Source organism: Rutidosis leptorrhynchoides, chromosome 5 (genome assembly GCF_046630445.1).
Source record: "Rutidosis leptorrhynchoides isolate AG116_Rl617_1_P2 chromosome 5, CSIRO_AGI_Rlap_v1, whole genome shotgun sequence".
In the NCBI taxonomy this organism is placed as follows: domain Eukaryota; kingdom Viridiplantae; phylum Streptophyta; class Magnoliopsida; order Asterales; family Asteraceae; genus Rutidosis; species Rutidosis leptorrhynchoides.
In genome coordinates this window covers 98,522,330-98,594,418 of record NC_092337.1, presented here as the reverse complement: position 1 = coordinate 98,594,418, position 72,089 = coordinate 98,522,330, and the positions used below count along the sequence as shown (strand labels likewise).

The window sequence follows — 72,089 nt, the reverse complement described above, 5'->3', positions numbered from 1 at the left end:
TAATCTACGTAATTTTTTTAAAACCTTTATTGATAAAATAAAGGTTATAGTTGTTTTAAAAATGAATGCAGTCTTTGAAAAACATCTCATATAGAGGTCAAAACCTCGCAACGAAATCAATTAATATGGAACGTTTATAATCAATATGAACGGGACATTTCATCCCTAATGTCATCTGCTTCCTCCATTTCCTCATCTGAACCTCTCTCTACCTGAGGATGACTACCATTATATGGTATTGCCTGATTGCGTCTGCATTTTAATACCTTAGCACCCTGATAGACCTTCAATCCTAAAGTATCATCCTGTTCCCTACATACCAAAAGTGGACCCCCTTGATCCCTATCTACACCCAAATACTCTCCAATGAGAGTAACAAAAATACCTCCTCCTATTATTCCCCCGTCCTGTATTCCGGCTACCACTTTGGACAGATAAAAACCAACACAGTAGGGGATATTAACAAAGCTTCTATTGTTTCGAATACACTTAAGGTAAAATAAGTCATGTAAGGTCATCTTCTCCTTGTTTTTACCGCTTTGTGTAATCGAATAGGTAAAAATCTATGTATAATATGTAGCTCTGCTTTGTTAATATCTAAATAGGAGTGTCTTCCTCCCAGCAAAAAAACATTATAATTTGACATACGCCTCCAGATGGCGTTCGCGTCAAAATTCCTATCTACCCGCTCCCCATGATAAATCAAATTTGTACAATCGGGTAGTAGTAATTCACCAGGAGTGTAAATCTGTAAAGCCCTGGTCATGTCCAGCATGGACATCCTGTACATTCTACGGCCAAGTATAAATCTAAGAAAACTTCTATCATCTAACCTATCTACATCCGCATTAAGTGAAATAGTACTCATAAGCTCAACGCACCACTCTTTATATACAGGCCTACGAATGGTGAATAAACGTTCCCAATCGGGAAAAGAATAGATGCCATACCTTTGGATCAGATGCAGTCTAACTGAGTTAACTAGTTGGACCCTTTCTAAAGGCTCCCAATCGATTACCCTTGGCGCTTCTACATTTTTTGGTATCAGTTTAAATTTGTAACTTTGATACGTCGGGTAATCTCTCCAACTTCGATCAAATCTCAAATTAGGATGCAACTGTTCTTCATGAATCGTTGGGTGTGCTATTATCGGATGAATTGGAAATATTACATAGGCATTAACATATTCTTGTGGCGGATCATAATATGGTACGTGTTGATCAGGTTGTTGTTGTTGTTCCTATTGTTGCTCCTGCTCAGGTTCTGGTTCATAATGTGGCTCATATTGCATTTCTGGTTCAGGTTCTGGAGCAGGTTGCCTAGATGATGATGATGTACCATCAGTATCGGTATTTTTCTGCAAAACACATTAAAAACAAAATTTGTGCATCCAAATATGTATTAGTGTTAGCAAAATAACAACTTGAAAAAATTATAATAACATGTTCAATCAAAATTAAACTTATACACATTTAAACAATTTTCACAATTCTACACTTTTTCAAATAAGCATATATGAAAATGTTTACAAAGTTCATAAGCATTCAACTCAAATAACATGTTAAAACAACCATTACTAGCAATTAAACAAGTTTCAAATGGCATTTACATCAATTTAATCAAGTTCATGAATTTTAGACCTAAAAAGTCCACTTTAATTCTCAAATCATGTTTAGGATCAAAGTTTGGATCATTTAGCTACCTAAACATGTTACACTACTTAATTTAGCAATAATTCATGACAAAAAACGGCCATAACCTGTTTATATCAAAAAGCCCCAAATTGCTCAATAACACAAACCCTAGATTTCTAAAAATTTTAAAGTTTTTGGCTTCAAATCATGTTAAATAGCATCAATCTAGGTTATACATGCATAATATACTAACAATTTAACTCTAATTACACTAGAAATTAAAAAAATCAAATTAGGTAAAATATTGATAATTATCACAAAAATTAAGAAATTTAAGAGTTTAGAGGTGTAATTTTTACCTTCTTGCTAAAAAATCCGAACCTAGGCATGATTAGAGCGAAGTTTTGTGAGAAATTTGGTTAAAAATTGCGAATTTTTGAGTGTGTTTGGGAGTAGGTTCGTTTATGTGTGTGTGTGTTTTGTGGGAAGACAGAACCAGTTCGTGGCCTTTATGATCTGACCAGTTTTTTCACTCCATGCGACCGCATGGATTCTAAGAGGAAAACCCATGCGATCGCATGGGGTCCGATTTTTTTTTTTAATTTAAAAATTATAATAACCTTTACTAATAAAACATATAATTAAATTAAATTTAAAATTTTGTTTCCCTTTTATTTAGGACGAGGTTGTTTCGGATCGATGTCCTAGTCCGTCCCTCGACAAAATTTTAAAAATTTGTCATTTCAAAGCATTGTTCTAAAAGCAAAGATTTTTGGATTTTTTAAATGTTTTTGGCATACTTTAATTCAATAAGATTAAAAATAATGATAATAAAAGTTCTCGTCCCTCCCTTGGGTAAAGCAATTTCGGTTCAATGACCTAGTTTTCTACTTACGACGAATTTTTAGAAATCACATTTTTAACTTAATGAAATAAAGTAAATTTTTGTTTTTAAATTCACACCAAACTTAAATTTAAAATGCATAAAATTAAAAATTCATTAATATACTTACAAACTTATATTAAAAATATTAATTTTTCAAATATTTACACACTTAAATCTATTGATTTTAAAAAGTTTACAATATTAATTTAATATTTATATATTAAATTTAAAAACATGGTAAAAATTAAAATTAAAAATCTTTTTAGTCTTTTATCCCACTTTAATCAATTAAATATTATCAAAAATATACGCCCCTCTTTTCGGTAAAGTAATTTCGGTTCCATAACCTAGTTTTACTCCTGACGAATTTCTGACATATTTTGGTTTGATTGATTAAAGATATTTATACCTTAAGAATAAACGGTAAATTTCGCAGTGATGTAATAAATTTTTGTATGATATCAATAATTTCGGTTACGCATACCTAATTTTATTGAATACCAATTTAATACTTTATAGCGAACGATTCAGCGTTTATTATCAAAAGGTTAAAAGCAATAAAAAATAAAAACTGTACATACTTACCTGTGAGATAGAATTCTCAGAGACCTGCTTTAGCCGACTCATAGGAGAGTCGTGTGATTTGGTTTTCCATAGCTACGTAAGCATAACCTCGATTCTTTAATATCTTTTCTTCTAAACATATGAACGGTCATTCTCTGCATAGAGTAACAAATTCGGTATTTGAATATGTTCGATTATTTGAAAATTTATCTTCGTGTGACCATTTTCCGCATTTATAACATCTTTCAAGGTGTCGTGCTCTTCTTTTCATTGCGGATTTTGATTTTCCTTTACCAAAATGTATCTTATGATGATCTTTCCTGAGTTCTTTTCTTACTCCGTCCATTTTGCCTCTTATGAAGGATACCAGTTCACTCGGAAGTGTGTCATTATTACGTTTAGTAATCATAGCGTGTAGCATTAGACCATGGTTCAGATCAAAGGAATTCTTCATCTCGTAAAACCTAAAAAAAATAAAAATTCAGAATGGGGGGAGAAGACTAGTTCTTTAGGGTCTGCTAGGGAAAGACCATTCGAATTCCATTCTCGGAAACTACACGAAAACAGAATATCTAACTCTAACAGATATATATATTACCCTAAAAAGATTCGAACCTTCCCACACTTAGTTAGCTGTGGTGTCGAAATTGTGATTAACTTCATCTTCAACTTCCATCGGACTATCTATGAAATGTTTAACTCTGTGACCATTAACCTTAAATTCAATCCCATTTGAATTTATTAATTCTACTGTTCCGTACGGGAAAACTCTTTTAACTATGAATGGTCCAGACCATCTTGATTTCAATTTTTCAGGAAATAACTTGAATTGTGAATTGAAAAGAAGAACTATGTCTCCTTCTTTGAATTCTTTTGAACTTCTGATTCTTTTATCATGCCATTTCTTCGTTCTTTCCTTATAGATTAACGAATTTTCATATGCTTCATGTCTTAATTCTTCTAATTCGTTTAGTTGGCTCAACCGTAAACGTCCGGCTTCATGTAAATCAAGATTACATGTCTTCAAAGCTCAAAATGCTTTGTGTTCAATTTCTACTGGAAGATGACATGCTTTTCCGTAAACGAGTCTAAAAGGTGTGGTTTCAATTGGAGTTTTGTAGGTTGTTCTAAAAGCCAAGAGTGCATCCTCCAATTTCATGGACCATTCCTTCGGATTTGATCCTACGGTTTTCTCTAGAATACGTTTTAAAGCTCGGTTGGTATTTTCAACTTGTCCACTTGTTTGTGGATGATAAGCGGTTGAGATTTTATGAGTTACTCCATATCTTTTGAGAACTTTCTCAAGTTGATTGTTACAAAAATGAGTACCCCGATCACTTATTAAAGCTTTCGGTGTTCCAAACCTTGCAAAAAGACATTTTAAAAAGTTGACTACAACTCGTGCATCATTAGTTGGAAGAGCTTGTGCTTCCGCCCATTTAGATACATAATCAATGGCAACGAGGATGTATAGATTATTATGAGATTTTGGAAATGGACCCATAAAGTCAATACCCCAAACGTCAAATACTTCACATATTTCATCACGTTGACTTATTTTTTCGGCCCTTTGACAAGCATCACAGGATTTGCAAAGAAGGTGTGCGTCTTTGAAAATTGTAGGCCAATAGAATCCAGCATCGTAAACTTTTCTTGCTGTGAGTTGAGGCCCATAATGACCTCCTGTTGGTCATGTGTGACAATGGTTTAAGATTTTACTAGCTTCATCCCCGAATACACATCGGCGTATTATTCCATCGGGACAACTTTTGAATAAATGTGGATCTTCCCAAAAATAGTGTTTTATATCACTAAAGAATTTCTTTCGTTTTTGGTACGACAACCCTTTTTCATGGAATCCACATACTAAGTAGTTTGCAAAGTCTTCAAACCATGGAATTTCACTATAATCTATTTTCAATAGATATTCATCAGGAAAGTTATCTTGTATGGCCGATTCATTTAGAACTTCTAATTCAGGATTTTCAAGATGAGAAAGATGATCAGCGGCGAGATTTTCTGCTCCCTTTTTGTCTCAGATTTCAATATCGAACTCTTGTAAGAGTAAGATCCAACGGATTAATCGTGGTTTGGCATCTTATTTTGAAAATAGGTATCTAAGAGCAGAATGGTCAGTATAGACCACCGTTTTTGCTAGAACTAGATATGAACGAAATTTGTCAAAAGCAAAGACAATAGCAAGGAGTTCTTTTTCAGAAGTTGTGTAATTCGTTTGTGCTCCTTGTAACGTCATACTAGCATAATATATAGGTTGAAATCGTTTTTCAATCCTTTGTCCTAAAACGGATCCCATTGCAAAATCACTTGCATCGCACATGAGTTCAAACGGTAGATTCCAATTTGGAGTTATCATGATCGGCGCATTAGTGAGTTTTTCTTTAAGAATATTAAAAGATTTGATGCATTCATCTGAAAAGATGAATGGAGCATCCTTTTCTAGGAGTTTATTCATAGGAGTGGCAATTTTAGAAAAATCTTTTATGAAACGTCGGTAAAAACCGGCATGCCCTAGAAAACTCCTAACTCCTCTAACATTGGTGGGATGTGGAAGTTTAACAATTACATCTACTTTAGCTCTATCCACTTCAATTCCTTCCTTTGAAATTTTATGACCAAGAACGATGCCTTCTTTAACCATGAAATGGCATTTCTCCCAATTAAGAACTAGATTTGATTGTTCGCATCTAATAAGCATTCGTTCAAGATTAACTAGACATGATTCAAATGTATCACCGAAGACTGAAAAGTCATCCATGAAAACTTCCATGCATTCTTCTATCATGTCGTGAAAAATCGCCATCATGCACCTTTGAAAGGTTGCAGGGGTGTTGCAAAGTACAAATGGCATGCGTTTGTAAGCAAAAGTACCATAAGGGCACGTGAACGTGGTTTTCTCTTGATCCTCGGGTGCTTTTGGAATTTGAAAATATCCGGAGAAACCGTCAAGAAAACAATAGTAACTATTTCTGGCTAATCTTTCCAACATTTGATCAATGAAAGGTAAGGGAAAGTGATCTTTTCTGGTGGCGTCATTTAATTTTCTATAATCAATACAAACACGCCATCCTGTTACAGTCCTAGTAGGAATAAGCTCATTTTTCTCATTTGTGATGACAGTCATGCCACCCTTCTTAGGTACGCATTGAACTGGGCTTACCCATGGACTATCAGAGATTGGATAAATTAAACCTGCATCTAGCAGTTTAATTATTTCTTTCTTAACAATATCTTGCATATTTGGATTTAGTCTTCGTTGGCGTTGCACAAACGTTTTATGACCTTCTTCCATAAGGATTTTATGTGTGCAATACGAAGGACTTATGCCTTTAATATCATGAATCTTCCATGCAATAGCTGGTTTATGAGCTTTTAGCACAGTAATGAGTTGAGATTTTTCATTCTCCGTAAGAGAAGACGATATTATTACAGGTAATTCAGATTCACCATGTAAATAAGCGTATTCCAAATGGTTTGGAAGTGGCTTTAACTCTAATGTCGGTGGTTCTTCTATCGATGATTTATATCGATATCTGTCTTCTTCTTTTAGCATTTGAATTTCTTCCGTTGTTGGTTCATATCCATTAGCTATGAGTGTGGCTAACATTTCAGCTTTATCAATTGGTTCAGTTCCTTCTCCTAAAGAACATTCTCCTGTTCCTTGTAATTCTGGAAATTCTTCTAACAATTTTACATGTAAATCTATAGTTTGAATATAATAACATGTATCATCTACAGATTGTGGTTGTTACATGGCTCTATCCACATAAAAGGTAACACTCTCGTCCTCTATACTTAGGGTCAGTTTTTTACCGAATACGTCTATTATTGCTTTAGCCGTGTTTAAGAATGGTCTTCCTAATATGAGAGGAACTCGAGAATCTTCTTCCATGTCCAGAATAACAAAATCTACTGGAAATACTAAATTACCAACTTTAACTAGCATGTTCTCCATTATCCCTCTAGGATATTTTACTGATCGATCGGCTAGTTGTATGCTTATTCGTGTTGGTTTCAATTCTCCAAGGTCTAGTTTAGCGTATAGTAAATATGGCATTAAATTTATACTAGCACCTAAATCTGCCAATGCTTCTATTGAACTAAGACTACCCAGAAAACATGGAATTGTGAAACTTCCTGGATCTGAAAGTTTTTCCGGTATCTTATTCAATAGCACTGCAGAACAATTAGCATTCATTGTAACAGCCGAGAGTTCTTCCATTTTCTTTCTATTTGTGATTAGATCTTTCAAGAATTTAGCATATCTAGACATTCCTAAAATCACATCAATGAAAGGAAGATTTACATTTATCTGTTTAAACATATCCAAGAATTTGGATTGCTCGGCTTCAAGTCTCTCATTTCTCATTTTACTCGGGTAAGGAAGTGGTGGTTGGTATGGTTTAACATAAGGTTTAGCCTTAACTGTGTTATCTTCATTAACCTTTTCATCTACCGGTTCGGTTTCCTTATCTTGCTCAGGTTACGGTTCTTGTGGAGTAGGAATAGCGTTATCAGAAATTACAGGTATTTCAGGTGGTTTAAGTGTAATACCACTTCTTGTGGTAATGGCTTTAGCTGTTTCATTCTGGGGGTTAGCATTTGTATCGCTAGGTAGACTTCCTGATTTTCTTTCACCTATCAACCGTGCTAGGTTACATACTTCTTGTTTCGGATTTTGAATAGAAGCTTGTTGATTTCTAAATGCTTGAGCATTTTGTTCATTTGTTTGTTTCTGAGATGTGAAAAATTGCGTTTGAGATTCAACTAGCTTCGACATCATGTCTTCTAAATTTGGCTTTTTATCATCGGTTTGTGGTGGTTTGTTTTGAAAAATTGGTCTTTGCTGAATGTACGTATTATTGGATACTTGCTGATTACTAGGACCTTGTTGGTTGTTGTATGGAACATTTCGGTTATAATTCTGATTTTGATTGTAGATCGGTCTTGGCGGTTGATAATTATTCTGATAATTATTTCCAGGCCTTTGGTTCATGTATGAAACATTCTCTCTTTGTTCCATTGTTTGTTCAATACTGAGATAATCTTTTGTCAAATGTGGTCCTCCACACTGTTCACAACTAATTCGTATTGAGTGAATATCTTTAGTCATCTTTTCCATTCATCTCTCAACAGCATCTATATTTGCGGAAATAGAATCAAAGTCATGGCTAGAATCGGCTCTAGCCGCTTTAGATGATCTAACGATATCTTTTTCTTGATGCCACTCATGTGAGTGGGAAGCAGTGTTATCAATAATTTTGTAAGGTTCGGTTGCAGTTTTCTTCATAATGGAACCACCGGCTGCTATATCTATGTCTTTTCTTGTAGTGATGTCGCATCCTTGGTAGAATATTTGTACTATTTGATAAGTGTCTAAACCATGTTGCGGACATTCTCTCAATAACTTTCCAAATCTTGTACACGCCTCATACAGAGTTTCATTTAGCTTTTACGTGAACGTAACAATTTCTCCTTGAAGTCTCACGGCTTTAGATGCCGGAAAGAATTGTTTAAGAAAATTTTCAACTAAAACATCCCATGTATCAATCGCCCCTTCAGGTAACGATTCCAACCAATCTTTGGCTTCTCCCTTTAAAGTCCAGGGAAATAACATGAGATAGATTTGTTCATCCTCCACTTCTCAAATTTTAAATAAAGTACATATCCTATTAAAGGTACGAAGATGTTCGTTTGGATCTTCCTTCGGCGCACCACTAAATTGGCATTGATTAGTTACCATGTGTAGGATTTGTCCTTTGATTTCATAATCTGGCGCATTAATGTCTGGTTGAGTAATTGCGTGACCTTGGCCAGTGCGTTTAGCTCGCATTCGGTCTTCCATACTTAGAGGTTCCAGATTTTCCATGATTGAATTTGTTGAATCTGAATCACTAGAGGATTCTGATTTAATGGTTTGTTCCTCGACAATCTCTGTTTGAATGATTGGTGGTTCCGGAGGAAAGATTAATTGTTCAGGATCTCTGAATTGTCCTTGAATATCCTCCGGATTCTCAATTGTGAGGTCGGGTTCAAAAAATGGATTATCGGAAATTTGAATTGGAGTACTTGGTCGGCTGGATGACGATTCTAAAGAAAAATCAACGGCGACAATATTGGCTAGATGTCTTGATCGAGTTACAGGTGGTGAAAGTATAAAAGGTGGTGAACGTTTTGCTCGATGCATTCACTGAATATCCTATTAGTTATAAAAATAAAAATTATATAAGTTATCAAATTAATAGACTTTTCTGATTTTGTCCACGTTTCGAATAGCCAATAGATGCAGCAGGTAGCCAGGACCCTTTAAATCGGAAGCCCACAACTCGCCACTAACAAATCCAACTATTACTACGAACCAGAAAATTTTGGATGTCTATCAATTTAACCGCTTAAAATAATTTTTCGTTGAAATTTAAAGAAATTTTAGAGAAGAAATAGAAAAAAATCTAATTCCTAAAAACTAGAGCGTCGAGAAATAAGAAAGAAAAAGAGCGCGTCGAAAAACGTCGAAAAATAAAAGGTAGAAAAATAATAAAAAGAACGTAGCGCGTCGAAACTTAAAAGTCTAAAAACTAAGAATTAAAAGTTGCGTCTAAAAGTATTAAAGCTTAAAAGGAATTCTATATCCAAAACGGTAATAACTTAAAAAAATACTAAAATCTTAAAACGGCGTCGCAAAATTCTAAAGCACCTAAATCTTAGTCTAAAGAAAAAGCACTTAAGGGATTTTACGGCAAAGCCTAAAAATCTAGAAATAAAAATAACTACGGCAAAAACTAAGTTTAAAACTAGTTACGAGCTATAAAAATACAAATTACGTACTAAATAATAAAAATATACAATTTATAAAAAGAGACAAAAATGATAAAATTACTAATTTTTATAAAAATATTATTTTTATATTATTTATTTTATAAAAGTATTAATTTTATAATTTAATAAAACTAGTTATAATACAAAATTAATTAAAACTTAAATTACAAATTAAAACTAAAAACTAAACTAAATATTAAAATAAACTAAAACTAATTAGGGTTTATAATTATAATAATTAAATTATACCCGTAATTAATGCAGAACTAGGTCAAATTGGGCGTGTCAGAACCTCTCATGCGGTCGCATGGATTTTACGGCCTGGGATCATGCGATCGCATGAGATCGGATACCAGGCCTGATCTTGGGCTGCTACATTACCGGGCCGTAAACTTTTATATATATATATATATATATATATATATATATATATATATATATATATATATATATATATATATATATATATATATATATATATATATATATATTTATTTATTTATTTATTTATTTTTTCTTTTAATATTTATATAAAATAATTATATAAATGAAATAAAAACTTATATTTTTACAAACTAAAAATAGAAATAGAAATATTTATAATTTATATATTTTGAACAATTCTTAAAAATATATATATATTTTATTTTTCTTTTTATATTTTTGTATTTTTTTAATATTTAAAACGTATTTTTACAAAAGCGTATTTTTACAAAAGTAAACTAAGACTTAATAAAAATCTTTTTTTTTTATAGCGTTTCGCTTCCGGCGTTTAAGCAGTCCCCGGCAGCGGCGCCAAAAATACTTGATGTGCGCAGAGGTGTATACGAAATAGTTATATTTTTACAAGGAAATACTATTAAATACGATACAATTTTACACAAGTTATTTATTTATTTATAGAGTGGATATACCTAAACATTGCTACAACACTTATAGGTAGTGTACCTAATTGTACAGTAGTGTAGTTTTTAGTAAGTCCGGTTCGTCCACAGGGAACTAGCCAAGTTTAACGCTATATTTTTAAAAACTATATTTGTATAAATATATATATATAAATATAAGTAGTATTATTATTATTATTAAAAGGGGGTTTTTACCGTTTAATGACCGGTTTGTCGATTTTAAAACTTTAGTCGTAGCTAAAACCTAATGTAAAATTTTAAATATATAAAAGACTTAATTTAAAGCGTAAAGTAAATAACAATAATTAAAGTGCGATAAATTAAAGTGCGATAAATAAAATAACAATAAATAAAATTGTGATAATTAAAAAGTGCGATAATTAAAATGACAATAAATTAAAGTGCGATAATTAAAAGTGCAATTAAATATGAAATAAAGGAATTATGCTTATTTAAACTTCCGTAATCATGATGTTTGACGTGTTGATTTTAGTTTATTACCATGGGTTAATTGTCCTTTATTCTGGATTATTCAATATGTCCATCTGGTTTTTGTCCATAACAGTCCATCAGTCATAAATATAAAGTGCGAGTGTCCTCGTCAAATTATTCTTATATCCGAAGTCAAATATTCCAACTAATTGGGGACTTAAACTATAATTATACCAATTTTCCTTGTATATAATTCACCCATGTTTTAATAAGTCCATTAATTATTAATCCATTCCCGTGTCCGGTTAAATGAACGATTATTAGTACTTATAAATATCCCGCCCATCGTGTACATGGTTATTTATAGGTACATCTAATTGTAAATCTTTATATTAAATTAACAAACTATCATTTAATTAAACAAATATAAAGCCCATTAATAGCCCATAGTCTAATTTCCACTAGTGAATTTCTTTTGTCCAAACCCCAATTATGGTACAAAGTCCAATAACCCCGTCTTTAATATTTAGTCCAACATCATGATTACTTCAATTTAAATAAGCATAATAATAACTTAGCTACGAGACATTAATTTAAAAAGGTTGAACATAACTTACAATGATTAATAATAGCGTAGCGTTACACGGACAGAATTTCGACTTACACACTTACAACATTCGCTAACATACCCTTATTATTATTAAAATTAAAATTAAAATTAAAATTATAATATATATATATATATATATATATATATATATATATATATATATATATATATATATATATATATATATATATATATATATATATATATATATATATATATTACGTTGAGAGATAGAGAAGAGAAAAAGATGTGTGATATTTGGCCGAAAACTGCGAAATTTATAGGATGTCACCAGATTTTTTGCTCCATGCGATCGCATGGATATTGTTCTTCTTGGCCATGCGATCGCATGGCCTGGGATTCCAGCTCACAAATGTTTGTTTTCTTCTTGCCGACAATTTTATTAAATAATATAATATATATATATATAATTTTAAGAATTAATTATATATATTATATTATATTCATGTGCATAGTTGACTTGTAATTTTTAGTCCGTTGCGTCGAGCGTTGAGAGTTGACTCTGGTCCCGGTTCCGGATTTTCGAACGTCCTTGCGTACAATTTAATATCTTGTACTTTGCGTTTTGCGTCTTTTACTCTTGTAATTTCGAGACGTTTCTCATCAATAATTTGAACCACTTTGATTGTACTTTGTTCTTTTTAGCTTTTTGGTCATTTGCGTCTTCAAATCGTCGAATTTGTCTTTTGTCTTCACCTTTTATTATTTAAACGAATACCACTTGTAAATAGAACAATTGCAACTAAAAATTTGTCTTTCTTGAGGGATAATGCTATGAAATATATGTTCGTTTTTAGCATTATGAATTAGTAACTTGAATTATTGGATTAAAAGTACAATTACATTATTTATATACGAGTACTAATTAATTTTCTATCTATCTCTAACGACTTCTAACAATTTTAGCAGAACAACTATGACTAAGTTACAGTTTCTACCCTGCACTTATATTTACTGTAACAACCTTCAACTTTCATTATTTACAATTACAACCCCTGCACATATAAATATTCTATAACTCGTAACATCAAATGCTGCTAACATACAATTATTACATCCCTCAAAACACTACTCTCTGTTGCAATATGTATACTCTAGCATTTGAGCGTATCAAAAGAATAAACACGTACTATGCAATTCATTGTTTTTATGCAATCCATTGGTATGCTTACACATTAATGATCGAATGATGATGCTCATATATATTAAACACTAGCAGTTTGATTAATTTATTGACGGGCGAAGCATAGGAACATTTTCGTCTGATAATCCACTTTCATTTACAATGGTTGAATCCTCCACAATCATCACTGGTGAGTTTCTCTTCTCTTTGGCCTGACCCCACATGAAAGCATAAAATCCAGTCGTAATTATGGTGGCTCCAATGATGCTGTATATACAATCAAGATTCAAAAACAAGACATTAATCAATATGTATGTTCAAGTTCAAATTCAATTCAAATTAAAATATTTTAACTTGGTATTATAACAGAAGTAAAAAACTTGTGGCGATGAAAATTTTATTCTTTTTATAGTCTTTGTTATTATTAATTAGTAATTTAAATTTAATTTACCTTCCTAAATGAAGTGAATCACCAAGAAATGTGACACCCAATATGAGTGCGGTAACTATTGAGAAAGGTGAGAACATGCTGACAAAAACTGGACCTTTCTTCCGTAAGCACCATATCACAATGTTACTATGAAACACGGTAGAATAAACCGCCTTCAAATGTATAGAACAAGCTAGTTAATTTACTACCTCCAAAGTGGTACAAAAAAATTGCTTGTATATATAGGTTTATTACTTGACTTACCCCCAAAACAACTGCAATAAGGCTAATCCCAGGTTTCACCACCCAAGCTTTTGGATTTGGTTCTAGGAATGGGGATATAACTATACATTGTATCGTTCCAAAGAGACCGTAAAAAAATACAATGGTTTGTTGATCATGGTACTCTCTAGTTGTTGCTGTCTGATCAATGCATAAATCAAATTATTAGATTTACATAATACGAGTATCTAGTTAATTAGAAGCTAGTAATGGTTATTGTGTACGTAATATATTGAGATCTTACTTGTAAAACAAAATATATGGAACGAATGATTCCACCAATGACAAGAATTACACCTCCAAACACCCAATTTGATGGTTGTGATAAAAGAAGTTGATTGGTTGTATCAGGAGAAGCGATTGTCTGAAGAATCTGTGGTCCTTGATAAAATGTGACCACCATTGCTCCACATATTGCTATTAACGTACCGAATAATTTTGATAGACTGCTTGAACTTCGAATGTCTATTTTCTCCATCCTATATATGTATGAGATATGAGATGAATGTAAATTCATGCACTACGTATTTGGGTACAAAATATTTGGTTCAAATTGTGCGCCAAGCAGTCCGAAAATTGGTCATTAAATTTACAACCAATTGGAAAAACTGACTAAATATTTTGAAGTGCATAATATGGTCTAAATGTGCTAAATTGAGATTTCATAGTTAAATGATTAATGACATCTTTTAAACTATTATATCTCAACATCCTATTGAGATATCAGAAGTTTAGTGGCTTTCAGAATCATCATCAGTCGTTAACTTTTTAGCGAATAAAGTGATTCATGTTCCTCAATCAATACTACCTGAAAGTCGCCGCAAGCAAGAATGTGTTCCCGGGAATCAAGTTGGTGATAGCACTTGACAAGGTTGGAGAGCTGTAGTTTACACCTACATACATAACTATCTGAAAAATACAGAGCCTGCAAAACAACCAGTATATGCAGAGGCGGAGCCAGGAATCAAAGTTTAGGGTGGCTTAATTTTACATGTCAATACAACATCATTATATAATCTTGCATATATGTAGCTTTATCTATAAACATCAAATATATATTAAGGCATCCTATAATGATGATGGGCAAATTAGGCATGTTGGTTTAAAATTTGGGTTGAACACGTCGTTCGAATACAACCAACAATCATTTGTAATAGCGGATACGTTAAATTAATAACGAAACTTGTATGTGATTTTTTTATAGTTCTTTTCTCTCAATTTAGTTGTCCACTACAAACTTTCATAAAATTTTAAGTTCGTAAAATAACTCTGTCCAGTTGAGTAATAAAAATTTGTTATCCTCCGCATAAACCCTTTTTGATTGATGATTACAAGTTATTTAACAAATGAAGAATGTACATTGACTATTTCAAAGAAATTATGTTTATTTACAAGTTTAAGATGGAATATTAATTTGCACCAGTTTTTAGGGTTACAATAGAATATAAAACATTAATTGAGGGATTTAATTTAAAAATGAGAAAATGATTTCCTCCCCCAAATTATACCCGCAACCACCACTTATACTTCAAACCCTAACTGAAAATTTTAACATCCAATTGAATGATCTTCATGAAAATACCAATAGATAACAGATAAACAACTAAAGTTGAGGGTGGCTGAGCACCCCTCTGCCACCCTACTAGCTCTGCAGTATATGTAAAGATGTTCATTAATATATTATTTTAGTATCTTGTGACTTTATACCTTAATAATATTACATACCAGACCACTTGTTACTAGGGATGATAATGTATTCAATATGAATGGAATGTTTTGGACATTAACATTCGTATCCATTTAAATATTATATTTCATATCCGTATTAAAATCTATTTAATTTCAGTTCATCCGTCCATATCTATATTTGTTAGATTAATTGGGTTAATAGATATTTGTTGGATATTCAAAAGTTGTTAAAATATTAGTAAATATTATCAAATGAAATCATTAAAGTATTTTTAATAAATATAAATATATAATCCAAATGGGTAGCTTAGTGGTTAGATGCTTGAAAATCTCCAAAGAAGACCCATGTTCAATCCTCACCAGCTACACTTTGAGATCTTGTCTAAAAGTTAAATAAATTAATATAACCTAATATGATATAATAAAATAGATATACAAAAACATGTAACCATTGTCGTCAATTTAACAAATATTTTACAACTATAAATAAATATATAACCAAATGTTACGTGTAATCTTTAAGATTTTTAGTTAGCCACACATTCTTTGAGCTACTTTTGATTGTTATTTACACTTGATTAAGACTTTGCTATATAATTTAGAGTAAAATTTGACTTACATGATTGATGTATGCATTTTGATTTGCTATAAAGTTAGTCGATAATAGAAAGAAACAAAACTCAAATAATATTAGATATTTGAGATATATGAATTTTATGATATTCACATAGTTTTATACGGAGTAGCAATTTAGTAGTATATAATTTATGTCTATATAAATGTGAACGGATATATGCATATATTTTAGTCCATGTGTATGTATGTATGTATGTATGTATGTATGTATGTATGTATGTATGTATGCATGTATTTCTGGTGTTCACGAATAAGTTCGTTAATATTAAACTTTCATCATAATCAATCCATAAATCATTCGAACCATTCATAATCATATCTATTATTCATCCATTTAGATCATCCATATTCATCATTAATAAAATGGATCGGGTAGATGTCTAATGAAAACATCTATTAACATCCCTACATGTTAGGCGTATAAACGCTCTCGTTGTTGGCTTACCTGGCACTAGAAAAAGCCAACAACAATCGTTATATGTGTTGGAAAATTACGGCCTCACTAATTCCCACCACCCAGCCCAACAATAATAGTAAAGAAATAAGAACAATACACAACACAAGATTTAACGTGGAAACTCCAAAACAGGAGAAAAACCACCGGCCCCCAAAGAGAGAAATACACTATATCACAAATTGTTACAATGATATAGACGACTCTCTTAAGCCAACTACACTCTCCAAAATATTTAACTAATACAACTCTCAAACAAGGGTAAGAAAAAAAGAAATAATCAAATACTTAAAGTGTATTGATTGGTGCGATTTGAAATGAAGACTTAGCCCCTCTTATATAACCAAGTCACTCACCCCTCACATCTTCCTCCCACCAATGTGGGATAAACATATCTTCTACTAGCCAAAATAAACCAACAAATCTCCACCTTTTGGATAGAAGAAGATAACCATGCTTCCACATTGCAAGGATAACCGATGTAGACGCTTCCTCGACGACAACTTCAAGATCCTCATCTTCATGCCGTTGACATTATCTCCCAAGAGACAAAACTTGCATCTTCATCGAACATTGTCTAAACCGACAATCATTGTCATCACGGACAATCATAACTCTTAACAAGAATTATCATACTCCACCATTAAGAGTATAGCACTTAGAATATCACATTCCAAGCATTTCACCTCGGCACATGTTGTTGAACAACCAGCTGAAACTTTATGGTGCAACTTCCTTGTTTGGCTTTCCCGAAAGTCCCATCAGCTACAACATCAGTTTCCACCACACAGCCTGCATCAACGCCAAACCAATGCCCATGTGTAATTGTGGAACCGCTAACGAACATCCCTTTCCACGGTGGCGCGGACACACCATGAGGATGACGTGACTTCAGAGGAATTCGTCACTCTCCGTAACAACGGAGACAATGTTAGCGTCTTTTGAGCCATTTGCCGGATTAGCTCCACCGGGACAATTAACCCTTACATGTCCAGTCTTCCCGCACTTCCAGCATGTCAGATTCTTTCTAGAGTTTCTCTTCTGCCTATCCGAACACAACACTATCGTATCTCCTGATGACGAGACCCCGTTACCTTCCAGTCTTTTCTCCTCGGATAGGAGCTTGCTAGTAACGTCTTCAAACTTCAGAATTTTCTTCCCATACATCAAAATAGGTTTCATGTGTTCATAAGACGATGATAAAGATAATATCAACCTCAAAGCTTTATCTTCATCATCCGTTTTAACTCCAATAGCCTCCAGTTCTGAAACAATACCGTTAAGAATACTTTGATGATCTGAAATCTTTGAACCCCCATCCATACGCAGAGTATGAAATTGTTCTTTAAGATACAACCGATTTGAGATGCCCTTGCCCTGGTACAACTGCTCTAGTTTAACCCAAAGCTCCTTTGCCGTTGATAACCCGTGCACATTTGCAAGCACGTTCTTTGCAAGACACAAACGAATCGCACTTGCTGCCCTCAAATCCATATCATCCCATTCTTCTTCATCGAACTTATTGCTAGAATCACTGCCAGGAACAAGGGTGGGTTTACCCTTCAAAGCCTTGTGTAAACCGGACTGAATCAACACATCCTTGACTTGAACCTGCCATAAGCCAAAATTGATCATCCCATCAAATTTCTCTACATCAAACCTCATTGGACTGAACTTCGACATCGTATCCGTATCCTATAGACAACAACTTTCTCTGATTTTCCTCACGTTTCGAATAGCCAAAAGATGTAGCAGGTAGCCAGGACCCTTTAAATCGGAAATCCACAACTAGGCCACTAACAAATCCAACTATTACTACGAATCAGAAAAAATATTGTCTAACCAGATACCCTATACGATCAATAGAACTCGTTTCTGATGTGGACGATCCACTCACGTGTCAACCACAGAGCATACTCCGACTCCTATAACCGAGACCCCCGTCAAACCTGACGCTCTGATACCAGTTGTTGGGAAATTACGGCCTCACTAATTCCCACCACCCAGCCCAACAATAATAGTAAAGAAATAAGAACAATACACAACACAAGATTTAACGTGAAAACTCCAAAACAGGAGAAAAACCACCGGCTCCCAAAGAGAGAAATACACTATATCACAAATTGTTACAATGATATAGACGACTCTCTTAAGCCAACTACACTCTCCAAAATATTTAACTAATACAACTCTCAAACAAGGGTAAGAAAGAAAGAAATAATCAAATACTTAAAGTGTATTGATTGGTGCGATTTGGAATGAAGACTTAGCCCCTCTTATATAACCAAGTCACTCACCCCTCACATCTTCCTCCCACCAATGTGGGATAAACATATCTTCTACTAGCCAAAATAAACCAACAATATGGCGTATTCAATGACTTTTGTGTAGGTCTTGTTGGAGGTTTCTACGCGCAAACACGGTGCAGTTGTGTGGTCTCTTTCTATACGCTAGATGAAGATACTATTGGATATATTCAACTATACTCTAGAGAGCAATATAGTCTAAGTGGGAAATTATTTTAATACAATGTATCTCATTCCAAGTGATTGTGAAATTTTCTCACAACGTTTATGGGATGACTACTTATTCGAAATGCCAAAGTATCATCCTAAGATTGCCAACAACGTGCTGGCTCACTATACTATAAGAAAAAGTATTTTTTCAAGACCATCTTTAATCACACGTGCTGGCTCTTCACTGGACTAAAAGACTCACTTATATTCTTTATCTATCTCAGAAAGTTACACGTGGCACTGTTATTAACAAACAGAATGTTGGCAACTCTAATTTGGGCTTTGTTGAAAATTTTTGGCCTTCATTTATAAAGGTCCTCAACTATTAATAAAGGCCCTCAACTATTAAGCGTAACATTTGGACTTCATTATAGAAATTAAATTAAATAAATACATACATATTTAATCCATCTAATAAAAACATACGGTGTATCCTCTTTTACATTTTACTTTAGAAAACTTGCAAAAGTTACATATGTTCATGGGCTGTGCATCTGTACCAGCCAAAAACATACTAGTATATAGTATATACTAACTTTCGCGCAAAAAAAAAAAAAAAAAAAAAAAAAGAAACAACGGCATTTAGTAGTTTACCGTAGGAGTGAGCATGGGGCGGTTGGGGGCGGTTAATGAAAACACCCGCCTCCATAACCGAAACTTTGGTTAATTAAGATTCTTAACCGTTCGGTTCGATTAAAAAACGGTTTGGTTAATTCAGTTAATATGTGTTGGGAAGTTATCCCACATCGGTCATGGACAAAAACAAATGTATGCATATAAGACTAAGGGAAAGTCCCTCTATCACCAATTGGTTTTAGAAAAAGGATAGACTCTTGGACTTATGTGTTATACATGTTGTTAGACTATACGCTTTATCAATTCTGTCATGGTATCAGAGCTAAGGTGAACGGCTTGTTCTACAGCGAGTCCGAGTCAGGCCCCCATGTGTGTGCCGCCGTCGCTACAAAGAGATTGAGTCAGGCTTTCTTCTTCTTCTCTTGCCGCCATCTCTACAACCGTTCCACGCCTCGATGTGAGGGGGCGTGTTGGGAAGTTATCCCACATCGGTCATGGACAAAAACAAATGTATGCATATAAGACTAAGGAAAAGTCCCTCTATCACCAATTGATTTTAGAAAAATGATAGACTCTTGGACTTATGTGTTGTACATGTTGTTAGACTATACGCTTTATCAATTCTGTCAATATGGTTAATGTGTAGATATAAAGTGGTTAATTTGGTTAACCATTCACAACATAGAAAAATTAATGAATTTGGACAATGAATAACGATGTATACGATTTTAATTTTAATGACACTAAGTAACGAAATATATCATTTAAAGAGGTATACCCTAAACAAACTAAATGTTCACGTAGATGGAAAACGCCAAACATTTAAATTAAATTCAAAGAAATTATGATTTATATACTATTTTATTTAATATGTATACATCTCTTATGGTGTAATATATCATCACAACGTAACTGATCAAACGTTAATGATGTTGTAAACATAATCTAATGAAATCCTAATCATGAATTGGGCCGTTACATTATTTACGGTCAGTCGACGAGAGAAAAATATTTTCATTTTAATCTTCAGATATAACGACTTACGAAGTAGTACAATCCATAACAATATATAACTCAGATTCTTCTCACAGTTTTAGTATTCGACCATTATTCAAAAATTTTATTTTAGATATATACAAATTTTATGTATTAATTAGTATAAACCAAACTTATATTAGTAGTGCACTAATATATATATATATATATATATATATATATATATATATATATATATATATATATATATATATATATATATATATATATATATATAATGGTGTGGTGCGGTTAAATTGGGGTGGATAATCTATATTTTCATAACCGCCCCACAAAATTCGGTTAATTAAAAAACATTAACCATAGTCGCGGTTATACGTTCGGTTTGGTTAATTCGGTTCGGTTTTTACGGTTAAAACGGGTATGGTTCGGTTAATTTTGGTTTTTTGCTCAGCCCTAGTTTACCGAACAGCAAACATATTTACACATTGGGTAGGCAATTAATTAATATTAATATTAATATTAATATTAATATTAATTAATACTTTATATACTAAAAGTGGTGGAGAAGTGTAGTTTCAGTTATATCGTATTGTCGTTATGAGTTTGCGTTCACATTACAAACGGTCCCTCAACTTCGGCTATATTTACACAACGCCCCCTCAAATTTACATTTTTTCAGGGATTAAAAGTGTAAATATATAATTTTATTAAAATAAAAGAAACTAATTCCACCCGAATTTATAACGGGCCCTATCTTCTCGCTCGGTGCGAGTTAAATTTTTTCGAGATAACCGTTCAATTCAGAAAAATCTTATGAACCCAACGGGACTAACTATACGCGAAACGGACAAATTTTAAAAAAACGCTAAACACAACGACAACCCGTATCTTCCCGCTCGACACGAGTTAAATTTTTTCGACGGCAGCGTCATACTCGAAATAATTTTATGAAGAAAACGAAACTAAACACGTTTTAAATGAACACTTTTTAAAATACACTAAACACAACGACAACCCGTATCTTTCTGCTCGCCGCGAGTTAAATTTTTCCGACAGCACCGTTACACTCGAAAAAATTTATTGAACAAAACAAAACTAACTACGTTCGAAACGAATAATTTTTTAAAAAATGCTTAACACATCGACATCTAAAACGACGCTTAACACATGGGCCGTGTTCCCCTCTGTAAATACACAACGCTACGTTAAATATGAATACGCAGCCCGAAAGTCCCCGCCGCAACGCACGGGCCGGTCTGGACTAGTTATTATACTAAAAGCCACCAAGATTTTTGTAGTTTCAATTGTTTAGGATTGTAGTTTTGAGTTTGCGTTCACACTGCATTCGGCCCCTCACCTTTGCCTCAATTTACACAACGACCCTTCAAGTTTACATTTTCTTAGGGGTAAAAAGTGTAAATATACAATTTTATTAAAATAAAAGAAACTAATTCCACCCGAATTTTTAGCGGGCCCTATCTTCTCGCTCGGTGCGAGTTAAATTTTTCCGAGCCCACCGTTCAATTCAAAAAAATCTTACGAACACAACGGGACTAACTATACGCGAAACGGACACTTTAAAAAAACCGCTCAATACCTCGGACTATATTCAATACATATACACACCTATAATACGCTCCCTTAACTATGAATATGCAACTCAAAGGCCCTGCGGCATCGCGCGGGCTCCTTTTTCTAGTTATTGTTATTATTATTATTATTATTATTATTATTATTATTATTATTATTATTATTATTATTATTATTTTATTATTATATTATTATAACATATACTAAAACATGAAGTAAATAATCAATTATTTATCTTGACACCAGCTATTTATGTCTTTTTTATTTCTTTTTTAAATTGTAACGTGGCGCTTCCTAACCCATTTTATACTAAAAACTAGTGAAATGACCCGTGGTATTACGGGTTTGTTTAAACGAAACAGTTAAATGTAATGTAAATGTTAAAATCGTTTAGTTTAATGACCCGTTGAACCACGAATTCCAACTAAGAAACTTGTCGTTGTTTTTACAAACATATTGTTTTACTTCACTTGGTCAGAATAAATGAACTACAACACCAATCAGATGAGTCCGTATATAACTCGAAAACAAAATCCAATATTGTTTGTAACTTGGAAAATAGAAGTAAAACTTACTACGGTACCTTTTTTGTACAAAAACAAATACTCCGTAGATATTATCTTTCTCGAATGAAAAATAATAATAAAACTTGAGCTTTTGTTCCTGCTTATCTTTTACGCCTCACACACCAAGAAAATCCTTGGGGTTTATTTATTTATATCTAATATATATACACTCCGTATAATATATTAAATATCTTTAATTAAGAAAGAATTAAAGATGAATTAGAATAAAAACGTAACCTTAATATTTCGACTAAAAATACTTCAACAGAAAGATCATGTTTTAAAAATATTATTTGTTTTTATGTTGTTTTTTTCTAATTTTTAATTAAGTAATTAATATATCAAATAATAATTACATTATTATTTAAGTTATTAAATAATTAGTTACTATAAGTACAATTTTTTTTAATAATAAAATACTTAAGATTAATGACATCATCTAAGTGACCTAGATTTTTTTTTTTTTCTTAACAAATGAATTAGCCTAATAATGACATCATCATTATAGGATTTTAATAGAAACTATAGATATGTATTGCAATGTAAAATACTTTTGATTATTAAGGGTACCTTTAATATTTGTCCCTAAAAAAGAAGGGAAATTCGTCAAAATACACTTTTTTAAAGTTTTCTTACAAAATACATTTTTTTAAAAAAAATTATCTTTTTACACCATTCGTTAGACCATCATTTTGATCGACCACCAGATACCTTGGTCGACCACCTCATTTTTCAAGGTAGTCGACCAAACTTCATTCAGTGTCTGGTCGACTACCTTATAAACATGTTTGACTACCACCTCATTTAAACATGGTCGACCACCAATACAAAAAAAGAGACGGGCGACCAAATACTTGGTCGACTATCAAAATATGTTTCAAAAATTTTGAATGACTGCAGGTGTTCTGAGTATGGAGATGAGGTGATGATGTATGCCATAGTTGCTTGGCACGTTGCTTGGTCAAAGGACATGTGGATGTTATGCAAAGTATTTGAGAAATTTAGGGTGGCAGAAGATATATGCTTTCATGTAAAGAATTCTCATGTAAATCATTTAATGAATATTAATTTCGTTTTATAAAATGTATTGAAAATGGTGTCCCGGTTAGTTTTCATCCAATTGAAATTGAGTTAAAATGATAGTGCTTTAAGCATTGAAAACACCAAACTTTTTTAAACATAGTTTAGTAGTCGACCAAACATGTGGTCGCCCGAGTTATTTTTTGTATTGGTGGTCTACCATGTTTAAATGAGGTAGTAGTCGACCATGTTTACATGATAGTCGACCAAGAACTTAATGAAGTTTGGTTGACCACCTTGAAAAATAAGGTGGTCGACCAATGTGTATGGTGGTCGACCAAAATGATGTTCTACCGAATGGTGTATATTGCCAATTTTTTAGAAAAAAGTGTATATTGCTTGAATTTTTTTTTAAAAAGTGAATTTCTGTCAATTTCCCAAAAAAGAATTTGTCCTAATTTCGTCACTTAAAAAGGAAAAAAAGTTTGTTTGTCTCTAACTACTGATATTACTCGGTATATTAGATTAGATAAATTTGTTTTAATCCCTTATATATAACTGCACAAGTTATTAAAACATTACTCATCTTAGCACGTTAATAGAACGTGGTGAAAACTACTAGTATTTTTTAAGTGTATATCTACGTTCAATCACCAAGTGCAGTGGCCGGCCATAATTAAACTAAATACGTTTTTCAAAAGTTAGTTGACCTTAATTTGTATTTAATCAATTGATCGATCCTTACAGAAACTATTCAGAATCAAAACATTTCAATATGTCATTATAATAATAATAATAATAATAATAATAATAATAATAATAATAATAATAATTATTATTATTATTATTATTATTATTATTATTATTATTATTATTATTATTATTATTATTATTATTATTATTATTATTATTATTATTATTTTATTTTATTACTATATACTAATAGAGAAAGTTTCGGAATAGTAACTGAATATTTCCACTTTTACGCTTTACCAACTTGTACGTTCTACATACACAGTTGTACCTACAAGGCTACTAATGCACTACGGTATTTTTTTTTTTTTTAATCTCTCCTCCTTATTCTCCCCTAAAAATTTTACTAAAGGACTGTACAAAAAAAATTGCTCCCATTTTTTTTTAACTAACTTTCATCAAAATTACTACATATACTAATTACTTTACTACTACATACTAATTGACATGGTTGGTACGATTTTTCGTATAGCGGCTGTAAGGTACCAATACAATACAATAGCTGCTCAGCGTGTGGCGTATAATGTTGATTGTTGTTTGCCCTCGAGAAATTATCTCTGCAGACCTGGAACACGGATGGATGATCCGTGGGGTGGCATCAATCAATCTGAGGATCAATCTGAAATTGATCCGTATAGCGTACTGCTGCTAAGCGGCTAATGTATGTTTAGAGTGAGAAAGAACCGTGTGTGAGAGAAAGTGTACTTCTCTCTGACTGAAGTTCAGATCAGAATGATGTGAAATGTGGTGACCCAGGGGGTCTATTTATAGGCACGGAATGTCCGAAATTCACGGGATACACGTGTCAATCACTGAATGGTTCTGTTACGTGAAGTATCCAGAATGTCGGTGGCGTGTGCTGACGTGGCTGCGTGCCGTTCACACACTGAGTTAAAGGGCTTATGCATAGAAGCTGCATGCAGGGCTTACGTTTGACGCTGGGCGGCCTGCTGTACGCTGGGCGGCTAATACTGAAGACTGCCGAATATTGTTATGTTTTATGTTGCTAGATCCATTTTTCAGTATAAAAATGGTGTTTTTTATGCGTGTATCCTTTAGGATACACCATTAAGTCCCCCCAGTTTAATATCTTTATTTTTGCAAAAAATAAAGTCATTAAATTAAAAAATAAGTAATGGCTTTTTCCTCGGGAACAAGAACCTGATGTAGCCGAACTTTTTCCTGCCATGTCAGTTACTTTTTGATCATTGTCTGCAAAAAGTGTCCCTTTTTTTGATTTTGAATTGTATTTTCCAATATTTTCTTTTCCCGCATATTTACTCAGTTAACACGTGGCACCATGTCATCCACACGATTAACCGCCAACTATTCATCTTTCACTTCGATATTTATTACCCAATTTTTACTGCATCATATTTACTTCGAGCCAAATTTATTTCCTTCATCTACCTTAAACTTCTGTCAAAAATTCCTTTCTTAACTACCCAATCAATGGCTATTTTTAATGTTGAAGATATTCCAAGCAGAATCTCCTCAATCTATCTCGATCGTGTCAGAATTGCTTTTCCCAAATTTTTTGGGGCTGATGCTGTTATTCCTGGCCCGCATGATCGTGCATCTCATCCTCCTTCAGGGAATGTTGCTATTTACGGCCGTGCTTTATACTTTTCTCATCTTCATATCCCGTTTACGAAATTCTACTTGGATGTTTGTTGCTTTTATGGTGTTAGTGTTGGGCAATTTGAACCTATGTCCATTCGTAAAATCATGCTGTTTGAGATGTACTGTATGGCCCGGAATATAACACCATCTGTACGCCTTTTTCTAATCTTGCGACTATAAAATCATTTGATAAAGGATGGTTTTGTCTTACTCTGGACGGGTTTTTGCTTAATTCTGGTGATACCAATGAAAACTGGCAGAGTACTTTTTTCTTTATTAATAGCGAAGTGGTTCCCAACGATTGCTTGAAAGCTCGTTACTGGCGTACAACACTTGATCCTCCCAAAGTTATTCATCCTAGGATAACTCCTGATGAGCGAAAATTGTTAAATGCAATTAAAAAAGAGAAGATTCCAAACCGTCAATATCCAGAACATATGCTCTCGTTATGCTCCCTTAATGCTGAGTGGGATGCAGAAACTCGTGACTGTGCCATTGTTATGTTGAAAAACAAAGGTATATTCTGATTAATATTTGGTTATCTAATGTTATTATCTGTATAATAATTACTGTATGCTTGTGTTTGTAGTGATTACTCCGCTCGTCGCCTTCCGTTATACCATATTTAATGAACTACAATTTGTATCTGAAAAATTGGTTGATGAGACGCTTGAGAATAGTCTGTGAGAAAATGAGCTTGAGGATGATGAGGATGCTCCTTTAAGTCGAGCAAATTCGAAGAAACGTCGTGCTGCTGGTAACCTCTCTTTTGAATCAATAGCAGAAGAAAACCTTTATTGCTTTTTCCATATGCCCAGCAATGGTGGTTATTATAATGTTGATCCTGATAAATACCCAATATTGAATTGTGAATCTTCTTTTGTGGATTGGAAAAACTTCTTGAATAACAAATGTTATTTTAATCCAGCCATGGCAGCGGAAAAAGAAGCACAGAGGAAGCTTGCTCTTCCGCCTCCCGCTCAGCATAACAAAATAGGAGAAAGCAGTTCACAAATTAGCATTCCTAATTTAGATAATGCTGGCTTAACAACTCTCTTAGCTGGTTCTCCTGGTAATTATGAGGATTTTATGAAGTATCTTGAAGCGATGTTGTCGCCTTCACTTATTAAATTCTTTGAGAGCTTATCTGATGGTGACGCCCGAAAATGTCAAGCACAAGGCATTATTTGAAATATTGCATCTGAATTCAATAATCTGAAGCGTTTAGAACGCTCTGACCAAATGCATCGTGACAAATCTGAAAAAATTAAAAAAGATACAAAGGCACTGAAGATTGCCAAGCTTGAATTAGAGGCTGCTGTTGCCGCAAAAAATGCTGCAAAGGCTCGTTATGTACAAATGGCAACAAAGGAAAAATGGTATCTGCATAAAATCGATACATTAACTTAGTCTGAAACGTCCCTGAAGGAGCAACTGGAACTAAGCAAGGGTGAGACCCAGCGACTTAGTGCTGGTGTGCCAAAGATTATAAAGAATGTCTTTGCTTCTAAGAAATTAACTGAGCCTTTCGACGAATTTATAACTGTTGCGCTGGACGCTGAGCGGATAAGGTTTTTAGAGAGGTTGAAAAATGATATACCTGACTTTTCAAAGTCTTTGCATGAGTCTCTTATATCTCAGTTGAAGCCAGATGCAGAAGACAAACTTAAAGTGCTTGGTGATGAAATAGAGCATCTGTCTTTTCCTGAATTAGAAAATTTGTGTAATAATGCTGCTACATTGGTAGACGATGTTCTAAATTTGAAGTTGTAATCTGTATTGCTTGTGTTATCTGTTGATTATGTAATGTATATAAATGTTTTTTACTTTGTTGATAATTTTGCCAAAGCTTTATATGTTTGATTTGAACAATCAAAATTATGACTAGTCATATACTGTTTGTATAATTTTTACGTCATGACGGTCGTAGACACATTCCATTGCCTGGATGCTCAGCGGATTTCTACGTTATCCGCTGCCATTTCAATCTTTTATTTATGATTGAACTTCTGCCACCGAGGAAAAAACTTCTCTTTTGGGGGCAGGGATGACACACAGCTTTGTGACATCTGATTAAAATCCTTGGCTGGATAAAAGTTATGAATAATATGCCATAAGAAATTTTTACATTTATGATTGCATCTCATGCTCTAAATAGTTGATCAAGATATTCGAACATGCAATACTACGCATAAAATTTCTTTAAGCTCATTGCATTCCATGTTCGTGGAATTTCTTCGCCGGAGGGCGCTGAGAGGGTATATGACCCATTAGGATGTGTCTTTACAACTTTATATGGGCCTTCCCAGCGTGGTCCTAACTTCCCTTGTTTTTCCTGCCTACTTGCCTCATTATCTCTTAACACTAAATCCCCCTCCTTGAATTGCACATATCTGACTCGCTTATTATAATATTTTGCCATTTTTTGTTTTGCATCCGCTTGACGGATGGCGGCCATGATTCGCCTTTCTTCCAATAAATTCAAGTTTTCACGTAAGATGGATGAATTATTTTCAATATCAAATGCCAAAATCCTTTGTGTTGGAACACGGATTTCAGCTGGTATCACTGCCTCTGTGCCATATACCAAACTGAATGGTGTTTCACCCGTGCTCCGTTTTGGCGTTGTGCGGTGAGCTCACAATACATATGGCACTTCATCCACCCACTTAGTCTGGCTCAAACCCAACCTAGCCTTTATGCCGGCTACAATTTCTTTGTTTGTTACTTCAACTTGCCCATTGGCTTGTGGGTGAGCAACTGAGGTAAATGTTTGTTTGATGTTTAGCTCTTTGCACCAACTTTTGAAGGGGTTATCTGCAAACTGTTTACCGTTGTCACTGACAATTTCATTTGGTAATTCATATCTACACACAATGTCGTTCCACACAAATTTCTTTATATTTTCACCAGTTATTTTTACCAATACCTTCGCTTCAACCCACTTACTGAAGAAATCAATTGCAACAACCAAGAACTTTGCATTTCCCACACTTCTTGGAAATGGGCCTACTATGTCAATTGCCCATTCACAAAATGGCCATGCCGATGATACTGAGATTAAATCGTATTTGGGTAAACGCTGTACGGTTCCATGCCGCTGGCAGGCATCACATGTCTTGATTACTTCTGCTGTATCTTTGTAAATTGACTGCCAATAATATCCTTGTCGCATAATCCGTCCAACCACAGTTCTATAACCGGAATGTTGTGCACATAATCCTTCATGCATTTCTTTTACTACATTGATTGCTTGCTGTGGTGTTAAACACCTTAAATTTGGACCACTGAAGGATTTTCTATAAAGCACTCCATTTTCTAGGACATAAAGTGGAGCACTAACTCTTATCCGTCTTGCTTCCATAGCATCTGTTGGCAGTGTTCCGTCCTGCAAATATTTCACATAGGGGGTTATCCAACATGATTCCCCTTCTTCAACTGTTGCTATTACTACTTTTTCATCAACCGATTTATCTTTTAAGACTTCCACTAAAACCTTCTTATGCAAATGATCAAATGTTAATGTTACTAATTTGCTCAAAACATCTGCTTTTTTGTTTTTATTTCTGGGTATCTGCACAACTTCCAAGTTCTCAAAATTTTTTGAAATTTTTTCAACCAACTGCAAATACTGTTTCATAGAGACATCTTTGGCTTCAAACCCTCCATTAACCTGATGTGCTACAATTTGAGAATCGACATATGCACGCAAATATTTTATTCCCATTTCAGACGCTATGCGGAGACTGGAGAGCAATGCTTCATACTCTGCTTCATTGTTAGATGCATAAAAACAAAACCTCAATGCATATGTATGCTCTTCGCCTTCTGGACTGGTAAGTACTAACCCTGCACCAACACCTTCCTCACTTGATGCACCATCAGTGTGCAATTCCCAAACATTATTGTTGGCTTTAACGTTTTGCGGATGATCAACCTTTTCTGTTGTTTCTAATAAAAAATCTGCCAAAATTTGACCTTTAACTGCATGTCGAGGTGAGAAATTTATTTCATATTCTCCTAATTCAATTGCCCATTTTGCTAGTCGTCCTGATGACTCTGGATTTCTCAAAATATGTTTTATCGGCTGGTCTGTCATTACCAGGATTGAATGTGCCTGAAAATAACGTCTGAGTCGTCTAGCTGTGTGTGTTAAAGCATACACCAATTTTTCAATTGGTGGATAGTTAACTTCACTTTGCTGCAATGTTTTACTGACAAAATATATAGGCATTTGTACTCCCTTCCGTTCTGCGATTAAAACTGAACTAATGGCCTATGCGGAAGCAGCTAAATACAAAAGTAACGTTTCTCCTTCTATTGGTGCAGTTAAAGTAGGTAATTCTTTTAAGAGCCGCTTAATATCTTGAAAAGCTTTTTCTGCTTCTTCTGTCCACTTAAAATCTTTTTTGTTCAAACAACTCTTTAAAACCTTCATAAATGGTAGTGATCGATCTGCTGCTCTTGATAAAAACCTTGTCAAAGCTGCCAATCTTCCATTCAAGCTTTGAACTTCTTTCTTTGTTTTAGGATATACCATATCTTCAATTGCTTGAATCTTTTTCGGATTAGCCTTAATTCCTCTTTCTGTAACAATATATCCTAAAAATTTGCCTTCTTCTACACCGAAAGTGCATTTTTTAGAATTTAGCTTCATGTTAACTCTTCTTAATGATTCGAATGTTTCAAGAGTATCTCTGAGCATGCTGTCTTCTGTATGACTCTTGACAACAATATCATCAACATAGGCCTCTACATTCCTGCCTATTTGACTCTTAAATACTTTATCAATCACACGTTGATAAGTTGCTCCTGCATTCTTTAATCCAAAAAGCATCATGATGTAGCAAAAAATTCCATCTGGTGTGTGGAATGCTGTTTTATCTTGATCTCGAATTGCGATGGGGATTTGATGGTATCCCTTGAATGCATCCAAAAAGGATTTAAACTGATACCCACTTATAGACTCCACTTTCCAATCAATTTCTGGTAAAGGATAATTGTCCTTTGGACATGATTTATTTAGATCTGTGAAGTCTACACACATCCTCCATGAATTATCTGACTTTCTTACCATAACCGGGTTTGCTACCCATGTCTGGTATTTTACTTCCCTCAATATTCCAGCATCCACCAATTTTTTAACTTCTCCTCTGAGAAATTTTGTTCGATCTGGAGCCATGCCTCTTTTCTTTTGACACACTGGCGGGATATTAGGATTCACACCAAGCTTATGTTCAGCTACATGACGTGGTACTCCAGTCATATCAGAATCTTGCCACGCAAAAATATCCAAATTTGTTGCTAAGATTTTGTAAAGCTTTTCTTTTACGGAGTATTTCTTTTGCTATTGTGTTTCCAATGGTAATTATCTGATCTGGAAATTCTGGATTCGATGACACTGAACCGTCTTCATGAACAATTGGATCAACAACTGTTCTGTTTATTTGCACACATTCTATTGCTCTTCTTCGTTCAGCGTATAGCGTGGCAATACAAGCTGGTGTAGGAAATTTCATTATGCCATGGACCGTTGATGTTATAGCTCCAAATATCATCATAGCTGATCGACCTAGAATGACATTATATTGTGAATTTGCTTTAACAACTAAAAACTCGATATAAGCTGTTCGTTTGAATGGTGTTTTTCCCAAAACTACTTCCAACATTATGCTTCCTTCTGACCATGATGGATGATTAGCAAAACTTGATAAGGGAACAAATGTGTCTTTCAACTGCTCCTTAACTCTTTCTGGTAATTGCACAAAACAATGCTCATACATGATATTGCTCATGCTCCTGTATGAGTATATATTCCGCCAACAACACAGTTTGCTATTCGAGCTTCAATGACTACAGGAGCATCAGATGGATTAGTATTAAACATGGAAGGAAAAGCAATCAATTCCTGCTTCCAATCTTCTAATACTTCTTCCTTTCTCCGTTGTCCGGCTTGCCATGAATGTATCATGTTTGCTTCAATGGGTGTTATCTGACGATTACGCCTTTTGGTGCTCTTGAGAGTTGAGTGATCCTTTAAAACGGGTGGCACCATTTGTTGGTACGATTTTTCGTATAGCGGCTGTAAGGTACCAGTACAAGACAATAGCTGCTCAGCGTGTGGCGTATAATGTTGATTGTTGTTTGCCCTCGAGAAATTATCTCTGCAGACCCGGAACACGGATGGATGATCCGTGGGGTGGCCTCAATCAATCTGAGGATCAATCTGAAATTGATCTGTATAGCGTACTGCTGCTAAGCGGCTAATGTATGTTTAGAGTGAGAAAGAATTGTGTGAGAGAGAAAGTGTACTTCTCTCTGACTGAAGTTCAGATCAGAATGATGTAAAATGTGGTGACCCAGGAGGTCTATTTATAGGCACAGAATGTCCGAAATTCACGGGATACACGTGTCAATCACTGAATGGTTCTGTTACGTGAAGTATCCGGAATGTCGGTGGCGTGTGCTGACGTGGCTGTGTGCCGTTCACGCGCTGAGTTAAAGGGCTTATGCATAGAAGCTGCCTGCAGGGCTTACGCTTGACGCTGGGCGGCCTGCTGTACGCTGGGCGGCGAATACTGAAGACTGCCGAATATCGTTATGTTTTATGTTGCTAGATCCATTTTTCTGTATAAAAATGGTGTTTTTTATGCGTGTATTCTCTAGGATACACCATTAGACATAGTGTGGGAACGGTAATTGAAAAGCAACCACTCTTACACTTTATCGACTTGTACGTTGTGCATAAACAGTGTTTTTTCTTTTTCTTTTTTTAAATTCTCCTCCTCATTCTCCCTTACAAACTTTACTAAAGGACTGTACAGAAATGTTGCCCCCTTTTTTTTTAACTAATTTTCATAAAAAAAAATAATAACGTTATGCTTACTTCTTATTTTGTTATTTTTACCCTTCTTTTTCCCTACAATTTTTTCTAAACATTGCCACAAAAATTTTACACGGTACTACGGCATCGCGGCATCCTAACACTAGTTTATACTACTAAAATTAACTGTACATTTACTATTCTTTCAATTATAAATGTGAATGTAGATGAAATGGTATTGATACAGAAAATTGTCATTCCATATGACTTATAGATAAACATTTAATGTTTCACAACAGTAAGCACGTTATTATCAATCAAATATATTCATTATTCAAATTTTAATATAACGTCGTTAGCTTATACGGTTGATACTTTCAGCTTTTTCAGTAAAAATTAAAACGTTTTGATGATGAATATTACTTGTGATGGGTAATTTCTATGTAGTGTCAATGTGTCATCGTAAGAAGTGGAAAAATAGTGTTCATTTCAATGATGAATTATATAGAATAAAAAGAGAATATGTGTTTTGATTTATGGTTGGTAGTGTTGTACTTTTAAGGAAAACACAAAAGTTAGTCGCTCAAAATCTCAAACGGCTAAGTTTGAAAACATATGGAGTACTAAAATGGCATTATTTTAGCTGTTGAAAACATAAAAAATAAAATAAAGAAAAAGTTCGACGGGGACATTGGAGTCACAACACCTAGGAGTAGGGGTGTTCATAATATCCGTATCCGAATCCGCAATCCGAAAAATCCGAAAAATCCGAAAACCCGATCCGAAAAATCGGATATCCGGATTTTTGGATATCCGAAAATCGGATATCCGATTTTTCGGATTCGGGTTTCGGATAGCACTTTTCAAAATTTTCCGGATATTCGGATATCCGAATATCCGAAATTGCATATACTTATTTTAAATATATTTTTATATTATAATTATAATGGGGAATAAGCTTATGGATTCTGAAATTCTATTGATGATTGTAATCACTAATCAGCAATTCCATGTAACAATGATATAACAGCTGTATATTTTATAACATCATGGAGAGCCGTAATGTATAGGAATCGGTATGTCGTTCTTAACAATTGTTAAAACTTAAGAATTCCATTTATTCACCACAGCTACCTCACTACAATTCTTTATAGTCATTTTCAATAACCATCATTCTTTTCTCATAAGAAAAATGTTAGCTTCTTTAAAATTTTCATATTAGCCTACCGCTCGGTGTGGTGGTATCTTCTATCCATTTTGAGATACAGTTAATGTAATTACAAGTGGGATCTCCCATGGCTTGTACTACCAACGAGCTTATAGCTCAGTGGTACCCGATGCCTTTGATCCCTGGGCCCACAGTGGGGGAAGCTTTGATCCAAGTAAGGCGCAAGTTCAATTCTCAGTCTGGGCGCCCCGCATGGAATTATTTCTCCCTCCGGGGGGAAATTTGTGAAGTGCTTCGGGGGTCTAGCTAGCTGGGGTAAAAATCGCCTTGCCGCCACTGTGGGTACTGGGAGGAGGTACTTTGCCGGCACAGGTCTCTTTCGGGGTGGGATTGGTGGGTGCTACGGCACACAGGGTTAGCGTGTCCCTGCCAACTTACACGTTTGATCCAAGATATGAAGATGCCCGTTGTTTTAGTATATATATGTGAAGATGAAGATATAATACAGAAACATAACTTATAGTTCAATCTCGCAAATCAAAAGTTTGCTTTAGAAAAGTAAATTTCGGATATTCGGATAATCTGATATCCGAATCCGAAATTTCGGATATCCGAAAATCGGATATCCGAAATTTCGGATTCGGATATTGGATGACAAAATCTACTATCCGAAATTTCGGATATCCGAAATTCGGATATCCGAATTTTCGGATATCCGGTTTTGAACACCCCTACCTACGAGTCCTAGTAAATGACTAAATTGCAGGCTTACCCAAGAAGACCAAGGATGAATAATCTGAACAGAATATAAAAAGTAAGCCGAGGACGCCCAGCATTTCTGTACACGAATCAAGTAGTATGATCAGATCATTGGTATTACAATCTTCATATATAGCTAAATTGACCACAAAAGATTCAGGTGATGAATTTAAAGATTGTAAACCTGAACATATGAACTAGGAGAAATGGAAGAAGAATCAATGTTCCCAAAGCGTTATGGTAAACAACATATGAAATACTACCCAAACCGTCATTCATAGCAGCCTTGACTATTGTTAGTACCCCTGTATCGAAAAATATTAACATAAGCATAGCAACAAAGGGCAGCACATCATCCGTCCATGACCACGTCTCTAATTTCGTTATTACCGACATATCTTTAATTTTGTCGCTCACGAATTCAGGGAGATAAATAAGAGTTGAAAAGAAGAAATTCTTTCACAGCTTTTGAACACACACGCACACATATATATCTATACCATGTGGTACATGCTAAACATAAAGTATCAAGTGACGTCTTCACCTACTATGAGAAAGAAAATATACTGTATTTTATGGTAAATGGTTTTGAATTTTTGATGCATCTTGATTCGGTGCTTTGTCAATTTAATGTTTTTTTTTAAGACTTTCCAAACACGTGAATCACAGGTTATCAAGTCTATTTTATATTAACATGAATTATTGAAGAATAAACAAAAAATTGTCTTTTTTATTCAACCATATGGGCTATATGTTTTTTTATTCAAGCAAGATCTCAAAGTGTAAATAGTGAGGATTGAAATTGGATCTCTTTTGAAAATTCCCGATCATCCAACTACTAAGACACCATTTGAAGTTATATTGGCTATATGCCTATATGTTCGAAAGAAAAAAGAAGAACGCAAGCCTACTATAGGGTCAGAAATATTTGTCAACAAGAGGTAACGGGTGAGATCAAAAACCTCACACCCGAGTTCAAACTCATTTATATGTAAATCGCATAAAACAATTAAATGGGTGAGGGTAAAACCTGCTTCATTAAATAATAAAAATTAAATATTGTAATAGCGAAAAAACAAATGTGATTTTAAACACAAAAAGTAACAAATGGACTTTGTTTTTGGTGCCACCAACACCATAACTGAAACATATTTTTTTTTTTTTTACTATAAATGCGGCGTATTGTCACAAATGCAGCGCATCTACTTAACAATGAATGTGGTGCATGCTATCGCATTCCGTGCTGTACGAGAAAAGACTATTTTTTAAACCGCTTTTGTTCCTCATGGCATAGAAAAGGAAGAAACTTGGAATTTGTTTGCAAGCCTGAAGATATGAAATATGAACAATGGAAGAAGAATCAATGTTCAGAGAGCATCATGATAAAACAATATAGACTATATATATGCCCATACCATCATACATAGCTGCTTTGACTATAGACAACAATCTTATATCCAAACATGCTAATCATCAACAAAGGGCACCACACCATTCATCCATGACTGTAGTCAACATATACTCCACTCAACCCCAAAGTCCATTCTTCAATTACTAATAAACAGTCTAGTCTTCATTTCAATGTTTTAAAACGAATATATGTTTTAGATAATGTGGGAGTGTAATAATGAGACTGTTCAGGATGACAATAAGTTACATAATTGACAACTTTTATGCAGTCAATTATTATAAATGAAAATCATGCTCATGTTAACAGACGATTAACATGCTGATTCATTAATAGATGAAAGCAGAGGAGTGTTATCATTAGACGATTCAGGTTCATCAGCAAAGTTAAAATCCTCTTCAATCACAATCAGTAACTTGTTCTTTTCTTCAGCCTGTCCCCACATCACAGTGTAAAATTCAACACTAACTATTATGGCTCCAATGGTGCTGCACACAAGTACAAATTAAAAATTCAAGATTCATAACAAAAACATGAATCACCAAGCTCAGATGGGATTAAAATTCTGATTTTTTTCATTTAAAATAGTAATTGTTACCTTCCTAAATAAAGTGAATCACCGAGAAAAGAGACACCCATGAGGACAGAGATAACAATACCAAATGGCATGAACATGGTCACAAAAACTGGTCCTTTCTTCTCCAAGCACCAAGTTAGACCAATCGTACGAAGTATGGTTGAATGTAACGCCTTCAAATACAACACATAAATTTACAACCACGTAAATTTTTATTTCCATCTACAAAAAGTAGTTTACAGTTATTAAATTTACCCCGTAAACAATCGCAACCGTCCAAATTCCGGGTCGCACCACCCAAGCACTAGGATTCGGTTCTAGAAAAGGAGACAGAACGATACACTGTACCACCCCAAAGAGTGAATAGAAAAAGACAATTGTTTGTTGATCCGGGTAATCTATAGCTGTCGCTGACTGAATTTAATAAAGATAACAATAAACAAATCGACAACATTTTAACTAAATTAAAATAAAAATATAGCCACAAAATAGTCAATGACATAACTACAGAGGGCTCTTATAATCTTACTTGTAAAACATTCCAAATGGAATTAAGGATTACTGAGATAACAAGAATCAGGCCTCCGAATACCCAATTCGACGGTTGTGACAAATAAAGCTGATTGTGTGAATCGAGAGACGAAATCATGTGAAAAATTTCTGGACCTTGATACAATGTGAACACCATTGCTCCTGTTATCGTTACTATTGTACCCAGTATTTTTGCTCCACTACTTACACTTTTTATATCTATTTTCTCCATCCTAAAACACATATAAAATGGTGACTGCCACAGTGTATTTATTATATAAAGTCATAAATTAAGAAAAAGAAAAAATCCAATCGGTAGATTTTGCAGGTGTACCTGAAAAGGACTGCAATCAAGAATGTGTTGGCAGGGGTCAAGTTAAAGATGGCACTTGCCATGGTTGGGGAGCTGTAGTAAACACCTGCAAATGCAGCAACCTGAAAAAGACAAGCCCTGCAAACGAACATGTTTGTAACATTTATAATATTTAAAAATCTGCAATTTGTGTTGCAATATTTACCCGAAAAGGCCAAGGATGAAGAATCTGAAAAGAAGGCGTAACGTAAGTGGAGGACGCCCAACGTTTCTGTAAAAACGCAGAGCATTATGATTGATTCGGTCACTTTCACCAAGTCATAAAAAATGGAAGGAAAAAAAATGTACGAAATTTATTTGCGAACCTGAAGATATGGATGATGAAAAACGGAAGAAGAATCAATGTTCCAAGAGCGTCATGGTAAACGATATAAACGATACTGCTCAAACCATCATTCATGGCTGCTTTGACTATTGTCAACAAGCTCATATCCAAACATGTTATCATCAACATAACAACAAAGGGTGCCACGTCATCCTTCCATGACCATGTGTCATTTCTTGTTGTCATATTTTTTACTCAGATTTCACATAAATCAGAATACAGACTCCACCATATGAATCAGAAAGGGTTGGTAGAATTGTAATACACAATAATCTTATCTTCCAGAAAATAAACATAATTTATTGATAAAATAATCAGGACTTCCTTGTAATGCCAAATTATTAACAGTATTTAATTTCAGCAGGATGACTTATTCTTCCACAATAATATAGAAAAGAAAAAGAAATTTATTATTTTATTTGCTTAACAATAATATCAATCATACACAGTGGCAGAAGCAGGATTTCTCTTCATCGGGGCGAAATTTTTTTTTAAAACCGTAGCAACTTTTTTGGGCAAAATACGGAGTTTTTGGGACAAAAATTGGAGGTTTTTAGGCTAAATTTTGAGGTTTTTGGATAAAATTTGAAGGTTTGTGGGCAAAATTTGAAGGTTTTAGGGCAAAATTTAGAGAATTGTGGGCAAAATTTGAAGATTTTGAGGCAAAATATATAGGTTTTGGGGCAAATGGCTTTTGGGTTTGGGGCAAAATGAAAAAAATCCAAATTTTTACACTAAAATTTCGAAATCGACTGGGGCCGGCCGCCCCCCCCCCCTAAATTCGCCCCTGATCATACACTCACCTAATGCGAGTAATGACTGCAACTAGAATTAAGACTTACTAAAGTAACAAATAATCATGTCTACCTGTTGCTGAAAATCAGTGAATTGAATGACTGCTAAAATCGGTATATTCAAAGGTTAGACCAAGAGGTGAGAACCAATAAATGTCAAAAAACTTAGTTTAGGACTTTCATCAGTGTGCTCATGATGATGTAAAAAGTCAATATTTCTAGGTCATCAGACCTTTAGACCCAAACCGTTGAATTGTTCATACATTCGTTCCGTTTTATAGGAAAATTTCGCATATCAACGCCTAAAAGCATATATGGAGAAGCGATTTATAATACAGTAAACTTCAACGACAAATTATACAAAGTTTTAGTGTCAAGTATGGGTGATGTACATGCGACCGTAATTACCGGCCTTCAGATAGAACTTTATTTATTTATCGGTTTTATAAACTTTAATTATACCTATCATCTTTCTTTAATTTCTAAAATCACATATCGTTAACTATTAAAGTAAAAAAAAATGCCATTTGTATATGATAAACATATGTAGTTTCTATTAAAATCCTATAATGATGATTTCATTATTAGGCTAATTTTTTGTTAAAAAAATCAAAAAATAAAAGAAAAAAATTTAAGCATAATGGGTGATATCATTAATCTAAATGATTTTGAATTAAAATTAGATCTTATTAATTAATTATTATTATTATTAAATCTTATTAATAGATATTTTAATTATTGAAATTAAATAATTTTGAATTATTTTAATCAATTATTTTGAATTGAGTACGAGAGTATAAAAGCTACGCAGAACGAAACCAATTCTAAATTTATATTTTAATTTACAGTTTTAAAATAAAATGACAACCAATATTATTATCTCTTATGATTGAATGTGGATTGTTTACTATGCATTTTAGGCGTTTGACGAAATGTTCAGTTGACGAGTTTTTTAGTCGGATTTTGTAGTTCCACGGGTCATTAAACTAAATGACTTTAGCATTTCCGTTCAATTAATACCTAAAACATATTATTAAACTGTTACGTTTAAACAAACCCGTGACTTCACGGGTCATTTCACTAGTATAAATATTTTCATGTAGAAAATACACCCTTGATCGCCAAAAATTTTCTTTTTAAACATCAACGATATTAACCTCCGGTCCGTAAACCGAGAAAAACCCTAACCAAGATGATGATCCTGAGAGGTGGTTAACGATTAACCCGTCAACCAATCAACGGGATCGATCGACGATAATAAAAAAAAAACCTACGAGGATTCGTAGGTGAAAACCCTCGCTCGATTGTAGTTGGGGTGTGGTTGAAATGATCCGATCGTATAGCGATCGTAAGAAGCAGAGATTAGGCACAAGAATGGAGGTCGTATGCGGTGGAGGAAGTGAGTCTTGATTTAGGCAGTGACGAATCTAGGATCGTAACTCAATGGGGTCCTAATTTTTTTCGATAACTTATATAAATATAAAATTGAACGTGACGGGTAGGGTCGAAGCGAATCGGGTCATTACATCTTAAGTGCCACAATCAAAGTATAAATAATAACTATGTTATATAAATCAATAATTTTGTCAAGTCTGTAAGTAAATGAAAAAAAAGTAACTAATAACTATCCATACAACACATTTCAAAAGAATACGTTATATATTGGGTAATTTTTAACCGGCGGTATTAACGTCACTGACGGGGGCCATTAGCCACCCACCCTATCATATTCAGAAAGTCTCAGATCATGTTTACTTCATACACCTGTTAGCAAAGAATCAGGATATTGCACCCAAACAAAACCCCCGAAGGAACTTTGCTATATATGGGCATATCCCATCATTTGCAAAAAAAAACCCCTGGGGACTCCATAATCAATTGCAAAGTAAATTGCATTATTTATGAAATTCCTACTCGAAGCTCGAACTCGAGACATCTCAAACACTCAAGATAGGGCGGTGACCACTTAGCTAAATGGAGATGGTTAATTATAGAATGGGATTGGGAGTTGAGATTTTAATAAAAGTAAGGAGAATAAAAACGGTTCACTTTTCTTTATATATTTATATTTATTAATGGCTCATACTATAAAATTATAATTGTACTAATTTCTAAATATATTTTTTTAGTGGCTCATACGAAAAAATTATAAACTTGAAAATAATGTGGGGTCCTACAATTGTATTTAGTGGTGTCATGTAAAATTTTTAATAATCGTTTGTAAAAATATTTTCGTAACTAGTGGTGTCAAGGGACCCCACAGGTAAAGAGCTAGGTTCGCCCCTAGATTTAGGTTTTTACCACATATTTATAGATGAGAATTAGGATTTAGGTGACTTGTGAATTAAGAGAACGTACAAGTCCTAAATGATAAATCCTACGTCATTTGATGATGTAGGAATTTTCAGTTAGGACTTGTAACGTTGAGTTTGCCTACAAGTCACCTAAACATGATTTATCGTCTATAAATATGGGGTAAAAACCTACATAAAGACTGTAACATCCCGTTTTTCCCGTACATATTTAAAGGTACAAACTAAATTATTAGCACGATTATACATGTTCGTTTATGTGATTAAATGAGCCAAAGTGTTAGTTTATGAGTAAATGTATAATTATATATATATATATATATATACGTGAATACGTGCGTATGAGTATATATAATGTGTCGCGATGGAGTTGAGTCGTGCGAGACTTAAGGTTGAAGCTTAGGCGTGCATAGGAAGTGTGAATGAGGTGTGCTAGTTGTTTGAACCATCGTTTTGTGTTAAATGGTCGAAGTGACCAGGCTCAGGCAAATGTCGCGCCGCGACGGGCGGGACCGTGCCGCGACAAACAAAGCAAACCTGGATCAGAGATTGGGTTAAGAAGGGCATATTTTCCCTTTATGTGTCGCGCCGCGACGACTAAGGCCGCGCCGCGACAGTTCTGCTGAACTGGTGTCGGACTTAGCTCAATTTAAGGGATTTTAAGGGGCAAAATGGTAAATTGACATGTGGATCTGATGGGAGCATTAACTCTCCACCACATATCCATTTAATTCATTTCTTTTTCTCTTTTCTCTCCATTTTCTCTCCCAAAACTTAAAACCCATTTGGATTAAAAGTGAGATTTGAGAGTGAAGGATTGAGGGTTGATCTTTGGAGCAAGAATTAAAGTTGTTCTTTGTGTCTCTAGCTACGCGTTGATAGTCTCGGTAAGTTCTAACTCTAAGTTTTGAGTTTTAATTGGTTAATGGCTAGGGTTTTGGTTACTAGAGATTTGTAAGACCCATTTGGTGGTAAAATGGGTGAGTTTGGGTTATGTTGTTGTAATGAAACCCTAATAGCCACAATCTAGGGTTTTGGCCTTGTGATTTGAGGTTGTAAGTGTCAATTGGTGTTGTTAGTCACTAATGCACTTTAAGAATTATGAAAGAAGTGTTAATTGGTAAGTTTGACTTGATTGTGAGTTTAAGTGATATAAAATGGGTCAAAATGTACTAGTTGACTTAATTAGATGAAATGGGTATGGATTACCCTAAGTTTTGTGTTAATTTAAGTTAATAGACTTTAATTCACTAGTCTTAATGATTAAAGTCGAGTCTTGGCCATTTATAGGTGGTTGTGAGTAGTTGAGTCATTTAATGCAACTTGGGTCATTAAATGCTCAAGTGGGAGTATTGTGGTTAATCCCACTAGTTGTGAAATTGAATGTGCACTTAATGATTTAGGTACATTGCGTTGAAGCTCGGAGCGCTAAATCATCATCCTTGTGACAAGGTGAGTGGAATAATTATGCGTTCATGTATATGGCATGTTTATTTGTGAATGTTATGGTATGAACCACGTGCCGGTAGTGCCATAACATGTGTGAGATAGGATGTGAACCACGAGCCGGTAGCATCGAGTGTGAACCACGAGCCGGTAGCACTATAAAATAAGGTGTGAACCACTAGCCGGTAGCATCGAGTGTGAACCACGATCCGGTAGCACTATAAAAGAGTATGACTCAAGCGTATGGTGTGAACCACGAGCCGGTAGCACCATAGCGTTATTGGGTAACCATGTTGAGATTGTTGTTTTGTTTAGCATATAATATATATTGAGTTGAGTATATGCTAATGAAGTGGTGTGATAATGTACGACTTATCAGTGTTACGGGTATGTTGACATGCTAATTGAGTTACAAGTTCGTATGGGGTATTTGGTATTGTGATTGCAAATGGATGGGTTATATATATGTATGTATAATTGTTGCACTCACTAAGCATTGCTTACCCTCTCGTTGTTTACCATTTTATAGGTTCCGGCTTGGACAAGGGTAAGGGCATACGGTTGGATTAGTTGTCTCCCATTTGTCTTGACAGGGGGTGCTTTTGGGATAGCTTTTGAAGTTTGGCCTAACGTTTTGGGTAGTTTAGCCCCAAACCGTGCTCGAGTGTCGTTTGGATTATAAACTATCATTGTAGCGGGTCAAACTTGTATAAAACTTAATTAATGGCCTTCGTGCCTTTTGTAAATATTTAAATGATTGTACGTTTAAATGGAACTTGTGGAATGGTTTGCATATTTAATTGGCGCGTAAATGTGTATTATAAAAAAAAATTTATCGTATGGACGGGTTGGGTTGTTTCAAGTGGTATCAGAGCATGGTCTAAGGGATTTAGGCGACTCGAGATAGGTGCCTAGACTTAGACTTTATTGTGTGAGCGCTTTATGCGGGACTTGTAGGACTTTGGGTCTAATCGGGAATTGTTAGTGCTTTGGTTTATGTGAACTAACCTTGTGCTAATTGTTTTGTATTGTGTTTAGAAATCATCAAGCAAGACGGACGTTGTACTAGCGAGTTAATGCGACGTGCTCGCGTAACAACGATTAGCTACCGTTGTTACGGGTGCAAATCGTGTCAAACAAGTAATCTACGACGATTGTCGAGCAAGATGGAGTAGTGTGGTGTACATGTATATACTTACATGTTATGTCTTTTCGTTCTTTGTTTAATCTTTTCCGTTTTATAGAATGAAGACGAGAAACAGACACGATAATGATAACGGTGGTACGAGTGAGGATGTTGAACTCACAGCCAAGGATGAGGCCATCTTTAAAAAGTTAAAGAAGGATTTTCTCGACGATGTCCGAAAGGTCTTCCAAGAGTCGGTCGATGGACAAGTGACTGAAATGATCAACGATCGAATGAAAGCCGCAATAGAGGAGGCTTTAGAGGCTAGAAACATTTATCCTCGAGGCGAAGGGGGTGAAGGTAATGGTGGGGGTGGAAGGCGGGACTTCCACTACAAAAATTTCAAGGATACTCAATCTCCGATGTTTAATGGGGTGAGGGATCCATTGAAAAGCACTTATTGGATTTCCGATATCGAGGGAGCTTTCCGTACCGCGGAATGTCCTCCCGAGAAGAAGACGAGATATGGGTCTAGCATGCTACGTGAAGAAGGAAAGTTGTGGTGGGACGACAAAATCAATTTATATGGTGAAGAGCAATGCATGAGCTTGACATGAGAGGAGTTTAAGAAGAAATTCTTCCAAGAATACCGAACTTCTTCCGACCTTGATAGAATCCGGGACGAGTTGCATCATTTGCAACAAGGTTCGATGGACTTGGTTACTCTCAAGTCTACCTTTTTGGCAAAGACTCGCTTTTGCCCGGAATATGTTGGTGACGATCACAAATTAATGAAAGATTTCTATCGTACTTTAAATGATGAGTTGAAGGGTAAGATTAGTCGGGGTATGGCTAAGTCTTTTGAGGAGTTGTTTGAGTTGGCTCGGGGTTTTGAGCCAGAGGTTCCAAGGAAAAGCGATTTCACTTTTTCTAAAAGAAAGTTTGAAGGTTCGAGTCATTCGAACTTTTCCAATAAAAAGAACAAGAAAGGCTCCGAAAGCATTAATAGTGTGAAGAAGGGTGCTTACGGGGGTTTCGGGCCCACATGTTATAATTGTAATCAAAGAGGACACATGGCCCGTGATTGCACCAAGGCGTCGACCAAAATCACTTGTTTTAATTGCAACAAAGAAGGACACCGAAAGTCAGAGTGTCCCGATTTGAACAACGATAATGTTAAAAGGCTAGAGAAGGCGGCGGGTACGGCTCGAGGGAGAAACTATTTGATGACTACCGACGAAGCTAAGCAATCCAACGAAGTTGTCTCAGGTACTTTCTTGGTTAACTCCAATCCGGCAAGGATTCTTTTTGATAGCGGTGAAAATTTGTCGTTTGTGTCTCCAAAATTTGTGCCTAAACTTGATAGACCATTAGCTAAGTTAAGTCGTCCGGTAGAAGTCGAAATAGCGGATGGAAAGACGGTGCTAGTGGTTGATGTGTGTAAGAATTGTGATGTCGTTTTTGGTGCCGAAAACTTTAAAATTGATCTCATCCCGATGACTTTGGGCGACTTTGATATTGTTGTGGGCATGGATTGGCTCGATCATAATAGAGCTGATATTGCATGCCATGAGAAGTTTATTCGTGTGAAGACCCCTAGTGGGGGAGAGTTAATTATTCACGGTGATAAACGAAGAAGACTTGTGCCGATATGTTCTTTTGCACGGGCACGTCATTTTCTTGTTAGTGGTGGCATGGCTTTTCTTGCCCATGTTGTTGATACTCGTGATGAGCCACCACCTATTCGTGAAATTCCGGTGGTTAGTGAATTCGAAGACGTTTTTCCGGACGAGTTACCGGGTGTTCCGGCGGAAAGACAAGTTGAATTTCACATTGAGTTGGTTCCGGGAGCTACTCCCATTGCTAAAACTCCTTATCGTTTAGCACCGACGGAAATTCAAGAGTTGTTAAATCAAACCCAAGAGTTGCTCGAGAAGGGTTTTATTCGACCGAGTGCTTCGCCATGGGGCGCTCCGGTTTTATTTGTGAAGAAGAAGGATGGTAGCATGCGAATGTGCATCGATTACCGGGAGTTGAATAAGGTGACGATCAAGAATCGTTATCCATTGCCTCGGATTGACGATTTGTTTGACCAACTCCAAGGTGCGACGTATTTCTCTAAGATCGACCTACGGTCCGGCTATCACCAAATGCGGGTCCGTGAGGAAGATATTGAGAAAACGGCTTTTCGAACACGTTATGGGCATTTTGAGTTCGTAGTTATGCCTTTTGGTCTTACGAATGCACCGGCGGCATTCATGGATCTTATGAACCGAGTGTGCCAACCTATGTTGGACAAGTCGGTAATTGTGTTCATTGACGACATACTTGTTTATTCAAAGAGTATGGACGAACATGAACGTCATTTGCGTGAAGTATTGAAGACGTTACGAAAGGAGAAGTTTTATGCTAAGTTCTCCAAATGTGAATTTTGGCTAAGGAAAGTTCAATTCCTTGGTCATATTGTGAACAAGGAGGGTATTCAAGTGGATCCGGGGAAGATAGAGACGGTGAAGAGTTGGAGACAACCGACTACGCCTACGGAGGTCCGAAGTTTTCTCGGATTGGCCGGTTATTATCGTCGATTTATCCAAGACTTTTCTAAGACCGCTTCTTCATTGACAAAGTTGACAAGGAAGAACGTGAGATTTAATTGGGAGGACGAGCAAGAAATTGCTTTTCAATTGCTAAAAGAGAAGTTGTGTCAAGCTCCGGTGTTAGTGTTACCGGAAGGAGTGGAAGACATGACGGTTTATTGTGATGATTCGTTAAATGGACTCGGGTGTGTTCTAATGCAAAGAGGTAAAGTCATCGCTTATGCCTCTTGACAATTAAAGGAACACGAGACGAGATATCCGACTCATGATCTTGAGTTGGCGGCGGTTGTGCATGCATTGAAAATTTGGCGCCATTACTTGTATGGTGTCAAGTGTACGATTTATTCGGATCATAAGAGTTTGAAACACCTCTTTAATCAACGAGATTTGAATTATCGTCAACGTAGGTGGATGGATGTGGTGAAAGATTATGATTGTGAAATACTTTATCATCCGGGCAAGGCGAATGTGGTCGCGGATACGTTAAGTCGAAAGAGTCATCACCCGGCGTTACGATTGGGATTGTTACGTATGATTATTACTAACGATTTTCTTGAAAAACTCGGTGTGATTCAAATAGAGGCTTACGTTCACAACAAGCATGCGGAGCGAATTGTGGGACAATCGGAGTTCATTACTATGGGCTCACGGGGTTTGTTGTCTTTTCAAGGAAGAGTGTGGGTGCCTAAGATGGGAGATTATCGACAAGTGCTACTTGATGAAGCACATAAGTCAAAGTATTCCATTCATCCGGGCGCAACGAAAATGTATCTTGATTTAAAGAAAGATTATTGGTGGCCGGGCATGAAACGTGATGTTGTGAAGTATGTTGAGCAATGCGTCACGTGTTTGCAAGTTAAAGCCGAGCACCAAAAGCCATATGGTAAGTTACAAACGTTAGAAATCCTGAAATGGAAATGGGAGCACATTACCATGGATTTCATCACAAAGTTACCTAAAACGGCGAGAACCCAGTTTGATTCGATTTGGGTTATAGTTGATCGACTGACGAAGAGTGCTTTGTTTCTTCCCATTAAGGAAGCGATATCGTCGGAGACCTTGGCTAAGTTGTTTATCAAGGAAGTCATCTCTCGACACGGTGTTCCTATATCTATTATTTCGGATCGAGATACTCGTTTTACATCTCGGTTTTGGGAAAAGTTTCATGAAGATATGGGTACGCAATTGAAGTTGAGCACGGCGTATCATCCTCAAACGGACGGTCAAACCGAACGTACGAATCAAACTTTGGAAGATATGTTACGAGCGTGCATTATTGATTTCGGTGGTAGTTGGGACGAGCACTTACCTTTGGTGGAATTCTCGTACAATAATAGTTATCATACTAGTATCGGGATGCCACCTTATGAGATGCTTTATGGGCGTAGGTGTCGAACCCCGATTTGTTGGGGTGAAGTGGGACAAAAGGAAATCGGGAGTACCGATTTGGTTTTAGAGACGAATAGAAAAATTGATGTGATTCGAGAGCATTTGAAAAAGGCTCAAGATAGGCAAAAGTCGTATGCCGACAAACGTAGACGAACGATCGAATTTCAAGAAGGTGACATGGTGATGCTTAAGGTTTTGCCATGGAAAGGTATTATTCGATTCCGGAAACGAGGAAAGTTAGCTCCTCGGTTTATTGGACCATTTAAGGTTTTAGCTCGTGTTGGTGAAGTCGCGTATCGTTTGGAATTACCCGAAGAGCTTGCGGGGATCCATAACCCATTTCATGTTTCCCATCTCCGTAAGTGTCTTGCGGATGATTCATCTTGGGTGCCATTAGACGAGATTGAGCTAAATACAAGGTTAGAGTACATTGAGGAACCGATTGCCATACTTGACGAGAAGGTCAAAAGATTGAGACATAAAGAGGTAAGGACTTTTAAAGTTCAATGGTGTTGTAGTAAGGGTTCCAAATTCACTTGGGAGCCCGAAGAGTTTGTGTTGGTTTATCTTCCTTCTTGTCATGCGGCTTGGATCGCGAGGACGCGCTCCGATTCAAGTGGGGGAGAGTTGTAACATCCCATTTTTCCCGTACATATTTAAAGGTACAAACTAAATTATTAGCACGATTATACATGTTCGTTTATGTGATTAAATGAGCTAAAGTGTTAGTTTATGAGTAAATGTATAATTATATATATATATATATATATATATATATATATATATATATATATATATATATATATATATATATATATATATATATATATATATATATATATATATATATATATATATATATATATATATATACGTGAATACGTGCGTATGAGTATATATAATGTGTCGCGATGGAGTTGAGTCGTGCGAGACTTAAGGTTGAAGCTTAGGCGTGCATAGGAAGTGTGAATGAGGTGTGCTAGTTGTTTGAACCATCGTTTTGTGTTAAATGGTCGAAGTGACTAGGCTCAGGAAAACGCCGCGTCGCGACAAACAAAGCAAACCTGGATCAGAGATTGGGTTTAGAAGGGCATATTTTCCCTTTATGTGTCGCGCCGCGACGACTAAGGCCGCGCCGCGACAGTTCTGCTGAACTGGTGTTGGACTTAGCTCAATTTAAGGGATTTTAAGGGGCAAAATGGTAAATTGACATGTGGATCTGATGGGAGCATTAACTCTCCACCACATATCCATTTAATTCATTTCTTTTTCTCTTTTCTCTCCATTTTCTCTCCCAAAACTTAAAACCCATTTGGATTAAAAGTGAGATTTGAGAGTGAAGGATTGAGGGTTGATCTTTGGAGCAAGAATTAAAGTTGTTCTTTATGTCTCTAGCTACGCGTTGATAGTCTCGGTAAGTTCTAACTCTAAGTTTTGAGTTTTAATTGGTTAATGGCTAGGGTTTTGGTTACTAGAGATTTGTAAGACCCATTTGGTGGTAAAATGGGTGAGTTTGGGTTATGTTGTTGTAATGAAACCCTAATAGCCACAATCTAGGGTTTTGGCCTTGTGATTTGAGGTTATAAGTGTCAATTGGTGTTGTTAGTCACTAATGCACTTTAAGAATTATGAAAGAAGTGTTAATGGGTAAGTTTGACTTGATTGTGAGTTTAAGTGATATAAAATGGGTCAAAATGTACTAGTTGACCTAATTAGATGAAATGGGTATGGATTACCCTAAGTTTTGTGTTAATTTAAGTTAATAGACTTTAATTCACTAGTCTTAATGATTAAAGTCGAGTCTTGGCCATTTATGGACGGTTGTGAGTAGTTGAGTCATTTAATGCAACTTGGGTCATTAAATGCTCAAGTGGAAGTATTGTGGTTAATCCCACTAGTTGTGAAATTGAATGTGCACTTAATGATTTAGGTACATTGCATTGAAGCTCGGAAGCGCTAAATCATCATCCTTGTGACAAGGTGAGTGGAATAATTATGCGTTCATGTATATGGCGTGTTTATTTGTGAATGTTATGGTATGAACCACGTGCCGGTAGTGCCATAACATGTGTGAGATAGGATGTGAACCACGAGCCGGTAGCATCGAGTGTGAACCACGAGCTGGTAGCACTATAAAATAAGATGTGAACCACGAGCCGGTAGCATCGAGTGTGAACCACGAGCCGGTAGCACTATAAAAGAGTATGACTCAAGCGTATGGTGTGAACCACGAGCCGGTAGCACCATAGCGTTATTGGTTAACCATATTGAGATTGTTGTTTTGTTTAGCATATAATATATATTGAGTTGAGTATATGCTAATGAAGTGGTGTGATAATGTACGACTTGTCAGTGTTACGGGTATGTTGACATGCTAATTGAGTTACAAGTTCGTATGGGGTATTTGATATTGTGATTGCAAATGGATGGGTTATATATATGTATGTATAATTGTTGCACTCACTAAGCATTGCTTACCCTCTCGTTATTTACCATTTTATAGGTTCCGGCTTGGACAAGGGTAAGTGTAATGACCCGAACTTTTCCATGTTTATATATATATTAAATGAAATTGTTATTTACATGATTAAGTGTTTCCAACATGTTAAGCAATCAAACTTGTTAAGACTTGATTAATTGAAATAGGTTTCATATAGACAATTGACCACCCAAGTTGACCGGTGATTCACGAACGTTAAAACTTGTAAAAACTATACGATGACATATATATGGTTATATATATAGTTAACATGATTTTATTATAAGTATGTATCTCATTAGGTATTTTAACAATGAGTTATATACATAAAAAATGAGACTATTAATTTAAGAAACTCGAAAACGATATATATAACGATTATCGTTATAACAACGTCTTACTAGGTACATATGAATCATATTAAGATATTGATACACTTGGTTAATTATGTTAAATGATAAGTAAATATATTATTAAGTGTATTAACAATGAAATACATATGTAAAAATAAGACTACTAACTTAATGATTTCGAAACGAGACATATATGTAACGATTATCGTTGTAACGACATTTAACTGTATATATATCATACTAAGATATATTATATATCATAATATCATGATAATATAACAATTTAACATCTCATTTGTTATAATAAACAATGGGTTAACAACATTCAACAAGATCGTTAACCTAAAGGTTTCAAAACAACATTTACATGTAACGACTAACGATGACTTAACGACTCAGTTAAAATGTATATACATGTAGTGTTTTAATATGTATTCATACACTTTTGAAAGACTTCAAGACACTTATCAAAATACTTCTACTTAACAAAAATGCGTACAATTACATCCTCGTTCAGTTTCATCAACAATTCTACTCGTATGCACCCGTATTCGTACTCGTACAATACACATCTTTTAGATGTATGTACTATTGGTATATACACTCCAATGATCAGCTCTTAGCAGCCCATGTGAGTCACCTAACACATGTGGGAACCATCATTTGGCAACTAGCATGAAATATCTCATAAAATTACAAAAATATGAGTAATCATTCATGACTTATTTACATGAAAACAAAATTACATATCCTTTATATCTAATCCATACACCAAAGACTAAAAACACCTACAAATACTTTCATTCTTCAATTTTCTTCATCTAGTTGATCTCTCTCAAGTTCTATCTTCAAGTTCTAAGTGTTCTTCATAAATTCCAAAAGTTCTAGTTTCATAAAATCAAGAATACTTCCAAGATTGCAAGTTTACTTCCAAGTTTTCTAAATCCATTCCAAGTAATCATCCAAGATCAAGAAACCTTTGTTACTTACAGTAGGTTATCTTTCTAATACAAGGTAATAATCATATTCAAACTTTAATTCAATTTCTATAACTATAACAATCTTATTTCGAGTGGAAATCTTACTTGAAATTGTTTTCGTGTCATGATTCTGCTTCAAGAACTTTCAAGCCATCCAAGGATCCTTTGAAGCTAGATCTATTTTTCTCATTTCCATTAGGTTTATCCAAGGAACTTGAGGTAGTAATGATGTTCATAACATCATTCGATTCATACATATAAAGCTATCTTATTCGAAGGTTTAAATTTGTAATCACTAGAACATAGTTTAGTTAATTCTAAACTTGTTCGCAAATAAAAGTTAATCCTTCTAACTTGACTTTTAAAATCAAATAAACACATGTTCTATATCTATATGATATGCTAACTTAATGATTTAAAACCTGGAAACACGAAAAAACACCGTAAAACCGGATTTACGCCGTCGTAGTAACACCGCGGGCTGTTTTGGGTTAGTTAATTAAAAACTATGATAAACTTTGATTTAAAAGTTGTTATTCTGGGAAAATGATTTTTATTATGAACATGAAACTATATCCAAAAATTATGGTTAAACTCAAAGTGGAAGTATGTTTTCTAAAATGGTCATCTAGACGTCGTTCTTTCGACTGAAATGACTACCTTTACAAAAACGACTTGTAACTTATTTTTCTGACTATAAACCTATACTTTTTCTATGTAGATTCATAATATAGAGTTCAATATGAAACCATAGCAATTTGATTCACTCAAAACGGATTTAAAATGAAGAAGTTATGGGTAAAACAAGATTGGATAATTTTTCTCATTTTAGCTACGTGAAAATTGGTAACAAATCTATTCCAACCATAACTTAATCAATTTGTATTGTATATTATTTAATCTCGAGATACCATAGACATGTATACAATGTTTCGACCTATCATGTCGACACATCTATATATATTTCGGAACAACCATAGACACTCTATATGTGAATGTTGGAGTTAGCTATACAGGGTTGAGGTTGATTCCAAAATATATATAGTTTGAGTTGTGATCAATACTGAGATACGTATACACTGGGTCGTGGATTGATTCAAGATAATATTTATTGATTTATTTCTGTACATCTAACTGTGGACAACTAGTTGTAGGTTACTAACGAGGACAGCTGACTTAATAAACTTAAAACATCAAAATATATTAAAAGTGTTGTAAATATATTTTGAACATACTTTGATATATATGTATATATTGTTATAGGTTCGTGAATCAACCAGTGGCCAAGTCTTACTTCCCGACGAAGTAAAAATCTGTGAAAGTGAGTTATAGTCCCACTTTTAAAATCTAATATTTTTGGGATGAGAATACATGCAGGTTTTATAAATGATTTACAAAATAGACAAAAGTACGTGAAACTACATTCTATGGTTGAATTATTGAAATCGAATATGCCCCTTTTTATTAAGTCTGGTAATCTAAGAATTAGGGAACAGACACCCTAATTGACGCGAATCCTAAAGATAGATCTATTGGGCCTAACAAACCCCATCCAAAGTACCGGATGCTTTAGTACTTCGAAATTTATATCATATCCGAAGGGTGTCCCGGAATGATGGGGATATTCTTATATATGCATCTTGTTAATGTCGGTTACCAGGTGTTCACCATATGAATGATTTTTATCTCTATGTATGGGATGTGTATTGAAATATGAAATCTCGTGGTCTATTGTTACAATTTGATATATATAGGTTAAACCTATAACTCACCAACATTTTTGTTGACGTTTAAAGCATGTTTATTCTCAGGTGAATACTAAGAGCTTCCGTTGTTGTATACTAAAATAAGGACAAGATTTTGAGTCCATGTTTGTATGATATTGTGTAAAAACTGCATTCAAGAAACTGATTTCGATGTAACATATTTGTATTGTAAACCATTATGTAATGGTCGTGTGTAAACAGGATATTTTAGATTATCATTATTTGATAATCTACGTAAAGCTTTTTAAACCTTTATTTATGAAATAAAGGTTATGGTTTGTTTTAAAAATGAATGCAGTCTTTGAAAAACGTCTCATATAGAGGTCAAAACTTCGCAACGAAATCAATTGATATGGAACGTTTTTAATCAATAAGAACGGGACATTTCAGTTGGTATCCGAGCGTTGGTCTTAGAGAACCAGAAAATTTGCATTAGTGTGTCTTATCGAGTTTGTTAGGATGCATTAGTGAGTCTGGACTTCGACCGTGTTTTCTTTAAAAATGATTGCTTAACATTTTTGTTGGAAACTATATATTATTAACATATAAATATTATGTGATATATTTGTTGAGTCCCCAAAATAATTAAGGATTTAATTATGACAAAACAATATTTATTTGCACTAAAGTGTTATGTGCAGCCAGCACACGTTTGTTTATGTATAGTCAGCTAGTATAGCTGTGTCGAGTGTTTAGTATGCTGCCTAGTCTATCAGCACAAGGTAGAAATGTATTCTTCGAATCAGCACAGGATGTGCACCCAGCAAATCAAGAATATCGAGTGACTCAGCATATGAAGGACCAGTAAGTCTGGATATCAGCATACAACACAAGACAGCCATGCTCCATTACAAGCATGGTAGTTTCCCAGAATGGTCTACATCAACGCACTATTCAACAGAAGTCGAAGACAAAGTTGAACAGAAAAGGACAGGAGTCGGCGGCTGACAAGTGACCTTACAGGACCACGTGGGAATGCAGAAGTGGAACGCATGTGCAGACATGTGTTATACTTTATTCATACCTAGGGAACACAACATTCCATTTGATTTAAACAAATGGAATGTTGTGTTCCCTAGGTATGAATAAAGTATAACACATGTCTGCACATGCGTTCCACTTCTGCATTCCCACGTGGTCCTGTAAGGTCACTTGTCAGCCGCCGACTCCTGTCCTTTTCTGTTCAACTTTGTCTTCGACTTCTGTTGAATAGTGCGTTGATGTAGACCATTCTGGGAAACTACCATGCTTGTAATGGAGCATGGCTGTCTTGTGTTGTATGCTGATATCCAGACTTACTGGTCCTTCATATGCTGAGTCACTCGATATTCTTGATTTGCTGGGTGCACATCCTGTGCTGATTCGAAGAATACATTTCTACCTTGTGCTGATAGACTAGGCAGCATACTAAACACTCGACACAGCTATACTAGCTGACTATACATAAACAAACGTGTGCTGGCTGCACATAACACTTTAGTGCAAATAAATATTGTTTTGTCATAATTAAATCCTTAATTATTTTGGGGACTCAACAATCTCCCCCTATTTGATGATGACAAAACCTATGACTTGAAGAGAAAACACTAAAGCCAGCACTTAGGGACCTAGAGAGAGTAGACAGTAAATTCGTCCCTTTAAGTTTGTTTTGGGATCTTTTGATGAGTTATCTATATCTTATAATTTGATATGATTTTGAAGATAAACTCACTTTACTTACATTACATCAGATATATACAATAATTACAAGATAATTCAAAAAAAAAAAAAAATTACAAAGATACAAGTTAAGCACATAGGAGACTATCTATCTTTATCCCTTTCTCTTTCTCTTTCTTCATCAGATAGCTCCTCTTGTTTAATCTTCCAGGCTTCAGGGAACAGGAGAGGTAATTCAGCAGGGTCAAAAACAGGGATGGAAGGAGGTAGAACAATTCGGCTTCTCCCAGTTGGTCCTTCACCAGTAGGTTGCTTCCCTTTAGGCTTTTGAGCAAGAAATTCATCAACATCAACTACTGGTGCATTCCCAAACTTAGTTGCCTTCTTGAACAGCTGTTGGAGTTCAGTCTTAAGAGCACTCTTGATAGCACTCTCACCTTTACCAATGAAATACTCCAAGATTTCTATCCATTCACTGAATCCAAGAGTTCTTAAGTCATCAAAACTAATCCTTTCTTGAACATTGTTCTCCCTGACAACATTAAAAGCCCTTTTTGTCCCCCTGTTAACCTTGATAATTCTGCAGGGATTAGATCTTCTATTCATCACATTACCATACATGCTCTTATAGTAAGTATTAGGAAACTCAATATTGTGATCAGGTACTACAGGAGCAGTGGTAGGTACTTTCTCAGCAGTTTCTATCTTATCAAAAACCTTATCCTGTTCTTTGACAATGGCTCTGGCTAGTTTGAGGGACTCAGCCTGTTGCTTTCTGTCAGCAGCCAATCTGTCTTCAATATCCTGAAGCCTTGAACGTTCAGCAAGTTCAGCATCAGCAGCTTCTCTGGCTTCCCTTTCAGCAGCTAAACCCATCAGATAATCATCATAAGAAATGTTCAGGGATCTTACTGCTTCAACCATCTTTCTACCCTCTTCAGTACTAAGGGCAGCACAATACTCCCTTATATCCATACCCAGCTGGAGAGCATCTTCAAAATGAATTCTTTCATCAGTAGTGGAGAGCCTGAGACCACTGTTATTCAAGTACACCCTAATGTCAACGCCAAAGGTTAGTGCAGCAATATAGTGTGGCTGATCAAGAGGGTGATGCAGCAGCCTGACTTGACGAATTCTTTCATTAAGTTCAATTTGTCTTTGTTCAAGCAACTCTGGAACAGTGATCTGAAGTCTGTAGGCATCTCTTTCATCTGGGTTCATTTTTCTGATGTTCGGCTCACCATGGGTTACTGAGTCATCTTCCCAAGTGATATGTTTGTCATGAACCCTTGGGGAAGATGGAGGATACATAGATGATTCATAGCTGCCAGATGAACTAACTGGATGCTGATTGACCCGGTTATCCTGTGTTCTGTCAAAGTAAACTTGAATCTGGGGAGGAAGAGGAGATAGAACAAATGTTTGGCCGTCTCTTCCCCAGACTGTGAAGTGAGCAGGATCAACCGTTTCATCACCTACTTGTTTAGCACCCAGCTCAACCGACTTTGCTGGGTCTTCAACACTTGTACTACCCAGCAGCACACTTCTGGCTGGGTCTTCTAACACAGAACTCCTTGCTGTGTCTTCAATGCCAGCTGACTGATTAGTATCAGCTGGCTCAACCACATCAGTACCTTCATCAGCTGCCTCGAATAGGGGTCCTTTCCTCAGGGGCTGATTGTCCCTAGGAGCAGATTTCACCCTGTATTTGTCAATAGGCCTGGGTTCAGCTGATGGTTCTTGTGTCGATACTGGTTGAATAGGAGGCAGGTAAGGAACAATAGCAAGATGCTCCCCCTGTCTAATAACATCATCATCATTAAGGATGATTGTTTCTGCTGGCTGTTTTTGTTGTGTAGCTGGCTGAGCAGCAGATGCTGGTTGAGGAGTAGAGCTGGGTTCTAACATAGCATCAACCCATTTCATGAAAATATCAGCTCTAACTCCACCAGTTGACTCAGTAGAATCAAGGTAATCCTTCATCTCAGCAGGAGTCATGTTCCTGATTCTTTCTGCTCTCTGTGCATACAGCTTTGCCCTCTGTTTGTCGTATTTGACCATGAACTTGGCATTTCTTTTTCTTGCCTCTTTTCTGTGTTTATCAAAGGCAGTCAGGTCATCATCGACTTCCAATGCTTTTGGACTCAGCCATCTTCTGTGCATAATCTTACGACGTTTAAGTTCAGCAAAGGCCTCAAACTTGGCATTGAAGGCATCATCTAGTTCCTGCTGTCGCTTTTGATGTCTCTCTAACTTCCTCTTCATTTTACGTTCAATAGATTGAGACAGCACAAAAGCTTCAGCTACAGCCATATCAGAAACATCACTGGGCTTACTGCCAGAACCAATATCATCCACTGGTGTGGCAGACACACTGGGTTGAGTACCACCAGTTGCCTGTGCACCACCAGCTTCAGTATGAGCGTTGCTGGACTTAGGGCCAGTGTCTTGACCATCACCATCACCATCTCCATCTCTCCTGGGTTGTTTAGGAGCCTTTTCATGTTCATGCTCCCCCTCAGACTGTTTTCTCTTTTTAGATTTCTTTTGAGACTTTTTCTCCCCCTTTTTGTCATCAGCACGGGCAGTAATAGAAGGGGAGACAATAGCATCAAGATCACTGTCTGACTGAGGAGCAGAGAAGGCAAAATTGTTCCACTCAGCAACCTCTGGAGTAAGATGGGCACCAGGGTCCACACCAAATTGTCGTAGCAGAAGATTGGAGGATCTAACTTCATTCCTGGCTACACCCATAGCCATTTGTTCAACGATGGCCCGAACATCACCTTGCAAAGCAGCCATTCGTTGCATGTTTTCAACCATCTGAACATAGGCAGCAGCAGGAATCATGTTAGCCATTTGAGCTTCCTGCGATTCCAATCTCTCGTGTAACACCCTGTTCTCCTCATTTAAGAAAGTATTTCTGCGGTTAGCAGCATCCAAATCAGCTTGGAGTCGGGTGATATTTTCACAGTACTCATTGTGAGAGATAATTCGCCTTTGAAGCTCCTCTTCATCTTCGTGGTGCTTTGTGATTGCTTCGACTGCCACATCAGCAAAAGCACACACCTGCTGGAGTTTAAGATCAATAGGAGTTGTAACAGCCTCTCCAGCAGATCTGACAGCAGCAGAGACACTATCAACAATAGCTCTGCGAATAGTTTCCTCCAAATTTGGTGTGATCCCTTGCAGTGTCTTATAGACAGCAAAGGTGGAAATATCAGCAACCTCATCTGCATTGAACTTTAAGTATGCAGAGGTTGAAGGTTGGTCAGCACAAGCTAACAGAGGAGTATCACCGTGGGGTGGTGGAGATGGAAGGTCAGGAGCTGACTCATCATCATGATCACCATCGTTTTTACCTTCGCCCGAAGGCTTAGAACCACTGATATCCTTGTCAGCATTACAATCAGCATTGTCATCAGTAAGATCCACTGGTTTGTCTTTGGAACCAGTCACGTTATCATGAGTGACTGGTTCGCCCTTACCAGTACCTTCATCAGCATCCTCATCAGAAGAAGATGAGGAGGAAGAAGCTGAGGAAGAAGAAGGTACTGGCGAATCAGGGACATTTTGTATAACACACTTACCAGTAGTAGGATCGATGACAAACTTGAGAGGCCTCCATGTACCAGGAAATGGCGAAGCAGCTGGAGCCATACCAAAAACATGATAGTAAGGCTGTTCATTGATTTGCTCCAGCAGGGCTATCCTCTCATAAATTTCTTCTCTAGCTGGTCTATCAAGCTGAGATAATAGCTCAACCATCTCTTCACGAGGTAATCTGCTGGCTGAGACTATCGCAGATTCGGGATCAATGGTCAGCTGATCGACCAGCATAGCAATCTTGGGAGAGATTGAAGCTCCCTTGAAAATGAAGTTAGGAACAACTTCATCTGGATCTGGTACCTGCACAACATATGGCTTTGTTTCCTCAGTAACAGAAGGCTTAGTCGAATCAGTAGTTGTGTCAGCAGAGGTACCAGCATCCTTAACATCAGCAATTGGTTCAGTAGCAACCAAAATCGGACCAATAGGATGACGAACTGCCGATTCTGTAAGAACTTGACGTTCCATAGAAGAAGAATCAGAAGAATCAGCAGGCTCATCAGACATTAGTGCAGAGTCCACTCTTGGCTGGGTGACAGGTTCATCAAGAAGAACATCCTTGACAATATTGTCAATAACCTTCTCAAGAACAGGAGGTTCTTCCATGATAACATCTTCCACACCAGCAGCAGAATCAACAGTACTAGCATCAGCACCACCAGTAACAGAATCAGTGGCGCCAACACCAGTAGCAGAGGCAGCAATATCACCAGTAGGAATAACAACATCTTTATTTTGCTCCCCCTCTGCCTGTTCATCTACCCTGCTAAGAACTGAAACAATAGAACAAGTTATGTTAGCAACTGTAGAACCAAATAAATTTGACTCAACAATTGCATCTGTTTTTGGTCTCTGGGGACAGACTTGTGATTTGGTCAGCCCTTCGAATGAGACAGAAGAAGGTGTCTGTAAGTACAGCGGTGACTCTGCTGACTCATTGGCAACACATGTTGACCCAGATAGTGTAAGAGATCTGGCTGGTAATGATGTAGGAGTGCGACTCTTAACAGTATCCGAGTAACATACTGGCTGTGCAGTCACCTGAGCTGGTTCAACACGATGAAGACCCAGCTCAAGCCTGCTTTGGGGTTCAGTTATGTTCTCTGCTGGTTGTACTGTCAGCAGAGAGTATTGCAATAAGTTCATTTCAGAAAAATGTGGAAGTGCCTGGTTAGACGAGTATGGGTTGCTACTCTTCTTGACACCAGTTTTAAAACCAGTCAGCTTGGGAGCCAAGGTTATACCGTTAACTCCCTCAACATTTTTCAAGTCAGCAGTTAAAAAATTTTCAATTAAGTTAGATTGTTCTGCTGTTTGGTCTAGAAACGCACCAGGTTCCATAGCTACATCCTTTGCAGGAGCAGCAGCTGAGACTGGTGCAATCTCCCCTGTGGTTCGCTTGGAGCCAGCTTTAGCACGCTTAGGTTTGCCTGTTACCAAGAAATAGATGAGCAACGGATTCCAACACTAGAAATGGGTAGTCAGTATATAAGACTAGGGCTGTTCTTTATGATTAGAGAGCACTAGATTCTAATACAACTACTGCTTTACCAGTATATGAGACGGTGGCTGTACTAGTTGAGGTAGCTGGCTGCTTCCTTCGCGTTGCTGGCTTTCGCTGAGGACCCTCCCCCTCAGCTGGTGCAGAACCAGAGGCAGTCGATTGGGTGGCTCCACGACGAGCAGCAAGATACTCGTTCATTGCTGGTGTCAACTCAGCATATGGAGCAGCAGGTACATCCTTTGGCATACCCCCTTGTTTTACTGGGACCTCAAATGATTGACCAGCAATTTGCTGATAAGCTTCACCCAGTTCACTTTCAAATACCAGGCTTAAGAATCGTGGAAATGGAATCAAGTTGGTTCTTACTCTAGCAGTCACCATTTCCCTTAGCCTCAAATAAATTTCAAGGGCGTAATCGATGTTCCTGTTGAACAACAACCCATGACCAAGCTTGAGCTCAAAATCTGAGCATTGGTCAAAGCTTCCTGACTTTTGACTCATGCACTGAGTCATCAACCCAAAGAAGTAGTACCACAGAGGTGGCATATGCTTTCTCAACGGTGTATGTGCCACTGGTCCAGCAAACCCAATGGTCTCCAACACCTCCCTTCTTAATTCGTCACTAGTAGGTGAAGCAACAAATGGTCCACCGGGCAATTGAAGAGCACGTCTAATAGCTTCGACGGTGACAGAGCAATTTAGGGTTTCAGTCACCATGCCACGAATACATGGAACGTTGCCGGGAGTGGTGGCAACAGTGGCAGTATACCAAAATCGTGCCAAACAGGCAGCATAGAATCGGGAAGGTACACCGGTGATGGCTCTTGCCAGAGGTGATTGACGGATGTATTCGATGAGGGCCTCATACCCTTTGTTAACCTTCGATTTGGGAATAGAGAGGGCATGTGCAGCATTGCCTCTAGATAGGCGAATCAGTGAGTGATCAGGTGCATTGGGAGCCCTAATCAGGTTGGGGTGGAGATTGAACAGTGGTCCTTGAACGACGTGTTCTTGAACCACCGGTTCCTCCGGTGCCGGTGCCGGTTGTGGTTGCTGTTGTGGTTCGACTGTTTGAGGTTGTTGTTGCTGTTGTTCCTCTTGCTGGCTTGCAGCACGTGGTGATTGCTGTTGTTGTTCTGCCATTGATGAGTGTAGGATGAAGATTTGAAGATTGAAAAGATTTTGAGAGTAAAAGTGTGTGTATTTTGAAAAATGAATAACCGAATGTTATTTTGTAAGATGAAACACACTTTTATCCGTTGTGAGTGGGTGAAAAAGTGCAGGAGAGAGAAAATTACTGTCATCTGCAGGCGCGTGGGCAGATGTGACAGACTGGCACGTTTTCAAAGGGAGACAGACGGTTGACATGACATTTATACGGCTTAAACACTCATTACTCCCATACAGCATTAAATGCATCAGATTTCATTTCAAACAAATTGATTTAAAACCTCAAAAATAATTTTTTTTTGTATTAAATACAAAATACTTTTGTTACATTTAATATGTCATGAATTTAATTTAAATCATTGGAAGTAAATGAGTTTCCAGTTTTAAGGAATCATTAAATTTGGAGAGCTATTTATTATTTCATCTAAAACATTTAAGTAACCAAAATATAAAAGACCTTGCTGTGCTGGTTGTTTGACATGTAGGCAGTAAGTAAATAAATGTGACTTACTGGTTTGCCCTACACGTTGTAGAGCCAGCACACCAACAAAAGTTGTCTTTTATTTAAAGCTCAAGCATACCTAGCTCAGAGATGAGATAGTTAAAACGTTTCTCATCTAATGGTTTTGTAAATAGGTCTGCTAATTGCTGGTCTGTAGAAATAAAATGTAACTCAACATCACCCTTTTGAACATGATCCCTTATGAAATGATACCGAACATCGATGTGCTTAGTCCTTGAGTGCATCACAGGATTGTTGGTGATAGCAATTGCACTGGTGTTGTCACAGTAGATTGGAGTTTTTGTAACATGAACACCATAGTCCTTTAGCTGGCTTTGCATCCACAGTACTTGAGCAGTACAACTACCAGCAGAGACATATTCTGCTTCAGCAGTGGATGTGGACACAGTATTTTGCTTTTTGCTTGTCCAGCTGACTAGCCTACTACCCAGTAACTGGCACCCACCAGTAGTACTTTTCCTGTCTATTTTACACCCTGCAAAGTCAGCATCTGAATACCCAATTAGTTCAAAATCCTGGTCTTTGGGATACCAAAGACCACGTTTAGCAGTACCTTTTAGGTATCTGAATATTCTTTTTACTGCCAGCAAGTGTGACTCTTTAGGATCAGCTTGATATCTGGCACAGAGACATGTGGCGAACATAATATCTGGTCTGCTAGCGGTGAGATAAAGTAGGGATCCAATCATACCTCTATATTCAGTGATATTGACTGGTTCACCATTTGGATCAGCATCTATTTTAATGGATGCTTCCATTGGAGTCCCTATGTCTTTTAAACAGGTCAGACCAAATTTCTTTAACATATCTTTGATATATTTATCTTGACTTATGAATATTCCATCATCAAGTTGTTTGATCTGCAATCCTAAAAAGTATTGCAGATCTCTTTGTAAACTCATTTCATATGCCTTTGACATACGTTTTGAAAAATCTTGACAATGTTTTTCATTTTTAGAACCATAAATAATATCATCCACATATATCTGTACCAACAAGAGATCACCATCTATCTCTTTTGAGAATAGAGTGGTATCAATTGTTCCAACTTTAAAACCTATACCAGTGAGATACACATGAAGTGTCTCATACCATGCTCTTGGAGCCTGTTTAAGGCCATAAAGAGCTTTGTCTAGCTTGTAGACATGGTCTGGATATTTACTGCTTACAAAACCAGGAGGCTGTTTGACATAAACTTCTTCTTGCAGCTTCCCATTCAGAAATGCAGATTTAACATCCATCTGAAATACTCTAAAGTTCATCCTAGCAGCATATGCTAAGAACAATCTGATAGCTTCCATCCTAGCCACTGGTGCATAAGTTTCCCCATAATCCAATCCTTCTTCCTGTCTAAACCCTTGAGCAACCAATCTTGCTTTGTTTCTGATAACGACACCATCTTCATCCATCTTGTTTTTAAACACCCACTTAGTACCAATGATCTTCTTTGTCTTATCCTCAGGTTCAGGTACCAATGTCCACACTTTGTTCCTATCAAACTGAGTAATTTCTTCTTGCATTGAACCAACCCAGCTAGGATCTTGAAGTGCTTCCTCAGGACACGTGGGCTCAATGGTAGACACAAAATTAACATGCATACAAAAGTTACTGGTAGCATGCCTCCGTGTTTTAACACCACTCGCAAGATTACCAATAATCTGCTCAATCGGATGCTCCCTTGTCCATTTGGTGTTATGAACAGGTGAGCTGGTTGTAGAACACACAGCATCTTGATCATCAGCTGGTTCAGATGAGTGAGCAGCAACAGAAGGTTGCTGATCAATATCAGTAGAATCAGTACCAGCTTGTGATCTCTCAGAACCAGCAGACCTAGGCTCAAGTTGCAGCACTTCAGTAGAGCCAGTAGGTCCACTTGGTTTAGACACAGATGGAACAGAATGTTCCATTTCATCATCAGAGAACCCAGCAGCATGGATTGGTGAGGGTTGTGCTGCTGGCTCTTCATCATCAAGAGCTTGCTGAGTAGGCTCTTCAAACAGTAACACTTCATCTTCACGATCAGTAGATGAAGCAGAGGCAGTTTCATCGAATGTAACATTAATGGATTCTTCAAAACAACCTCTTCTTTTGTTGTAGACCCTATATGCCTTTGACATGTTGGAATATCCAAGGAATATACCTTCATCAGCTTTAGCATCGAATTTGCCCAGCTGATCCCTATTATTTAGAATGTAACAGGGAGTGCCAAATACATGAAGAAATGAAATTGAGGGTCTTCTTCCTTTGAGAACTTCATAAGCAGTTTTCTGATGTCTTTTCACAATAAGAGATCTATTCTGGGTAAAACAGGCAGTATTCACAGCTTCTGCCCAGTAGGAATTCTTCAACCCAGACTCAGCCAACATAGATCTTGCTGCTTCAATGAGAGTTCTGTTTCTTCTTTCTGCAACACCATTTTGCTGAGGTGTTCTCACAGCAGAGAAATTTTAGGAAAGACCTTTTTCAGCATAAAATTCTTCTAATGTAGCATTTCTGAATTCTGTACCATGATCACTTCTTAGTTGCTTCACCAGTTGCCCATTCAAAAGCTCCATTCTTTTGATAAAATTGATGATTTCATCAGCAGCTTCACTCTTTTGCCTTAGAAAGAACACCCAAGTGTATCTCGAGTATTCATCAACAATAACCAGTGTATACTTCTTCCCACTACAGCTGGCCACATTCACTGGACCAAATAGATCCATATGAAGTAAGTGAAATGGTTTCTCAACAGATGAGATTTGCTTTGATTTGAACGAGGCATGGTGATGTTTTCCCTTTTCACAACCAGGACACAATCTGTCCTTCACATAAGACATTGTGGGTAGCCCAGACACCAAACTTCTACTGGATAATTTGTGAATATCTTTGAAGTTGAGATGTGAGAGTCTCTTGTGCCATAACCACTTCAGGTTGTCTGCTGCCTTCGAATAGAAACAAGTATCAGTTGTTGTGACTGCTGTGTTCATGTCAATTTGATACATGTTTTCATGACGTTTTGCAGTCAGCAGTGGCTTCCCTGTCTTATCAAAAATAGTACCAATTTTCTTTCTGAATTGGACTATCTTATTCTTGCTTGTCAGTTGGCTTATGTTGAGTAAGTTATGTTTAAGCCCAACTACATATGCAACATTTGAGAACGTGACATTCCCATTTGTCAAAGTACCAAAACCCTTTGTGTAACCCAACGAATTATCTCCATACGAAACAACTGGACCATCCTTTTCCTGATAGTCCATCAGCAGGGACTTACTTCCGGTCATATGTCTCGAACAACCACTGTCGAGATACCAGATTTGCTTGTTTTGAATGCCCTGCACAATAACTTAGAGATTAGTTCTTTTTGGGAACCCATCCAAGGATGGGTTCTGAAGGAGTCACCTTTGATGACTTCTTCTTTTCTACTGGCTTGCTAGAAGGAGCAGCAGATGGGGTTTGGGTTTGAGTACACTGGTTAGCCAGGTGAGCTTTGCTGCCACATTTGTAGCATTTTCTCACTTTTGGCTTTTGTGGCTGGTCATGCACAGATCTAATAAGGGCAGTAGGATCGGGTCGACTTTTAGTTACTGCCTCAATTAGCTGGTCAAGCTTGGCTGTCATTATCTCAGTGATAGACAGCTCATCAGTCGAGTCAATTTTTGCTTTTCCCTTATGGGCAGCTTTCCTTTTGGAACCAGTACCATGACCATGGCGAACTGTCTTTCCTTTATCATTTGACAAGTTAGCGTGGGAAGTTGCTGGCTTGTCTTCTGATGCTGATGAACCAGTAGATATCTTAACTGCTGCCTTAGATTTGCCAGTATTTCGTTTCACTGGCTTGTCTGCAGCTACTGGGTAACCAGTAGATTGGTCATCAGCTGGCTTAGCACTGGTAGAACTCGAACACGAAGGGGAATCAGTTGGTTTAACTTTTCTCAAGTTGTTTTCAGTGATTTCCCTTTTAATACGTCTTTCTTTCGGAGTCATGTAGTGGATGCTTGAGGGGTCAGTAGTCTCATCAATTGAGTTACTGGCTTCTCTTGCTTTAACTTCATCCTCCAAAATTTCTTTCATGGCAGGTGGTGGGGACACAGTAGGTCTAACAAATTTGTTTGTCACAACCTTTTTACCTTCAACTATCTTGGCAAAAGTATTTGGCAAGACAGCTTCAGGATCAGTTTCAAGAATCGGGTCCATGAAAGTAACTTCTGCAATAGCAGCAGCAGCAGCATAGTCACCAGCAAAGAAGGCTTGAACTTGGGCAGGCACCTGCTCGTTAACACATTTAGCTGTGCGTTGAGCAGATGTGCACCATGAAGCAACAACTCTTTTGAGATTGTCCAGCTGGGTCTTGACTTCTGCTGCCTCAACGTGAAGAGTTTCTAAAGCAAAGTTTTGTTTTTCAAGTTTGGAAATTGTATCTTTTAAGATCTTAATTTCATCATTTTTGCCTTTGAGTTTTTCATTTAAGGATTTGTTATTAGATTTCAAACTCTCTTCACGTTTGCAGCTTCTGCATAAATCAATTCTTAGGTAGTCAAACATTTCAGCTTTTTCATCATCAGTATAAGTTCGAAAATTATCAACCTTATACATCATTTCAGTTTTCCATTGAGGAGAATCTCTGTTTTGATCAGCTTCCCTCATATCAGCCAAAAACGTACTACCACCATCATCCTCATCAGACTCCTCGACCTCTTTGGCCATCAAACACAGCTTTTTACCAGTAGCATAACCAGCACCATCATCATCAGTATCACTATCAGAAGATGAGGACGTGCTGGCTTCATCCCAGTCATGATGTTCAGCAACTAGAACCTTTTCTGGCTGTTTACCCTTCTTGTCAGTCTTTGCACTTTCCTTCATCTGAGCTTTCATAGCTTTGTACTTATTTTTGTACTTATCAGCTTTTGAGAAAGAGTTAGCATGTGACGTGGAAGGTTTCTTGGACATGCATTCAGCAGCAAAATGTCCAACCTTCCCACAATTAAAGCACTCAGATTTAGGACCCTTGACTGACTTGCTGTTGTACCTAGCATTTGGCTTTTTGCTCCATTTGTATGACTTGCTGGTTCTACTACGATTGAACCTTTTGAACTGCCTAGCCAGCAGAGCCATACCTTCAGCAAACCCTTCTACATCACTTTCATCTGTACTGCTTTCTTCAGACCCAGTACCACTTTCCTCAACACTATCAGCCGACTCTTGTTCTGCCAGTAACTTTTGAACCAGTAAAGCTTTTTGAGCTTTCTTCCATTTAGCAGCAGCAATAAGAGCAGCATCATCATTTTTAGATGATTTTGAAGTGGTGGGGGCAGACCTAAAGTTTTCTTTCATGTTAAGTTCAAACTTGGCTTCTGCCTTCTCATGATTCCAAAGGGAACTGTAGAGAGAAGACAGGTTAAAGTTCTTTAGGGTCTGTGTGGTTCTTAATGGGTCAGTAACAGGTTTCCATTTACATGGCAGTGCATCAATGAATTTGTTCACTTGTTCAAATTCAGTGTAGGTTACATTTAAAGTGGTCAGGTCTGCTATCAAAGAGTTAAACCTAATGAATGTTTGCTTAAGGGTTTCATTCTTATAGGCAAAGAACATTTCATATTCTCTTTTAAGAGCAATCATCCTGTTCTGCCTAACTTCTCCCATACCCTCATAGGTGACATCTAGGTAGTCAAGCATAAGCTTAGCATTTTCTTTTCCCTTGATCAGTTTGAACAGTGGGTTAGGCAAAGTTATGGCTAACAGGGTTCTGATTTTAGGGTCAAGACCAACTCGACGTTTATCCTCATCATCCCATCTAGAGGGAGTGAGAATAACCTCTCTGCCAGGGATGGCAGGAGTGTCAGCTGTTGCTGGTGCACTACCAACTGTCTCAGTGGGAACAAAAGGGCCATCTTTGGCAATTCCAGGCATGAGTGAATCCACAGACTCGAGATGGAGCATGAACCTTGCCTTCCAGGTTTCATACTCATCTTCATCAAACTTAGGTGGTCTGTTAGACGAGCCATTCTCAAGGTAAGCTGAGTTTGAATACGAAGCCATAAGAGAATTCAGATCCAAGATATTAATTATCAAGACTGAAGCTCTGATACCAGTTGTTGGTCCCTTAATAACAACAGGAGTATTGTAGAGGGGGGGGTGAATACAATTCTCTTCTTAATTAACTAGTCAGTTAATCACGTTTAGTATTCTGTAGTAAATAATATAGAGTCACAGGTAATTTTCAACTGTTATTCTTTATTGATTAAATCAGAAAGAATCACAACTATCCTTGGCAGAAATGATAGTTGGTTGATACAGATTACCTAGATTATAGCTAAGAGACAAACTAAAGCTATTACACGGTTTGGACTCTAACAAATAAACCCACACCACTAGTTTTTACAATAGTGGATACAACAATATATATAGTAGTTCTATTAACCGTGTAATTAATCTATTGTCCACTAGTACATTGGATGCCTTGTACTTGTGGGGACAATTGTGTCAGAAGGCGTGCTCTCCTTCTTTCCTCTTAGGTAGCTATTTGCTGGAACACACCAATTCGGTTTGGCACTACCTGTTATTAAGGGACCAACAACATTAATCTCTTAACGCGTTTGATATTATGTGATAGATGTCTACCTCTAGAACAAGTCCCATTGACTCACCTAATAATAATGAAGAGTCGAATGTAAATTGGAATGATTCGTGGACTGATTCACAAGTTCCCGAAGAGGAACCGGAAGAAGAGTCGGAACCGGAAGAAGAATCGGAACCGGAAGAAGAACCAGTGGGGGAAATAATAAAACGGTTAAGTAGAAGAAAATCCTCAACCAACTGACCAAAGTTATTTATGGTCAACGGTGTTTCCGCCAAGGAAGCAAAATATTGGGAGGATTACCAATTCTCCGATGAATCGGATCCCGACGAGGATTCCGATGATGTTATAGAAATTACCCCAACTGAATTTAAAAAGGCAAAAGAGAACAATAAGGGAAAGGGCATAAAATAGAGAAATCTGATTCCAACCCCGATGAACTTTATATGTATCGTCAACACCCGTATTTCTTAAGTTGTGACAATAACCCGGGAACCTCTAAACCACCAGGTTTTTCTAAACCAATGTGGAAAACGACGGCTCGTATTAGGGGAACATCATATATCCCTAGAAACTTGTCAAAACGAACCAAAACCGAAGAAGAAGAAACGAGCGAGTCGGAATAAGATAGTTGTATTCGTGTGGTGTAATATATGTAATATAGTGTGCTTATGCTTTATGATATATGTAAAAATTGCTTGTATTAATAAGTATTTTTTTTATGAATCTAACTCTTGTCTATTTTACAGTATAAAAACACAAAATGGATACACAACCCAATATTTTAAGAGACCTACCCGGAGACATGATTGATGAAATCTTGTCTAGAGTCGGTCAGAATTCCTCGGCACAACTATTTAAGGCGAGATCAGTTTGTAAGACATTCGAAGAACGTTCCAAGAATTCCTTGGTTTATAAAAGGCTTTCGTTCGAAAGATGGGGAATATCACATTGGGAAATCCATAAGTTACGATGTGTTTACTTTGACGCATATATTGCGGGGAACCCAAATGCTATTTTACGCAACGGGTTAAGAAATTATTTTGACTCAATATATCCGAATATAGGACTTCGTGATTTAGAAAAAGCGGCTAACATGCAACATAAAGAAGCATGTTATGTTTACGGCTTAGTAATGTTCGCTTCTCACAAAAGTGAGAACAAGAACATCGGGCTACAACTATTAAACAAAACGTTCCCACAAGTGACGGAGTCGGTAATTGGGGTAAGAAATGAGGGTTTTAGATTGTTAAGGGACTGTTGGATATTACGTAACCCTCGTCCCTTTGACGACGTTACAACACGCTGTCTTATCAACGGCCATAACGGTTATGTTCCACAAGACCAAGGATGGGAAGTAGTCCTAGTAAAACCAGAATGCATGACTTGTTTCTGGACGTATGAATTGCGTGTCTTTATTGCCTTTACTGAACGACTTGTGTACTAGCTAGAATTATCTTCACAACTATCTTGTATCAAAGTTATTGTGTGCTATATTTCATGCTTTATGTAAAATAAGCGGTATTGTAAGTTTGTAAAATATTGTATAAAAGTTTGAACGCGAAATATTATTATAATCAGTTTTTCATATAGAATTGTAGTAGTTGAATTGTATATTAGCTACTAAGTATGAACTTAACGGGTAGGTACTACCCGAATTTAAACTTATAAAACGCTAATATGAAGAAAAAGCTTTTATAAATGAGTTCATATTATGCTACGAAATACTATTAACTACTCTTAATATTCTGTATGATTAACTTGTTCCATTTGACTATTTTGAAGGAAATGGCACTGACTACTCGACACACCGTGAATATGAATGAAGAGGAATTCCGTACTTTTCTAGCTTCAAACATAGCCGCAGTACAGGCTGCGCTACATACCAACAATAACCTTGGATCTAGCAGTACAGGAAATCGTGTAGGATGCACCTACAAAGAATTCACTGCCTGCAAACCTTTGGAATTTGATGGAACCGAAGGACCGATCGGATTGAAACGGTGGACCGAGAAGGTCGAATCGGTGTTTGCCATAAGTAAGTGTACTGAAGAGGACAAAGTGAAGTACGCTACGCATACCTTCACAGGTTCTGCGTTAACATGGTGGAATACCTATCTAGAGCAAGTGGGACAAGATGATGCGTACGCACTACCGTGGTCAGCATTCAAGCACTTGATGAACGAGAAGTACCGTCCCAGAACCGAGGTCAATAAGCTCAAGACAGAACTTAGAGGGTTACGAACCCAAGGATTTGATATTACCACGTACAAAAGACGATTCACAGAATTGTGCCTATTGTGTCCGGGAGCATTTGAAGATGAGGAAGAGAAGATCGAAGCATTTGTGAAAGGATTACCGGAAAGAATCCAAGAAGATATAAGTTCACACGAGCCCGCCTCCATACAACAGGCATGTAGAATGGCTCACAAACTAGTGAACCAGATTGAGGAAAGAATTAAAGAACAGACGGTTGAAGAGGCCAATATGAAGCAAGTCAAAAGAAAGTGGGAGGAAAACGGTGATAAGAATCACCAATACAACAACAACAACAATTACAATAATAATCGCAACAATTATCCCAACAATCGCAACATCAATCGCAACTACAACAAACGGCCCAACAACAATAACAACAACAACAACAAAAGCAACTACAACAATCATCCCAACAACAATAACAACCGCAACAACAACAACAATCAGAAGCAGCTATGCCAAAGGTGTGAAAAGTATCACTCGGGGTTCTGCACCAAATTTTGCAATAAGTGTAAAAGAAATGGTCATAGCGCGGCGAAATGTGAGGTCTACGGACCAGGGGTTAACAGAACGAAAGGAACAAATAGTGTCGGAACGAGTAATGGCGGAGCAAGTAGTGTCAGAGCAAGTTATGCCAATGTAGTTTGTTATAAATGTGGAAAACCGGGCCACATTATTAGAAATTTCCCGAACCAGGAGAACACGAATGGACAAGGCCGCGGAAGAGTTTTCAATATTAATGCGGCAGAGGCACAGGAAGACCCGGAGCTTGTTACGGGTACGTTTCTTATTGACAATAAATCTGCTTACGTTTTATTTGATTCGGGTGCGGATAGAAGCTATATGAGTAGAGATTTTTGTGCTAAATTAAGTTGTCCATTGACGCCGTTGGATAGTAAATTTTTACTCGAATTAGCAAACGGTAAATTAATTTCAGCAGATAATATATGCCGGAATCGAGAAATTAAACTGGGTAACGAAATATTTAAGATTGATTTGATACCAGTAGAGTTAGGGAGTTTTGATGTAATAGTTGGCATGGACTGGCTGAAGAAGGTGAAAGCAGAGATCGTATGTTATAAAAATGCAATTCGCATTGTACGATAAGAAGGAAAACCTTTAATGGTGTACGGAGAAAAGGGCAACATGAAGCTACATCTTATTAGTAATTTGAAGGCACAAAAACTAATAAGAAAAAGTTGCTATGCTGTTCTAGCACACGTCGAGAAAGTACAAACTGAAGAAAAGAGCATCAATGATGTTCCCGCCGTAAAAGAATTTCCCGATGTATTTCCGAAAGAATTACCGGGATTACCCCCACATCGATCTGTTGAATTTCAAATAGATCTTGTACCAGGAGCTGCACCAATAGCTCGTGCTCCTTATAGACTCGCACCCAGTGAGATGAAAGAACTGCAAAGCCAACTGCAAGAACTATTAGAACGTGGTTTCATTCG

At 36.5% G+C, this 72,089-nt stretch overlaps 2 protein-coding genes across 2 annotated transcripts; both read right to left on the bottom strand.

Moving 5' to 3' along the window:
- Nucleotides 1-13,110: 13,110 nt before the first annotated feature.
- Nucleotides 13,111-35,289, bottom strand: LOC139848867 (WAT1-related protein At5g40240-like). Its single transcript, XM_071838553.1, has 7 exons — nucleotides 35,078-35,289; nucleotides 34,907-34,972; nucleotides 14,530-14,646; nucleotides 13,966-14,200; nucleotides 13,704-13,862; nucleotides 13,461-13,612; nucleotides 13,111-13,276 (listed from the first exon to the last, which is right to left on the bottom strand). Exons 1-7 carry the CDS (start codon nucleotides 35,287-35,289, stop codon nucleotides 13,111-13,113), a joined length of 1,107 nt encoding a protein of 368 aa, XP_071694654.1.
- An 889-nt stretch (nucleotides 35,290-36,178) lies between these two features.
- LOC139848352 (WAT1-related protein At5g40240-like) lies at nucleotides 36,179-38,548 on the bottom strand. Its single transcript, XM_071838078.1, has 7 exons — nucleotides 38,088-38,548; nucleotides 37,928-37,993; nucleotides 37,744-37,860; nucleotides 37,408-37,642; nucleotides 37,134-37,292; nucleotides 36,900-37,051; nucleotides 36,179-36,789 (listed from the first exon to the last, which is right to left on the bottom strand). Exons 1-7 carry the CDS (start codon nucleotides 38,291-38,293, stop codon nucleotides 36,615-36,617), a joined length of 1,110 nt encoding a protein of 369 aa, XP_071694179.1. The 5' UTR covers nucleotides 38,294-38,548; the 3' UTR covers nucleotides 36,179-36,614.
- Between the last annotated feature and the right edge of the window lie 33,541 nt (nucleotides 38,549-72,089).

Coding starts and splice junctions, on each gene's coding strand:
- LOC139848867 (XM_071838553.1), bottom strand. CDS start 35,289: ATGTCGGTAATAACGAAATTAGAGACGTGGTCATGGACGGATGATGTG. Junction 14,647..34,906: donor TTCATCCTTGGTCTTCTTGG/GTAAGCCTGCAA, acceptor GTTGTTTTGCAG/GCTCTGTATTTTTCAGATAG. Junction 13,277..13,460: donor GATTCACTTCATTTAGGAAG/GTAAATTAAATT, acceptor TTGTATATACAG/CATCATTGGAGCCACCATAA.
- LOC139848352 (XM_071838078.1), bottom strand. CDS start 38,293: ATGACAACAAGAAATGACACATGGTCATGGAAGGATGACGTGGCACCC. Junction 37,994..38,087: donor TTCATCATCCATATCTTCAG/GTTCGCAAATAA, acceptor GCGTTTTTACAG/AAACGTTGGGCGTCCTCCAC. Junction 37,052..37,133: donor CGGTTGCGATTGTTTACGGG/GTAAATTTAATA, acceptor TTGTATTTGAAG/GCGTTACATTCAACCATACT.